General features: G+C 38.3%; 2 protein-coding genes and 1 long non-coding RNA gene across 13 annotated transcripts; 1 reads left to right on the forward strand and 2 right to left on the reverse strand.

Annotated features, from left to right (window-relative positions):
• Positions 1 to 8,911: 8,911 nt before the first annotated feature.
• Positions 8,912 to 49,973, reverse strand: LOC136260757 (golgin subfamily A member 6-like protein 7). 4 transcript variants are annotated; one of them, XM_066054616.1, is made up of 5 exons: positions 49,810 to 49,973; positions 49,510 to 49,647; positions 49,194 to 49,340; positions 18,667 to 18,873; positions 8,912 to 9,251 (listed from the first exon to the last, which is right to left on the reverse strand). In XM_066054616.1, the coding sequence occupies exons 1-5, from the start codon at positions 49,885 to 49,887 to the stop codon at positions 9,003 to 9,005; spliced, it is 819 nt and encodes a 272-aa protein (XP_065910688.1). In that variant the 5' UTR covers positions 49,888 to 49,973; the 3' UTR covers positions 8,912 to 9,002. The 4 variants fall into 4 exon arrangements, with proteins under 4 accessions (XP_065910688.1, XP_065910687.1, XP_065910690.1 ...); XM_066054615.1 differs by having other exon boundaries at positions 49,510 to 49,662; XM_066054618.1 differs by lacking the exon at positions 8,912 to 9,251 and adding an exon at positions 16,568 to 16,697 and having other exon boundaries at positions 49,510 to 49,662.
• On the forward strand, positions 48,827 to 55,830 carry LOC136260759 (uncharacterized). Of its 8 annotated transcripts, XR_010703663.1 has the most exons (6): positions 51,280 to 52,787; positions 52,872 to 52,917; positions 53,360 to 55,462; positions 55,516 to 55,569; positions 55,625 to 55,704; positions 55,757 to 55,829. It is a non-coding gene; the product is annotated as an uncharacterized lncRNA (long non-coding RNA). The 8 variants fall into 8 exon arrangements; XR_010703661.1 differs by lacking the exon at positions 51,280 to 52,787 and adding an exon at positions 48,827 to 49,141 and having other exon boundaries at positions 52,872 to 55,462; XR_010703660.1 differs by lacking the exon at positions 51,280 to 52,787 and adding an exon at positions 50,503 to 50,920 and having other exon boundaries at positions 52,872 to 55,462.
• A 10,716-nt stretch (positions 55,831 to 66,546) lies between these two features.
• Positions 66,547 to 67,269, reverse strand: LOC136261093 (serine/threonine-protein kinase PLK4-like). The gene has a single exon (XM_066055060.1). The coding sequence runs from the start codon at positions 67,267 to 67,269 to the stop codon at positions 66,547 to 66,549; it is 723 nt and encodes a 240-aa protein (XP_065911132.1).
• Between the last annotated feature and the right edge of the window lie 4,820 nt (positions 67,270 to 72,089).

The raw sequence follows: 72,089 nt of genomic DNA on the forward strand, positions 1-72,089 counted from the left end.
GGCTGGAGTCAATGGATGTAGTGCTGTCATTGCTATGTACACACAAGTGAGACATTTACTTTGTAAATGACATATTTATAGGATAAGGATCACAGCATATTGGTCTACCAAGGCACAAACATTCGATGGAAATTTCTGACAGTTCAAAACAGGCCGGTATAGATTACAAGTCATGTGACAATGAATCATTCTCAATACAAATATGGTCAGTGAGAATATCTTCAAAGTTGTGTGTACAAGTGGAGAGCACTACACTATTCATGTTTATGCTAAACAATGTTCACCTGCGTAGCCCCTGAGTGTCTCCAGTTATATAAGTGAATCATGGAATGTTTGTATATTGACTATACAAACGTGGACACATATGCTAGCACAAGGGCGGATTTAGGGGGGTGCTTTGGGTGCTCAAGCACCCCCCTCCCCTCCTCCAAACTTTTACAATGAGCAAGCTAGGAAGCTTTTAGAAGCTGTACTACAGGTGCAGCTGCATTTTATACACATGCATGGGCAATGAAAAGATGGAAAGAGCAAGGGGAATAATTAATCTTATCCAAGAATTACTCAAAGGGGTTCAAAATTATACTTTTGGAGTAAGTCTTACCTTAGAAGTTGCTAAATCCGAAATACTCTAATAGAACAGTCAACTACTCTGATAGAACATCCAACATTAAAACTATGATTTTCAAGAAGTTACCAGAGTGTAAGCTGAAATTAAACCTATTCTTCTAGACCTGTGCACTGCTACCCTTACCATTGTACCAAACATCCTGCCATATACCAATCACTTCAGGTAAAAGATTTATACCTTTAATGTGCTATAAATTGTATAAAACATCATTAATTGAAAACCTATTCTGAAAATAGCCTTTTCTGTCAAATAGTTAAAGTTTTTTAGGTTCTGCTACAAACTTGATTCTTGGGTTGAAATGCTTCTCTTGCAAGTAAAACAGTAGTCTTATATAATAGTGAATTTCTTAGCTTTTATAAAGTTCACAAGGCTGCAACATCTGAGAACTGTTCGTTTTTGTTTCCCTTGCTTGATCAAATCCCATGCTACATTTGTATAAATCTAGCAGCTTTGGAGTTTGCACTATCAAATCTCTTGAAGCTCAACTTCAAGCTTAAATGATACTGCAGCATTTATGTTGTCATGATCATTGTGTGCTAAAAAGGGGTTAGTTGTGGCCAAAAACTAGTCGTATTTGTAGACTACACATAGTTGTAAAACAATTATAATGATGGATGGATCCATCATTTTAAAAGTTAGATACTTCCACCTGAACTCATTTATCTTGTACCCACATTTGGTTAAAAATAGCCTCTAGATTCAATCTTGTGATAGCAAATTTCCGGGAGTATATATGCCACCAGATCTAAACCCCCTCTAGCTGGAGAATTATATACAGCTGAGTGCACATGCACTCCATACACTGGTGAGTCAGTCTACTTGCCCTCTCCACTCCCACTTACCCTCTCTACTGTTTGGACAGCTAGTGTAGTTTGAGCCATAAGACTGTAAATTATGCTATACTTCAAAACACTAAATTTGATCATGTGCAGCTGCTGATACCCATATGTTTCCACCACTAGTTCTTTAAGATGTTAGTCTAAGATTGAATTTTAGCTACATGGCTGTACCTTTTAGTTATATTGACAAGCTGTTGGGGAATAATGGTATCACATAAACAAAGTGACATCATTTTTCACTCGAAATTACTACCAAATTCAATCTCAATAGGCCAAATTTGCAAAATTTTCCTGTAGGGGCATGCCCAGACCCCTAGATAGAGCATGCTCTACATGCTGAGTGTGCTTCTCACACTAATTGTATCAACTATCTTGCTACATATATAAATGTCCAAGTTAGTACCCCCCCTTCTGAAATCCTAGATCCTCACCTGCAGCACACCCATAAGGTTACCTTTCATACTCTACACATGTAATTAAAGTATGATTATGAGTGTGTATAGGTCAGAGCATTATCACAGGTGGAAGGCATAAAATCATGATCAATGATCATCAAATTACGAAAGATGTACCTACTGAGACAATAGGGATATCTACTGTGTATATGTGTACCCTATCATAAAACAAGCAAAAATCTGCAGGTGCTTATTCAGTTATACTTTATAATGTAATTTATATATTGTATTAGATATCTAGGAAGTAGTTAGACAAATTCTGGAAACCATAAGTGAATCGTGATCAAACTGATCATTCAAATGTCCTAGACCATGTGCTGTTTTGCTAAAACAAGCATCTGTAGCTTTGAAGGCTGTTACCCAGTCTTTACCAGAAAATGAATCGTGTAATTTTGAAGTCAAGGAGAGATTTGCACCAGTGCAGAAGAATGAAACGCAGTTACGGTTATGAAAAACGTCAAAAAAAATCCTGGAAGAAAACCTTTACACCCTCCAATAAAGTTTGTTATAGATCTTAGGATAATTATAACACAGAACTTAACATGGGAGAGCCACTACAAAGTAATATCAGGCAAGGTCTACAAAACACTTGAATTAATTTGTAGAAGTTTTTCAGATAGTAGCCCAGTTGTAACCAGAAAAAGTTATGTATCTCACTTGTTCCCTCCCAGATCTCGCAAGTATGGAGACCTTACCTAACTAAAAACATTATTATGTTAGAATGAATATAGCTACAAAGTGGATTTTGAATGATCACCAATCATCATACAGGTCTCGTCTGGTCACTTTACATCTGTTACCATTAATGTACGTTTATGAAATGAACGATATTATGTATGTTGCAGCTGCAGCACATGTTGCTGCAGACCTTCAGTGCTGGTCACTGTAAAGCATTAATACAATAAATACTTTAGGATTAAGGAAGAAAATCCATCCCTCCTGGAGGAGACTGAGTGTGGCCCCGACTAGACATTGGGTGACCTGCAGTTCAATTCCTGGGGTTGGAGGGATTTTTTTCCTTACTTTGGCCCCTTTTCTGTTACACCTTTTCAGCCATAAGTCACTAAGTCTAAGTCCTTGAAATTAGGTTAAGTAATCCTAAGGCTGCAGCACATGTTGCTGCAGACCTTCAGTGCTGGTCACTGTAAAGCATTAATGCAATACAATACAATACAATACAATGTTCTTTAATAACTAGTATATTAAAAGTTATGAATTTAAAAATAAAGTAGGGATCCAAACGATAAAAAGTAGTGACACAAGAGATGAACAATGGTAGTTATTACAGCATAGCTCAGTGGGAAATCTCTACTTTGGCAATGAACACAAAATAATTGTTATACCATACCAAAGTCAGGGGCGGATCCAGAGTTTGGAAAGAGGGGGGCACCTTGCTGAAAAACAGTTGAAGACCAAAAAAAAAAAAAAAAAAAAAAAAGGTCACAACGATAATAGCTAGTGATCCTTTACCAAATATATCACGTCTGTTATGTAAAATAAAATCCTATTTATAGCTTCATAGGTAAGCTACACTGCCTCATGAACATTGTGACTGCTTTATTAGAGTAACTGACTGCTCTATTAGAGTATCTCGATCTTGTATGCAATTTCTTGAAGGGGGGGGGGGGGGGGGGGCATTTGCCCCAAATGCCCCATCCTGGATCCGCCATTGAAAGTATAGGGATTTCCCACTGAGCTATGCTGTAATAACTACCGCTTGATTCACTACTTTTTATCGCTTGGATCCCTACTTCATTTTTAAATTCATAATTTTAATATACTAGTTTGTTTAGTTTTTTTGTTAAAGCATACAGCTAGCTGTAAACGTGTGACTGTTCTATTAGGGTGACTGCTGTATTAGAGTATCTCGAGTCAGCTTGCAAAAGATGTGTGCTTGCCCAAAAAGGGCTCGAAAAAGGGTGTGTTCATCGTGGTTTTGATCGAGTATTAGACTAGAGTATCTCGAATCAGCCTACTAACTTAAAGGTGTGTGGTCACAAATACGGCTAGTGTAAAAGGGGCGTGGTCTCGATTCATAAATCGATGTACGTAGAATAAAGAATGGGCGTGATCTTGTGACCTATCGTGGAGTACCGGTACCTCCGTAGCTACAGTAGCGTACTCTAAGCACCTTAAATAATTTTGTGGCGTCTATTATGCTGCTTAAAGAAAGTGTTGATATGGAAAATTAACGCCTCGATATGGTTTCGTTGGATGAAGAAGAAGACAAGCAGCCTGATTGAAGATAAAAGAAAAGACAAGGCGCACAGGGCGTACACTCGTCGGAACCCCAAAAGGCACATCCCACCGGTGAGCTTGTTGTTGTCACTAGCGTAAAATGGTGACCGTGCGCTGCTTCGTTTGGGCTCTAGGCTTGCGACTGTGGTCAGTGAGTGAGGCAGTGAGGCAGTTGTATTAAATTTGGAGATTTTGGCGATTTTGTAAAATTTTATATCCGGCCACCTGTAAGTGTTTCGTTGTAGCTATTTAATGCTGTTTATGTATTATATGGACTAGTACTATTCCTTAAAGGTGGTTTTCGCCGCATACAATGTTTGTAGGATGATTTTTAAAGGCGGAATTTCAGTTGGGCGGTGCGAAACGTTCACCACGATCCCTACTTAAACGGTACGACCGTACCGTTTGATAAGTCTTACAAGCACAGAAGCAACAGTCATCAAATTTAGCATTACTGAGTATGTCCAGTTTAGTACTTCTAATACTCATCTGAAAAAATGATCTACCACAGATTTCCTCCAACAATCGACCATGGAGAAGGAATATGCGAGGTAGTATAACCCGTATACCCTACCCGGTAAGGTATATACTATCTATGGTATAACTGATATGCTAACATCATTAGAATGGCCACCACTCCAATTAAGGAGAAAATGTGCAAGATTAACTCTATTATACAAGATTATCCACAACCTAACTGAAATACCTAACAGCTACTTACCAACATTATCACCTGTCACCATTACAAGATCTAATCATGAACAAAAATTCCTACACTATCATACATCAATAGACAATTTATAAATACTCATTTTTCCAAGAACAATACCAGAATGGAATGGACTACCACAAGATATCATCAACCAACAAACTATTGACAGCTTCAAACAATTATTATACAATCACTTTTAATTTAATGTACATTAGCACTTATGCCCCAGGCGGGCTCTGCTAATTAAACAATATAATAATAACATAGCTCAGAAAATTATTTCCATCGTTTACCACGCATTTGGAACTTATTACCTAAAATAGATCTATCTCTGTCTACAAGCACCATTAAACACAAACTCTACGACTTCATGTGGGATCATTTCACACAGCAATTTAATGATGCTAATGCTCATTGTTTCCATTGTCCTTGCTGCCACTATTCAACAGCATCACCATCACCAATATGTGAAGTAGTTATAGTATTGTGACTAATTACTAATTACTCATAATATAATTAATTTTGCTTATGTAGTGAGTCACTGGCAGCACTTACCAGTGGCTTTCAGTATAATTTTTATGCACTGAAAAACAATAATAAACAATAAATAAAATAAAGTTTACACTATATGTGTGCTATGCATATACAGCTACAGGCATAGCTACTGTACGTGGTATGATTACCATAATAATACTCTTCCAGGAATTCTAGTAACAATGACAACTTGAAAATATGGTAGCAAATGTCTGGATCTCAGCAGACTGTATCAATTAAGCAGGTATAGCTAAATGAAATGCATTCAAACATAAAAAAGTGGTAAGCACAATGTATAGTAATGAAGATGATCAACTCCACCTCAACACAGAAAAAAACATTTAAAAGGCTCACAACCACAGGTAATTGGTGAACAATAATACAACTGTATATCCAAATTGATTTCATATACACATAGGGAAAAAACTAGAGAGTGTGGTACTTGCAAAAGGCTGTACTAGGGCAAACTGTGAGAAGTGTGCTAAATGTCAAGATATGCCAACATATGGAGGACCAGGAAAGAAGACAAGGCCATGCAGTGAAGGGAAATGTGAAAGGTCTATACAAATTTATGGTTAATGGAATGGAAATTTGCTATTAACACTTATAGATTAATAAAATTAATGAACAATGCTCTAGTATGTACAAGTTGAGCTGGATCCTGAAAAAAAACTGTATTTTTTTTCTCAAAAGAATTAACATTTCAGTTAACCAGATGATTATAGCAGTAGCAGTAAATGTATCATCAACAGACATATGTGGTTTGGTTCCATTACATATTGGGGAAACAGTTGTAATGGACACAATACTTTTTATGGCTTATTTATTGGACATTTTGATTGGCCGTAAGTATTGTGTCAAGTACTTGAATCAAGATTTTGAAATATTTTTAGCTTGTCATGATCAAGCAGTACTACATGCCAAATTTCAAGTTTGTGTGTAATTGCATCCATGAGTTAGTTATTAAAATGTTATTGAGTATCCAGTTTAACATGTACACACTATAACAAGGTCTGAGAATGAATTACTGCAGTACTAACACATGCTAACTTGCCATATTGTGTATGTATTTAGGAAAATATTCAGCCTGCTGGCAAGCTAATTAAAATTGTACTCAATATACTGTCTGGATATTTTTTTAGGTATAGCTGATGAGTTGCCGTTGTCATTATGATGCATATTCACCAGACAACAGGGGTGGAGAACAGTACTCAAAAGTGGGGGGGGGGGAGTCATGTAGGTTGGCTGTAAGTTACAAAGTGTTTTAAAATCATTAACTGTACCTTAGTGTGCTTTGCACTCTAGCAGCGGCGGAGGAAGTAGTTGATATGAGGGGGGGGGCTCCGCTGAGCTGACCCAGGCTTATTTCTACAGTTTGGTAAGGTGAGACCAAAAAAAAAAAAAAAAAAAAAAAGGTCACAACCAACTGACAAGAGCTTTCCACCTCACCAGCTATCATTTATAGCTGATAAACTACTTAAAAATCCTTACATAGCTCGCTACACACTGACTACTTTATTAGAGTGACTGCTCTATTAGAGTATCTCGATTTTTATCACGGTTTTCAGCCCCACTCCAAGAAAGATAATTTCGGTGTGATATCATTCTGAGGGGGGGCTAAGCCCCCCTCAGCAGACCGAGGGGGGGCTTTAGCCCCCTAGCCCCCCCCCCTTTCCGCCGCCTATGCACTCTAGCATGCAAAATATGCCAATACTAAGGGGTCTGGTTCCCACAGGAAAATTTTGAGATTTGGATGCGTTGAGATTGAATCTGAGAGCATTTTCAGTGGGACATGTGTACTTGAATAGGATACTGCTCTGCAATGACTATCATTGAGACACTGTACAATTAGATACATCAGTAAATGAAGGCATTTCAGATAGACTCATGCTGTTGTTGATTATATACATGCAGATATAAGTGTTAGTGAAGACATTGAATTAACTGCATATAGCAGGGCAAACTAATAATTCCTCTGAATGTTCTATTAGAGAAGTTAGGTGACTGCTCTATTAGAGTATACCGATCTTGTGCACTCCCAGTACTGATTCATGCAGTGTTCCATGCTTGCATAACCTTTAGCACAAATCCCAATAAATAAAGGTAAGGTAAGTTGGCTAATGACTAAAATAGTTGCTTTACTTTGGCAACTGGGCATTGGAAAAGTGAGGGGGGGGGTCTATTTCTCCGCTCCTGCCAGACAAAGTGGTAAAGTAATAAAGATTAAACGAAATGGAAACTGCATCACTTTCCTTTCAACTGTTTTGGAGACTTTGAAGTTCGACATGTGTATTCCAGGAAAGATGTAGATACAATAATTATTATTAGTCACTATCCCACTAGGGACCTGTAGGCTATTACAAGCCTGTGCAGAAACATTGTACTAAAATATTGTTGAATGCAAAAAAAATCCTGAATCGATCCACAGACAGCTTGCAGTCCTGAGGTCCCACACAGCTTGGGATTTCCTCTGCATTCAACCTGTACTTAAACATCATGGCATCTTGTGCTTCATTAAGGGTTGATTATTAGTCACTATCCCACTAGGGACCTGCAAAGAAGGCTATTAAACAACACTGCAATACAACATTGTGGGAAAATTGGCAGTCAGGAGTTTGGACTAATCAGGTGAAAATGGTGGCTGTTGCAACAGTTTTGGCAGTGCACAACCCCACACCTAAGTACCCCGAGTTGGAAGAATGCACTCTGTTAAGGCCATTTTAAGTTCTTGTACCACACAAAATTAATTCTCATTATGATGCAGCAGTATCAGCGGATAGAAGGGTGTGTATAGACCAGCTTTTTTATCAGGAACAACCAGTAAACTTATTGAGATATCTGACTCATGCCTAATCTTCTTTGTTGATTATAATGACCAAGTATTCGTCAAGTTGCATTGACTATGCATGGCCTGCAGTTTGTGTTACAATTCATTATGAATCTTTTCTTTTGCTGTATATTCCTTACATATTTCAGAGCATGAATTTGAACTAAGCATATCCCCCCCCCCCCCCCCCCCCCCGGTGACTAGGTGCATGCATGTATGGTGTGTCTTGGTCCAACTCATCAATAGCAACTACATAGGCACACATCATCATACAGTAGTACTGCATCAAATTCACCAACAACTTACCTTAACTAGAGTGACTGATACTCAAGATGTTCTGTTTGGTGTATATCTTTAGGTGGCTCTTATTGACACTAACAGTTAGTTACTGCTGCTATTCTAGTCATCATAGTATATAACAGTTGCCAGTGACAAGATCACATACAGTCCAAAAAACTACACTATTAAAGTACATGTGCACATTTGTGACTGATTGCTGCATAAAGTAGATCACTGTTAAACAGCAACAATAGAATCATTGTTGTACTTTGAACACGCATTCATATAGCTACATGTAACGGATACTGTTTCTCTGTAGCACTCACGGTAAAGTGAGTGTGCTTGTACAGATGACTGACTCAAAATTAAATCACACTATAGCTATAGCCAACACAAACATGAACTACAGTATGTATAAAATCACATGCATGTTAAAAAATATGAAAGCCTAGCAATATAGTACAGAGCTTTCTCAATAGCAAATACATAACTAAAGACGGCAGTTATCAATATGACGTCTGTACTCAGGTAGTTGACCTTCTCTGAACTGCCTTTTACAATTAGGACATATCAGAAAGGGGTCTGGAGCAAGGTGAGAAGTAAATTCCAAATCTTGTTGATTTTGTTGCCGCTGAAAATCAGCTTGATGACGAATCTCCTCATTGATACCCTCTGATACATAATGCTCAGCTTGACCATATGATGGTTGCTCTGACCTCACAGGAGGAGGAGGATGTTGCTGAGGAAAGTTAGCATTGTTTAATACTCAATAGAGATGTACTGATTGAGCATCTATGAACTTTACAATACCAATCCATTCTTAGAAATCAACTACTGATCTACTGATATTGTGAATTAACTGTGCATGTGTTGTCTGGTGTAGCATTTTATACTCTCAAACTTAAGGCTAATCACAGAACTGTTTAGCCAGTGCCCAGTTACACAACACAGACAATTAAGCACCCACAAATATCTGCTACTAAGACTTATTGCTTTGTGTTTGAATCGTTTGCATAATTGTAGGCTGTTGTGGCAGAGATTCTAATGTGGTGTAGCACTATTCCTGCCAAGAAGCTTTGGTTAGTTCATAAGTATGTTTCATTAAACCAAACAGCAAACTAAAGCACTGAAATAAAACTTGTGGTATGGCTTCTTGTAGCTTTTCAAGTGTATCAAACATACGGTAGTATCGTTTAAGTAGGGATCCCCCAAAAATGACATATGCTGCCTACAATGCCTCCTTCAAAAAATCATCCTATAGGCATCTTACACAATGAAAATCACCTTTATGGAATAATATTAGTCCATCTAACATCAAATACTGCATTAAAAACAAAAAAAACACTAATAGGGGGGCTGGATATAGAATTTTCAAAAATCACTATAACTCGGATTTTAGACTGACTGCCAGCCAGCCTGCCTGCCTGCCTGCCTGACCACAGTCATAAGCCTAGAGGCCAAGCTAAGCAGCCCATGGCCACCATTTTATGCTACAATAACAAACTCACCAGTGGGATGTGCCTTTTGGGGTTCTAATGAGTTTGTATCGTCTTCTTGTTGTTGCAATGAAACCATATCAAGGCATTAATTTTCCCTATCAACACTTCCCTTGAGCAGCATATGTAGATGCCGCAAACTTATTTAAGCACTTACATTTGGTAGATACCTGTAACTTCACAATAGGTTCAATGCCATGCCTATTAATCGGTTAATGCGATCTTGGTTGATTAATAACAATTGAGTACCAAGACCACATCTCTTAACAATCTATCACAATGACAGACCCTGTTATTATTGGCCTAGCTGTATCTCATAATGCTAGAACAACGAAAACATGAAATAGTGACACACACCCTGGCTGATTAAAAAATACTCTAATACAGCAGTCATTAACCCAACAGTCACATGTGTATAGCTGTATGCTATAATAAAAGAACCAAATTTAAAAAAAAAGTTAATTTAAAAACGAAGTAGGGATCCAAGTGATAAAAAGTAGTGAAACAAGGGATGAATGATGGTATTACAGCTAGCTTGGTGGGAACATCCCTACTTTGCCATTGAACAAATGATTGTTATAATATGTGACTGTCTCAGCAAAAACCCAACTTTTTTGCACAAGCATGCGTATTGAGAAAATCGAAATTTAAAAATAATCCGTAAAATTACGCATGCTACAAAAAAAACTATGCAAGCTTTTATTGGGTCAGTACTCGAAGAGGGAAGACTTCAATTAATTAAAACTATATACCATCTTATTCGCTTGTTCATGGAGAGTTTGAAAATCATTGTTTCGTTTCTCTAGCTTCAACAGTATGCATGTCACGTGCGTTTGTTTACAATGCGGTAAATGTAAACAATATTGTCATCGTTTCTTCTACCAAACCACCTTCATATCCATATATGCAAGTATCTACAGGGCTAATACTATACCTGGGCTGATGTGCTGATCTGTGGTGAACGTTTTAATCCAAATTGCAACATTGTAGACTAATCCAAACGGAAGTTATGGCTGCAAATGTAAGCGCCTGTAGTTTATTTTTAGTATAGTGGCTGTATAAATTGATTACCTTGCTCTTCCTACTGTCTAGCCCTATAATTCCAAAACTACACATCACAGAAGGCTGAAACTTTGGTGGTCCATTCCTTGGACACTGCTGATATTGCTGAGTGAATTAAAAAAAAAATTATTTGTGAACAAGTCGGGTTTTTGCTGAATGTAGGGATTTTCGCACCAAGCTATGCTGTAATGCCATCATTCATCTCTTGTTTCACAACTTTTTATTGCTTGGATCCCTGCTTCATTTTTAAATTGACAATTTTTAATAAACTATAGAGAAGTGATAGCATATATACCTTAGTCTACGTACTTCATAAATTGAAAAGAGTACAATAGATATATATGTTTGAAGACCCAACCGATTTAGTTTGGTAGATTAATATATCTTTGACTTATAATCCATGACTAAGATCAATTCTGGCTGAAGAAACTATGCTGGAAAATACGGGTGCTTAAATAAATCATACACATACCGTATAGCAGAAAATTTTGGCAGGATAAAAATTTTGGCAAATTGATCATTGTCAGAAATTGGCGAATAATGTTTTGGCAAATACGTCACTTTACTTTGCCCACACCAATTTATATTAATCTGACGGTATTGGCGATGAACCTTTGCGATGTCTACGAATGAAGTACTACAGTTCAAGGCCTCTCATTCGAATTGATGCACTCTTCTTATGTAAATAGCTAGCTATAACAAAAACAACATGCACTACTGCATGTAGCTTGCTAAGTCAGTAATCAAGACTGGAACGCGCATGGCAAGGCATGTGCATGGGAAGCTGAATTGCCCATCTGTCTGAGCTATTAGTCTAAAACCATACTGTATTCAATGGTATACTTGCGGAAGACTAACCACTTACTGCTGTAACAATATTCACTCACTGATGAAGAGCAGCATCTGCTACACTTTCAAGTAAAATTTTGGTGATTCCATCAAATTCACCAAAATTTTCTCCCACTAAAATTTTCCACTATACGGTAACACATGATAACATCCAGCTAGGAATTGGCTCACTGCATTTATTGTGAACAGGCAAATCAATATTTCACTTGTGTCAAATATGTACAAATAAGAAGGTATTAGAATACAGAAACTATTACAGCAGATTATATTCCTACCACATCTTAACCCTTAAACCTGCACATAATGTTAAGGAATAGGTGATTATACAAAGCCATTTTAAATGGCCTGTCTAGCCAGACTAGCCTAATTTAGTCTAAAGCTATATACCAACAGAAAGTTTATTCATCGGCTACTTGAGGAAGTCTAAATAACCACTGTAACAACAGAGGCTTACTTGTTGTGGAGCAATGAAAAAATCGCGACTCAATTTTCCGTTATTTCTCAATATTTGTGAAGGCAGCCATATTAACAATTAATTAAATCTTGTGAGCTATATATGGCGTGACTCGCTATTGAATGGGGAATCGCCTCGTGTTTATTTTACATGACTGGAGATAATAACCATCTTCTATTCGTATGTAAGGGGTTTGCGTGTTCATTTTGAGTAATGATAATTTCAGGATGAGTTTTGGGCCCATGCTTTTGTGCTAGGGTAAACCCCTAGGTGCTATTTTAATCCTTGTTTAATTACAAAAAAGATGGTGTTAATTACATCCACACAAAAACAGCCAAGCTGTGAAAAATGGTGCGGCCTTAAAAAGCCTGGGTGAAAGAGTTGTGAAATCATAGGTGGCAGCCGAGAAATGGCTGCAATGATGTTAATGCTAATAAATTTTAACAATGCGCACAGCCATTATTAAAATTTTTTAGCATTAACATCATTGCAGCCATTTCTTGGCCGTCACCCTTGATTTCACAACTTTTTTCACCCAGACTTTTTAAGACCGCACAATTTTTTCACAGCTTGGCTGTTTTTGTGTGGGTTTCACTCCTTTTTGTATTTTATAAGGCCCCAAAACCAGCCTATGGCTAACTGAGAGGTTTTTTTACTCACATTTCTTCTTTTCTATGTAGATACAATGATGATTATCGAAGACAGACTTATAAATGTATTTCATTGCATGATTTAATTCAATATTTGATAATATTATTGTAATACTCTAATAGAGTGCACATTTTTTGAGGACTTCTAATAGAACATACATAGAATGTTCTAGAACAATCTAGTACTTCTATTGGTAGATCTATGAAATTACAAATGTTTGATTATAAGCAGATTTCAACTGGAAATTTCATTTAGGGGGTTGGAGGGATTTTTTCCTTACTTTGGCCCCTTTTCTGTTACACCTTTTCAGCCATAAGTCACTAAGTCTAAGTCCTTGAAATTAGGTTAGGTAATCCTAAGGCTGCAGCACATGTTGCTGTCAGACCCTCAGTGCTGGTCACTGTAAAGCATTAATACAATACAATACAATACAATTTATAAAGCAGAAATTAAGTGAGGTGATCAGCCAAGGTAGCAGTGGTTCAGTGGTTAAGGATGCAGGTGTTAGGTATGGAGGTCCCTGGTTCGAACTCTGGTAAGTTTTTTTTTCGACATTTTTTGCACACATTTTTTACCCCATGGTGACTGCTCTATTAGAGTATCTCGATCCAATGATTTTACACTTGTTTAGTTTTTGCTTTATAACTTTTTCGCTGTAACTCTATTGCTATTCAAACTATCAAAAGGTACTGCTACGATGCTCAGCCTATCTACACACCAATTTTCAAGTCATTTCTATACTTGGTTTACCCTGTAGCCGTGACAGAAGATTGATCTTTTTTTACGTGAATAAATGCTCATAACTCCCTGAATATTACTCTCCTTCACAACAAACTTGGTACGTAAATCCACCGTTACACACTCTTCATTTGTGCCAAAGATCGAGGCAATCGAGTTACACGTTTGTGTTTTATGGCAATTTTTGCAAAGTGTGTGAAAAGAAATCGAAGGCCCCATAGCCCCCCGTACGGCATAAGAAGAAAAAAACAAAGAAATTAAAACGACATTTTGAACGCCCATATCTCGCAAATGGCTGTTGCGAATTTTATCAAAGTTGCTGCGTGGCGTACACTACTTGGGGGACAGCTATAATACAAAAATGGTGTGCTTTGGAGAAGGGGCCATGGAGCTAAGCACGCATGAAAAAGCTGTTTTCTTTCTTCCTGTAAATATACTCACGGTGTGGTCGCCGGTTTTCTTGGCCGCGTGACACACTACTGTGTGTCTTGATAACCATAGAAAGAATGGTTCATAAGTTACAGCACTTTATTTACAGCTATGCGTACACATTGATTTTATTGGATTTAAGGGTTAAATAAGCCTTTCTAATGTATGGAATATTTGTAGCAGTCATGATCAGGCTAATACAATGGCATACATATATGTTTCATCAATTTCAAGGATTGTTATGCTGTGTACTGAAGCAATTAAAATTATGTATATGTAGCATCATGCATTCGTACCCTGTGTAATTTATTAACATTTTGCAAACATGTTTATGCTCAGTTGGCCACATGCAAGACAAAGAGCACAATGGAGCTTTAAAAACGAAGAGATATGCAAATCTCTATAGCATCAAAAGTCAGCCTCAAAGGCTTTGGCTAAACAATTTATGCAAGAAATCATAATCCACACAAAAACAGCCAAGCTATGAAAAAAATGGTGTGACCTTTTAAAAAGCCTGGGTGAAAAAAGTTGTGGAATCAAAGGTGGCGGCTAAGAAATGGCTGCAATGAAGTTAATGCTAATAAATTTTTACAATGCACACAGCCATTATTAAATTTTTTTAGCATTAACATCATTGCAACCATTTCTTTGCTGCCACCTTTGATTCCACAACTTTTTTCACCCAGGCTTTTTGAAAGGTCACACCATTTTTTTCACAGCTTGGCTGTTTTTGTGTGGATTTCATTCCTTTTCATACTTTATAAGGCCCCAAACCAGCCTATGGCTGCTTTTTTTACTCGCACTTCTTCTTTTCTATGTAGATACAATGATAATTATTGAAGACAGACTTATAAATGTAATTCATTGCATGATTTAATTCAATATTTGATAATATATTCTAATATTCTAATAGAGTGCACATTTTTTGAGGACTTCTAATAGAACATACATAGAATGTTCTAGAACAATCCAGTACTTCTATTGGTAGATCTATGAAATTACAAACATTTGATTATAAGCAAATTTCAACTAGAAATTTCATTTATAAAGCAGAAATTAAGTGAGGTGATCAGCCAAGGTAGCAGTGGTTCAGTGGTTAAGGATGCAGGTGTTAGGTATGGAGGTCCCTGGTTCAAACTCCGGTAAGTTTATTCGACATTTTTGTACACCTTTTTTACCCCACAGTGACTGCTCTATTAGAGTATCTCAATCCTGTGATTTTACACTTGCTTGGTTTTTGCTTTATAACTTTGTCGCTGTAACTCTATTGCTATACAAACTATCAAAAGGCACTGCTACGATGATCAGCCTATCTACACACCGATTTTCAAGTTATTTCTATACTCGGTTTACCCTGTGGCCGTGACAGAAGTTTGATCTTTTTTACATGAATAAATGCTCATAACTCCTTGAATATTCCTCAGATTTACAACACACTTGGTATGTGAATCCATCATTACACACTCTTCATTTGTGCCAAAGATCAAGGCAATTGAGTTACACATTTGCATTTTATAGCAATTTTTGCAGCAAAGTGTGTGAAAAGAAACCGAAGCCCCCGTAGCCTCCTTAAAGCATAAGAAAAAAAATTAAAAAAATTATAACAAAAATTTGAACGCCCATATCTTCAAAATGACTGTTGTGAATTTAATCAAATTTGCTGTGTGGCGTACCCTACCTACCTGGGAGACAGCTATAATGCAAAAGTGGTATGCTTTGGAGAAGGGGCCATGGAGCTATGGACACATGAAAATGCTGTTTTCTTTCTTCATTTCAATACACTCAGGGTGTGGTCGCCAGCTTTCTTGGCCGCATGGCACACTATTGTGTGTCTTGATATAAATACCAAAAGAATATGCTTATATTTATATCCACACAAAAACAGCCAAGCTGTGAAAAAATGGTGTGGCCTAAAAAAATCCTGGGTGAAAAAAGTTGTGAAATTAAGGTGGCAACCAAGAAATGGCTGCAATGATATAAATTTTAACAATGCACACAGCCATTATTAAATTTTTTTAGCATTTTACATTAACTACAAAGCTATATCTACAGCCGCATGCATAGATACATTTACTGTCTTGTACTTTAACAAAAGTGTGGTATATACAATAAATGTGACTGGATTTTGGAAAAACAATCTAAATCACACATTAGAATTTTCAAGATAAAATGGTTTTAAAGAATTTAAGTCAGGATAACTTGCCAAGGATAGCAAGCACATATAACATGAAATTTACAAAATAGATGCATCAATCTATTACCTTCCAGGTCACTTCCAGTACTTGTAGCTGCTTTTAGAGTTTCCTGCCAAATAAGATAGGAAATTTGAGCAGTTGGACAAGCAAAGTAGTATCACGAGTGTTCACAACAGGCTGGCAGGTGGCAGGGTGGGCATGAAATAGACTTCAAAATGGAGGCAGATCACGATTGGAGTCCAGACATGAGATTACAGGGCTGTGCTGGCTCCTTAGTGGCTGATATGTAGCAACATCAACAGACAAAACATCTAGACAAAATTAGTGACAGATGATGTTGGTCAGATGTAGGGATGTCAAAACTATGAAATTTCTTCTTCCGTAAATTTCATTAAAAAGTGGCACAATGAATTGCGCGTCTTTCAGACAGTTTAGGCACTAAAATTTTTCATTTCAAAGTGATGAACTGATGAAGGTAGTGCTCTTCTAGTGAGTTTCCTAATAATTAGAGTAGTTAGGTGCGTGTGCTGGTAAACCCCAGTGTTAGCTAGTTCCCTGCCTAGAAAATGTATGGAAGATGACAGCAGGCTGGTTTTGTCGATTGCCATGCACAACAGTGTTCCAGTTAGTCAATAGGTTGGTTTTTAGTCAGTACACTATGCAACTTGAATGCCTGTATTAGTTTCCTGGCAATTCTACGCAAATGATAATACAAAGCAACGTAATCACCCATTCGTCACTTTTTTGTTTTGTTTTGTGCCATGGCTACCAATGGTGCTCAATAGAGAAGTCTGGAGAGCCACCTATTTGTTTATTTAACAATTACTGGCTACCACAAAAGTAAATCTAATCCAAAACAGCCAAGCTGTAAAAAAGAGTGCGGCCCTCAAAAAGGCTATGATATGAAATCCAAGGTGGCGGTCAAGAAATGGCTGTGATGGTAGGTTAATGGTAAAAATTTTAATAATGACAATTCAGGTGAATTTTGTGCTGCCTTTCACATCTTTTTTCACCATAGCCTTTTTGAGGGCCGCACTCTTTTTTTAACTGCTTGGCTGTTTTGGATTAGATTAGCATTAACATCATTGCAGCCATTTCTTGGCACCTTTGTATTGATTTCACAAATTTTTTCATCCAAGCTTTTTAAGGCCGCACTATTTTTTCACAGCTTGGCTGTTTTTGTGTGGATGTTTATTTACATTGTGATGACAAAAGAATCTATCAACAACTTATCTTTAGTTAATATGCCTTTCTTCTCAAATACAGAAACTATTACTGGTCAAAACTATGTACCGGGGTATAATTACAAATTCACGGTGAACATAATTAGCCTAGTTTCAACTCTCCACATCATAAGTTATAATTGTTTATTTGTACACCTGTAAATTAATTTCTTAATAATTTCTGTACAAACTGATTTACATATTTGTTTGACCAGTTATCCAGTAGTGTATCTCCTAAACTACTCAACTTAGGAGACTGAAACTTTGCCAGTCCATTCCTCTGTCCCTATAGATAACTGACACCAACAAAATGAATTTTTTTAAATGTATCAACATTGACAGTTTTCTAAAATTAGATCTGGTTTTAAAATTAAGCAAGATAGCAAAGTATTAACCAAGGACAAATATGTGACCCAGTCTGACAAAACCAGGCTTATCGCCTATTTAAAAGTATTGAGAAATGCCTGTTTTAAGTATTTAGTGTGTTGTAGCTCGCCAATGGTTGAAGCTATGTGTACCAAATTTTCACACATTTTACACCAATTCATTACCTTCCAGAGCATCCACTGTGCAAGTAGCCAACAACTAAGTTTCTTACCATTTTAGATAGTTTTTAAACCGAGGCTGACTGTATCAGGCGAGCTGCAAATTGGGTGGGAGCTGGAAGGCGGGCAAGATGGTGTTCAAAAAATTAAAAGGAAGGCCGAGGGATGAATTAGGCCAAGTTTTGAGCCATTGACTTCTCAAAACTGGCTAAAATGAAAGGAAATTCACAGCAGAGGTACTTATTCAACACCACAGAGCTGTACAGCCACATACAGTCATTCCCAGGCTGACCAGAGCTCCATTAAGGCCCCACACCACACATACGGATCGCCACTGGGTTTGGGAAAAGCAGCCAGCAAAACCAAACCACTCAAGCCTAGCTGATTTTAAATGTGGAATTAGATAGTTTATTCATGTAACTGTGTGTCCTGGGTGAAAAATCGAATCTGTTGACATGGGCGATAAGACCGGTTTTCTCAGACTGGGTCACATATTAAAACTAATAGAATACCTGATTAAATTGTATTTCACTTAATCTCTGTACTTCTTTCTTGTAAAATATTAAATGTTCCTTAGTTGTGTTTAGCTCTTCTTGTACTTTTGCTTTCTCATCAAAGACTCTCTGCACTTTCTTCTCCATTTGCTGCATCTTTGCATCTTTATCAGCAGAAACTTGCTCTGCAGCACTTGCCTGTAAATACCTCCTGTTCATCTCTTCCTAAAGTCATAAACACAACACTAATAACTTTATTTCTGCTGCTACCTTGACAGCCTGGCCACTACACAGTTTGAAACTCTCTATGTTGCAATGTCCATTGTAAGAAATAAATAACTGATAATGTCATAACTATAACTTTTATTCTAACTAAGTTATAGGCAGGATTGTTGTTGTTAATATTGTGATAGCACAAGTAGTGTCCGTTCGGACTATTAGTGCTGAAATCCGTAAACCAATGACTTGATGTTGTTGAACCTTTGCCTTCACTGATTTGATACTTTGAACTTCAAGCATTAAGGTTGTGGTACCGTGGCATTTTTGACAACAGTACCACAGAAAATGAATTAAATCGGTAATTAGAATTTGTTCTTTTTGTAGATGATGAGATGCTGGCAATTACAACAAAAAGTTCTTGTACTAGAGAAAAGAAATGCTGAAGCAGATACGCTACTACAGACAAAATGGACTGATATCCTGTAGGAAATGTTGAAACTCAGTTTGTTGATTGGCAGAGTGCTACTAAGTTTAGAAATGAAACTTATGAGTTTAACAGCAAACAATAAATTGGTGGAAGCAAAGAGTGTTACCTATGTAGTTTGGAAGCTTTAGGTGATACTACTGAACATCGTCATTTTGTAGCACTGAGTACAGAGAAGCTGCTCCAGAAAGTACTTTACCAGTTGTACAATTACATGATGAAGGGAGAAGTGGCCTGGACAGTTGCCAAATTACAGAAACTATTGGGAAAACATATCAATGGCTGGTGGTGAGCTCTATTCTCCTCCATCCCAACTTCCACTATCAAAGTCAGTTCACAAACCAATTGCAACTTACCATTACAGAGAGTTCTGTAATTCCAAGACTACTGTAATGGTGGAACTGTTAACTGGAGGTATATAGTAACAACTATGGAATACCTGACAACTACACTGTTAAACATGAAGTGCTATGGTAGCACCTAGAGGTGCTATGGTAGCACCTAGAGGTGCTATGGTAGCACCTAGAGGTGCTATTTTTTGACTGGAGCAGTAAAACTTTAGCACTTTTAGGTGCTACCATAACATTTTTAGGTGCTACCAATAGCACTTCATTTTAAACAGTGTATGGGAATAGCTGAAGACCTCAGTATGTTTTGAATGCATGTTTTGTGGCCAAGATCTTTGGTGAGATGAATGCTCAAAATATACCACCCAATGTGCTAGAAAGAGGTTCTAGGTTTTCCAAAGATGTCATGCAGCTAAGGATTTTCCAAAGCAGAGAAACTGTTTTCATTGTAGCACCACAGAATTCTACATTCAAAACTATTTACAGTTACAGAAAACAAACTGCCAGAGCTTGGATTAGTACACAGGATGACATGGAAGGATCTAATACTGAAAGAGCCACTATAGCCTGTGGGAATCAGGTTTTGAAGTGGACAGCTACAACCACAGTAGTGAATAACCCAGATAATTTAGTCAACCCATGTTAGAATGATCTTGGACTTTGCAACTTTGGGAGTCAAAGAACTTACATAGTAGAGAAGTTGTCTGAGAACCTGAAGTTGAAACAAAAACCACTAGAGAGACTCGCAGTTATTGAGTAGTAACATTTGGGTCCAACAAGCCATACATATCAAGTATTAGACCTACAGCATTGTTGCTTATGCTCAAGGATGGAAGCTTGATGTCCATCTAGGCCAGCGTCACACCTCACATTACTGGGAAAATAAGCCGTGTTCCATTGAACCCAGTAGATTTTATCTTTCTCAAGAATGAAGGTTGGGAGCCCAAGCTTGCTGATACCCTTTCTACTAACTCTGAACATACATAGTTCAATTGAAATGTTGATCAGTAATGGCTATTACTTTAATTTAATTCTTCCAAAGAAGATCGAGTTGGGAGGGGGTTAATTTTGTTTTGGTCTGGATATTAAGACAATGATATCTTTCTGCAGACAATTCTGCAGATATACCCAGTTTGTTAGTGAGCACTCTGGAACTCACACGCTTATCGGTATTGATTCATCTGATTAAGCTAATTTGAATGTTTTTTTTGAATCTGGAATCATGGACTCACCGTTGACCTCTGAGGATGATCAGGCTTTAGAGATGTTTAATTAATACTTCAGTGAAATTAGATATTGATACGTATGTAGATACAGCTATACCTACGTAGTATCCTGGCTATGGAAGGTATCCACTCTGTTATTACCGGAGAACTACACTTGGTCGATTGAAGTCCACTCTTAACAAGTTGAAAATTTGCTTGAAATCTATTATGCAGCTATCCAAGAGCAAGTAGAATGAGGCATAGTTAAGAAGGCATCCAGTGTGACTGAAAAAAGGTGTGGTTAAACACTACTGTACATACTGTACCATGCAGTAATAACCCCCACAAAAAGTACCACTAAAGTATGGATGGCATATGATACTACTGCAAAGGAAAGACAGAGTAATAAGAGTGTAAATAAATGCCTGTACGTGGATTGCTCATTAGATTTCGTTTGAATACTATTGCTGTGGTGGCAGACATAGAGAAGACCTATTAAGCTGGTATAGGACAATCTAAATGTGACCTGATTTTATGATTGAAGGACCCTAAGTGTGATATATATATATAGACTGAGAACTTGCACATGTACACACCACACTGATTCTGTATCATGCACACATAATCATTGTAACTGTATATTCTAATTGTATCGCACCTTACGCATGCGCACAATTGATCTGTACCTCATACCTTGTTACATGGTGACAGGAGTGGGATATGGCTAATAGCTATAATGTATCGCTTCAACCTCCCCCGACATTCTGCTTCGACGAACCTGATGAATGGCCCAAGTGGCGACGCCGTTTCGAACAGTTCCGTGTAGCGTCGGGTCTAGACAAGGAGGACGAAGTCCGGCAAGTTAGTACACTTCTCTATTGTTTGGGGGAAGAAGCTGACGACATTTTAACTTCGACCAACATAGCAGAAGATAACAGAAAGAAATATTCTGAGGTACTGGCAAAATTCGAAGGACATTTTAAAGTCCGCAAGAATGTAATTTTTGAGCGAGCGCGCTTCAACAGACGTGGACAAGAAGAAGGCGAAACAGTGGAACACTTTATTGCTAGCCTATACCAGCTTTCAGAGGACTGTCAGTATGGTGAGATGAGGAATGAAATGATCAGAGACCGATTGGTGGTAGGAATCTATGATTTGGCCTTGTCAGAGAGACTGAAAACTGATGAAACATTGACATTAGACAAAGCCAAAAAACTGATTCGACAAAGAGATGCAGTCAGAGAACAGCAACAAATTCTGAGAAAGGGAGAGGACTCTTCATTAGATTACATGGGGAAACGGCCTACAGGTCGGCCATTCAACAGAGGTTCATTACCTAAGTGTTCACGATGTGGTAAGAGTCACCCCAAGAACCAGTGCCCAGCCAAGGACACTATCTGTTATAAATGCCACCACCGAGGCCATTTTGGCAAGTTCTGTTTCTCTAAGACAATGGCAACAGTCTCAGAGGAGACACCTTCTGATGACACAACTGAGACGTCGGATTCCACACCTCAATTTCTGGATGCAGTCTCCCACCAGTCCACAACAACCACCACTTGGCACATTCGCACCACAATCAATGGAAAAGAAGTGGTTTTCAAAATTGACACAGGGGCAGAAGTCACAGCCATATCTAAGGAAGTGTACATGGCAATTGGCCATCCTAAACTCCAACGCCCTGGTAAGATACTGTGTGGACCAAGTAAGCAACCTTTAGATGTACTGGGGCGTATTACAGTCCAGCTAACATACAAGCAACGCAGTATCCGACACCACGTTTACATTGTTCAATCACTCAACCAGAATTTACTTGGATTACCGGAAATTCTAGCTCTGAATATCCTCTCAAGATTGGACAATCTGAGCACTACCTCTACCATTCCATCACAATTTCCAGACCTATTTCAGGGGTTGGGGACAATGAAGACAGAATATGAGATCAAACTCCAACATGAGGCCAGGCCCTTTGCCCTTAGCACTGCACGCCAAATTCCCATTCCTTTACGTGATAAAGTGGAACATGAACTCCAACAGATGAAAGCCACAGGTGTGATCAGTAAAGTGAGCCAACCAACTGACTGGTGTGCTGGGATGGTGGTTGTCCAGAAGAAATCTGGCAATGTACGGATATGCGTAGATATGAAGCCATTAAACAAACATGTCCTTCGTGAGATCCACCCAATGACTCATGTAGATGACACTCTAGCACAACTAGCAGGAACAAGAATCTTTTCAAAACTTGATGCCAATAGTGGATTTTGGCAGATACCCCTGGCCACTAGTTGCAGACACCTCACCACTTTCATAACACCATTTGGGAACTTCTGGTTCAACAAACTCCCCTTTGGGATTTCTAGTGCCCCAGAAGTGTTCCAGAAGCAAATGGGCAAGATTCTAGAAGGTTTAGCAGGAGTCCTCTGCCATCTAGATGATATCTTAGTGTATGGTACTAACATGGAAGAACACGATTGTCCATTGAAAACTGTCTTAGAGAAGATCCGCTCTGCTGGACTCACTCTAAATCCCAGTAAATGTGAGTTTACAAAGACTTCAATTACCTTCCTTGGCCATGTCATCAATAACAAAGGTATTTCTGCTGACCCACAGAAATTATCTGCCATAAAGCAGATGTCACCACCTACAAATGTCACTGAGCTTAGGAGATTCATGGGATAGTAAACCAATTAGGCAAATTTTCTCCAAAGGTTGCTGAACTCTCAGCCCCAATATGGAAGTTGTTGAGCACCAAGAATGCATGGCTGTGGGGCCCTGAACAAGAGACATCTTTCAGCGATTTGATATCAGAACTGACCACTCCAACAATTCTCAAGTTTTATGACCCCTCAGCTCTCACCAAGATATCAGCAGATGCCTCCTCGTATGGCCTTGGGGCGGTCCTACTTCAGTCCAGTAATTCAGCATGGCATCCTGTTGCATATGCCTCCTGTGCAATGACTGACACAGAAACACATTACGCTAAAAAGGGAAAGGAAGCTCTGACACTTACATGGGCTTGTGAAAAGTTCAGCTGCTACATTCTAGGGAAACATATTGTACTAGAAATCGACCATAAACCATTGGTCCCAATACTATCTTACAAACACCTAGACAACCTACCACCAAGGGTATTAAGATTTCGTCTCAGATTAATGAGGTTTGACTATGATGTTGTTCATGTACCCGGTAAATACCTTTATACCGCTGATATGTTATCCAGGTCACCACTGCAGAATTCCCCTGATGAGAACACCTTGGCTCAACAACAAGAAGCGGAGTACTTTATACAAGCAGTGACCTCCCACCTGCCAGCCAGTGAGACACGTCTGAATGCTTATCGCCAAGGACAAGCTGATAATGCAACTGTAAGTAAAGTAATCACTTACTGTCAGTCAGGGTGGCCCCATAAGAATCAGACTTCAGAGGACCTTAGACCATATTGGGCTATTCGGGGAGAACTTAGCTTGTATGACAACCTCCTACTATATGGCAGCTGCATTGTGATCCCACCAAAGTTACGCAATGAGACATTGGCCAAAATTCACCAAGGCCACCAAGGGATCCAAAGGTGCCTCCTCCATATAAAATCTTCCATTTGGTGGCCAAGTGTCAGTCAGGCAGTTGTAACGTTTGTGAAACACTGCTCTCACTGTCAGAAGATGTATGTACCACCCAAAGAACCTCTCATCTCTTCAACATTGCCAAATCGTCCTTGGAATAGAGTAGCTACAGACCTTTTTGAACTTAACAATACTCACTATCTGGCCGTCGTCGACTATTTCTCCAGGTACCCAGAGGTATGTCAGTTGCAGTCAACTACCTCAGCCAGTGCAGTCAAGGCACTTAAGTCCATCTTTGCCAGACACGGAATTCCATCAGTACTGTTTTCCGACAATGGACCCCAATTTAACTTAATAGCTTTCCAGGAATTTTCCTCTTTATACCACTTCCAACACATAACCAGCAGTCCTCGATATCCTCAAAGCAATGGACTAGCAGAATGGACTGTAAAGACTGTCAAAGCTCTGTTAACTGGTGCCTCAGTCCCATACTTGGCTTTACTCTGTTATCGTGCCACACCACTACCATGGTGCTCAATCAGCCCAGCAGAACTCTTATTTGGCTGTAAGATTGCTACAAATATACCACAGCCAGATACTCATTTATCACCAGATTGGCCATACTTGAAAGCTTTCCGACAAGCTGATAGTGATCACAAGTCTAAGCAGCAAACCCAGTTCAATCGTAGACATTGCACCAGACCACTGTCTGAGCTACCTCCACATACTTCAGTGTGGGTGAGGACAGTCAAGCAATAAGAGCCTGGACAGATAATCACTAAGACTACTGCACCTAGATCCTACATCGTGGAAACAGCTACTGGGAGAAAACATAGAAACCGACACCACTTAGCACCCAGACTTGAGAATTCTCAACATACTGACAATGATCATTTCAGATTCAATTCACCAGATTCGCATACCATTCCACCTGAAGGTTCCCCAGTGGCTGGACCCAGTGTTGATGAAGCACCAAGGTCTCCGATCAGGACTCGTTTCATGACTGGCACAGTTATCAGACTCCCCAGACGATATACTTAAGAAGGGGAGATGTGATATAGACTGAGAACTTGCACATGCACACACCACACTGATTCTGTATCATGCACACATAATCATTGTAACTGTATATTCTAATTGTATTGCACCTTACGCATGCGCACAATTTATCTGTACCTCGTGCCTTGTTACACTAAGAATGTGGTTATTGAGGGTATAATCTAGCAATGCTTCATTTTCATAGAATCCCGTTTGGTGTGGTGCCCAACCCCCATTCTTTTGGGAGCTACTATTGCCCATCATTTGAAACAGTCCAATAATCCTTTAGCAGCTACCCTACTATGAGACACTTATATAGACAATGTGGTGACTAGTGTTCAGAGTTTGTCTGAAGCTAAGTGCTTTTATACCAAATCAAAGGATGTGTTTTGTAAGGTTTCTATGAATTTGAGGGAATGATATAAAAATCACCAGATTAGTAATAGAGGATTACTGCAGTAAGTTTCTTCACTCAGGAGTGCTCCAGATGGTGACGCACACTCAGAAAGAGTACTGGATTCCAAGTGGTCGATTGCAAGTCAAGAAGATACTGAACGAGTGTAGAGTTTGTCACTGCCAAAGGGAATTTTTTAATGCCTCCTTGGCCCAAGGAGAGAGTTAATAAAGCCTTACCCTTTGATTTCAGTGGTTTGGATTACTTTAGACTGTTGTATATGTGTAAAGGTGCATTCTCATTAGCAGGAAACAGCACCAGTAACAATGAAGATCTGGGTTTGTCTATTCATTTGTCTAAAGGACAGAACAGTGTATCTGGAGATAGTGAATTATCCTGTAGAGAGGTCAGCTAGAAGAAATTACCTTGTAGAGAGTTCAGCTACAAAGAAACCATCATGTAGAGAGATCAGCTGCAAACAAAATCACCCAGTAGAAAGTTCAGCTACGAATAGATCATCCTGTAGAGAGTTCAGCTAGAAACAAATCATCCTGTAGAGAGTTCAGCTACAAACAAATCACCCTGTAGAGAGTTCAGCTATGAAAAGATCACCCTGTAGAAAGTTCAGTCACCTTGTAAAGAGTTCAGCTACAAACAAATCACCCTGAAGAGAATTCAGCTGCAAAGAAACCAACATGTAGAGTGTTCAGCTACAAACAAAACACCCAGTAGAGAGATCAGCTACAAACAAATCACCTGTAGAGAGTTCATCTACATGCAAAACACCCTGTAGAGAGTTCAGCTACATTTCAAGCCACCCAGTAGAGAGATCAGCTGCAAACAAGTTATCCGTAGGGAATAATAAATATATGTATTATATATCAAGACACACGGTAGTGTGTCGTGTGGCCCAAGAAGCCGGCGCGCCACACCGTGAGTATATTTACAGGAAGAAAGTAAATGTGATTTTCACACCTTTGTAGCTCCGTGATTCCTTACCCGATTGAAACCAAAGTTGCTACAGACGTGCCGGCTAGGTAGGGGAGTCCACATTCCAAATTTGAAGACACTCGCTCCAGCCATTTCCGAGATACGAGCGGCCAAAGTTTGGTTTTTTCTCTTCGTTTTTTTCTTCTACTTCTTCTTTTCGCACACTTTGTAAAATCCACGAATGCGTGCTCCAATCGGGCTGAAATTTGGCACACATAAAGGGCTCATGAAGGCGAATCTCAGTACCAAGTTTGGTAGGCATCCGATGAACATTCACGGAGTTATGACTGATTATTTGCGTAAAATTAGGTCGAAGGTCTGTCACGCCCACAGGGTAAATCGCTTGAAGGAATCAGCTGAAAATTGCTATGTAGATGGAGTAACTATTGTAGGAGTGCCTTTCTGTAGTTTGAAAGGAATCCAGTTAAAGGCCATCGAGATATGACACAAAACCCAACCTGTGTCAAAATTACACGATCGATTTTTATGAATAAAAAGAACGATTAGTTTTCACGCCTACTAGGCAAACCGCTTAGAGCAGTAAGCTGAAAATCAGTGTGTAGTTGGAATAATTATCATAGAAAGTCCTTGCAGTACTACAGAAGAATCGGATTACAAACCACTGAGTTATGATATCATTTCTTTGAACCATTGTTTATTGTCCATATCTGATTATCCTATTGTATTATGTGGTGACTTCAATGTCCCTAACATAGATTGGTCAGTTGGGTTCCCTACGGTTTCTTCACTTCCAGCTAATAGTTTATGTGACTTGGTCAATGATAACTATCTTTCTCAACTAGTAACCGTTCCTACTAGAGGTGACAACATTTTGGATTTATTGTTTTCTAATTCCCCTAACTTTATTACAAATGTTCAAGTAACTGACAATCTCCCTGGTACTGATCATGATGCTATTAAGTTTACTTTATCAGTGGTCTTACCTGGAAAGTCTTCATGTAAGAGGTTACTTTATAATTATAAGAGAGCCAACCTCTCTCTCTTGTCGGATGTTATGTCTCAGGTACCATGGAACACTATGGAGTTAGCTGGCACCATTGAAAGCTCGTGGATGCTGTTTAAAGATCTCTTTTTTTCAGCTGTTGATTCTGTTGTCCCAAAGGTCCAATGGAAAAAGAGTAAAATGAAGCATTGGTTCTCTTATGATACAATCCATCTCATTTACAAGAAGCGGCGTATGTATCAACACCTTCAGAAATTTCAACGCCTTCGACACTCACCACCTTCAGAGTTATTGGCTGCTTACAGGAAACTCAGTAATAGAGTTCGCTTCCTTACTAGATTAGATTCTCGCAACTATGCCGAGTCACTCTCTAAGCAATACTCTTCTAATCCTAAGAAATTTTGGAGCTGGCTAAATTCTTCCAAGGGTAAAAGAGATCCTATTCCCTTACTGAGACACGATGATGTGCCTATACTAGAGGACTCTGCTAAAGCAGATATTTTCAACCAATATTTTCAGTCAGTTTTTACGAAAGAGGATATTTCTAACCTTCCTGAGCTTCGTAAGTCATTGAATTTTGTGCCTCCACTTATTTCATCAGTGGAGTTCAGTCCTACTGTTGTATGTGATTATCTATGTGCTATTGATGATAGTAAGGCTTGTGGACCTGATCTGATTACTGGATTTTTGCTAAGGTTCTGTGCTGAGAGTATATCTGTGCCACTATCATATCTATATACAAAGTCAATGGAGACTGGTACCTTGCCACTTGACTGGGTCACAGCCAACATTGTCCCAGTTTATAAGAAGGGTGATAAATGTGATGCTTCTAATTATCGCCCAATCAGCCTTACTTCTATTGTTGTTAAAATTATGGAGCGTATAATTCACTCACAGCTAACTTCATGCTTAGAGGCTCATGGTCTCATATTAAATCATCAATATGGTTTTCGTAGACATCGTTCAACAACTCATTTGTTGTTGGCAGCTACCTATGATTGGGCACATACTTTGGAATTACGTCAGAGCTGCCATTGTTTGTTCCTTGACTTTTCTAAGGCATTTGACACTGTCCCTCATTCGCGTTTATTATTAAAGTTGGAGAGTCTTGGAATAGCTGGTGATTTGTTGAACTGGGTCAGGGCTTTTTTAACTGCTCGAGCTCAGCGAGTTGTTGTCAATGGATCTCATTCTAGTTGGTTGCCTGTTATTTCAGGAGTGCCCCAAGGCTCTATCTTGGGCCCACCGTTGTTTATTTTATATGTTAATGATATAAAATCTGTGATCTCACACTCCTATCTAAAGATGTTCGCTGATGACCTTACTTTGTATCGGAACATTGCCAGTGTGAGTGATTGTGAGTTGTTGCAATGGGACCTTAGGAGGATATATGAGTGGACCTTGACTTGGTTGTTACGACTAAATCCACTCAAGTGTGAAGCCTTGAACATCACCAACAAGCGCTGTCCTTTACATTTTAATTACTATATTGGATCTCATTTGATAAGCTGGGTTCAGAAAGTGAAGTATCTTGGTGTTTTTGTAACTTCAAAATTGAACTGGTCCGACCATTGCAAATATTGTGTGCATAAGGCTACGGTTTGTCTCAATCATCTTCGTCGTATTATGTTTGGTGCTTCATTTTCGGCTAAGAACATTGTGTATAAGTGCCTTGTGAGACCCCATCTTGAATATGCCTGTCCTGTTTGGTCTCCCTTTACTTCTTCTAACATTAAATTGTTTGAATCAGTGCAGTGCAGAGCAGCACGCTGGATCTGTAGCACCTGGAATCCACGATCATATCAGTGGTCCAAATCATTGGATGACTGTATTAGGGAATTGCAATGGCCATCCCTGCAGTCTAGACGGCAATTCTTGTCACTGTCAATTTTGTATGATATTTGGAAGGGGCGTACTGGAATTACTTTTAGTGATTACTTTGAGTTCAATACACTGTGTACAAGGTCGCGCTCCTTAACTTTAAAAGTGTTTTCTTCTACCATCAATGCTTTTCGTTATTGTTTTTTTGTATCCGTGGCATTCTTGTGGAACACTATTCCTGAGGACATTTTGGCACGAAGCCAGGTTAAACATTTCAGATCCAGATTGAAACAGTTTATTTTAATGTGATTGTTTAATTCTGTACTTGTATTGTGTATGTTGTTCTGTTTTTGTAATTGTATTTTTGTAACAGTAAAGATTGTATGTAAGGGTATCACCTTGTACAGGCACATGCCTTTTGTGTATCCCTTTAAACAATTTGATAATAATAATAATAATAAAGCCAACTACGTGTAGCATATGCGAGATCGAGATACTCTAATAGAACAGTCACCCTAATAGAGCATTCAGCTACGTTTATAATTTACTCCATTATAGAATTATATTACATTGCAAGTTATTTTGTAGGGAGTTCAGCTACAAACAAGTCACCCTGTAGTCAGATCAGCTAGAAGAAGGTACCTAATAGAGAGTTCAGCTACAAAGAAACCATCATGTAGAGAGTTCGACTGCAAACAAATCACCCTGTAGAAAATTCAGCTACAAACAAATTGCCCTGTAGAGAGATCAGCTAGAGGAAGTTACCTTGTAGAGAGTTCAGTTACAAATATACCATTGTGTAGAGAATTCAGCTGCAAACAAATCCCCTAGTAGAAAGTTTCACTATGAACAGATCACCCTGTAGAGAGTTCAGTTAGAAACAAGTCATCCTGTAAAGAGATCAGCTTTTTATTTATTTATTTATTAATACTTTACAGAACTGTACAAATCAATAAACAAAATTAAACAATATTTAAGAGCTTATAACGATTAAATTACAGAACTGAAGGTCTACCAGTGTCTTGCACTGGTAGCCATAATTAATTACTTACAAATTACAATAAGCTATATAACTACAATTATTAATTACAAGGGGTAGCTATAAAGAGTACAAGTTAAAGAATAAAATAGTTTGTAGGAGCTGGAATGTTTAAACATTTGGAACAGGGGCAACGGAAATAAAAGAACATAGATTATTACTGTCAAAATTGTTAACAAAATGATTCCAAAAATAATTCTTGAGTTTGAATTTGATGGTTTGGAGGGTTTGGGATAGGTCAATTAATGGTAAGCTGTTCCACAATCTGGGTATACGGTAGAAGTAGGAATTCATTACACTGTTTTTAGATGCTATCATGTGCCTGAGTTTGTATCCTGGTGATCTTGTGGGCCCAGAGATAAATTCTACAAAGTTTAATATGTTGAACTTTTCAGATGGAAATTTTACTGATTTTATAAAAAACATGATGTCGGCTAAATTGTAAATATACATCAGTGGAAGAAGTTTCAGTCTCAAAAGCCTTTCTTTGTAGTTACTGGTGTAGTCATTGAGAATATATTTGGTTGCCCTCCTTTGTACTCTTTCTAACAGTTCAACATCAGATAGTAAATAGGGCTTCCACAAGCAAGAACAATACATTAAAGTAGATCTAATCATTGAAACATACAGATTCTTCCTAGTCTCCAAACAGTAACTGTCTTTAAATATGCAGCGAAGTAATCCAAAAGATTTATAAGCTTTAGAAGTAATGTTTTGATAGTGTAATCTCCATGCATGATAAACTATCAGAGAAATAGATACCAAGATCTTTACAGCTATCAGAGCAAGGAATGGTATTTCCATCGATAGTATAAAATGAATTAAATATGTTGTGATAATGTAAAAAAATTAATTTTGGAACACTGAAGGCAAGGTTATTATTGTTACTCCAATGAGAAACTGATGACAAATAATCTTCTTGAAATCAATGGATGTCCAACTCAGACTTTATTTTCATAAAGCATTTTGTATCAACAGCAAAAACAAACATATTGGATGAATGAATAGCAGAGGGAAGGTCATTAATGTAAATTAGAAAGAGTAAGGGGCCAAGTATACTCCCCTGTGGTACACCTGACAATACGGGTAAGCAATTAGACAAACAGTTGTTGATAGAAACACATTGTACCCTATTGCATAGGTATGATTTAAACCACTTCCAAAGAGTTCCAGTGATCCTAATGTTCTAGAGTTTCACCAATAGTTGATTGTGCGGCACACTGTCAAAAGCCTTTCAAAAGTCTATGTGAACAATGTCCACTTCATCCTTGGAAGTTATCAGTTGGTGGTGATATAAAAATAATTGTTGTAGGGTTGCAATTGATGAGTTACTCTGGAAACAAAATTGACATGGGGTAATACACTCAGCCACAGTACCAATCATCTTAACATATATCAGGTCTTCTAGCACCTTTGAAACATTGCATAACAAGGAAATGGGTCGGTAATTTTTGACAACTGTTTTATCACCATTTTGTAAATTGGAATGATCTTATGTATCTTCCATTCAGTTGGAATTACACTGGTGTTTAAGCTGGTGGTAAATAGGTGAAACAGTGGTGCCACAAGAGAGGTAGCACAATTTTTTTAAATGCTTGGAATATCATACTGAACTTAATAACTATTTACAATCCCTACCCAGTCATGTAATAATATTTGGTGACTTTAATATGCGTGATATCGATTGGTCCACTCTTGCTGGAAGCTTAACAAGTTCTAACAATTTTTGTGAGTTCATATTCCAATCTAACCTTGAACAACTAGTGACTAGTCCAACTCATAATCATGGTAATGTGCTTGATCTAATTTTGACTGATAGTGCCGATAACATAGTTGACTTAAATGTTCACCCTCTGGAGTACCAGTGCATTTCATCAGACCACCGCTTGATTACCTTTGCCATCTGCTGTAAGAATATTATACCAAAGCCTGTCACTAAGGAGACATTTAATTATGCCAAAGGTGACTATGTTGGCCTTAATGAATACCTATTGAATTGTGACTTTGGTGTAATTTGCAATTTAACAGATGTAGAAGAAATCTGGAACATATTAAAGAACCATATCCTTTCCAGTATGAACCTTTTTATTCCTAAAGTGAAAATAAGAGTACGTCAATTTCCTGTATGGTTCATTCCTCATCTACGTCATCTTATTAAGTGTTTACGGACACTTCAGCGAAAATACAGTAAACAGCCTACTACTAACAATTTTTAAAAGTTAGTCAGAGCCCAGTGCTCTTTCCAAGATGCAAGCAAGGTGGCCAAATCCAATTACGAATGAAACCTTATCCAAAACTTTGTGACAAATCGAGATCTAAGAATATACAGATATATAAAACAATTTACTAAGTCTCATAGCATAACTCCTCGGTTATCGACCACTACCTATTATCAACCAGGATACCACACCTATTATCGACCAGTCAGTATACTACAAATAAATATGCAATTATATGGGAAGGTTATTTAGAGACCAACTTTGAGACCTTTATTGCTGTCTGGTCTGGCGTAATCCAATGCCTAAACGGAAGCGAACATCTACCGCTAAGAAAGGATGGAAGACAAGAAATAAAATATCGGAAGTACAGCATCTTGGCGCTGTTAAACGCCGCAAACTGTGGGACCCTGAATCTATGGCTTGAGCAATGAACACGGTTATTTCAAAGGAGATGGGGGTGAATAAAGCTGCAGAACAATTTGACGTGCCACAAACTACACTAAAGGACAGAATTTCTGGATGAGTGAAGCATGGAGCGAAGCCTGGTCCACCAGGTTTCCTATCACCAGAGGAAGACCAAGAATTGGTTGATTTCCTAGTAGAGTGCTGCAAAATGGGGAACGGAAAAACAAAGAGGGAAGTAATAGACTGTGTGAAGAGGTTGGTGGAGAAGAAAAGAGCAAAACAGGGTTTGCAAATGATAAAATTTAATGGAGAAGGATGGTGGTATAAATTTATGAAAAGTTATTCCGAATTGTCCCTGCGAACCTCAGATCCACTATCACATTGCAGGTCCAATGCAGTAAGCTAGTCAGCGCTAGACCACTATTTTGTATTGCTAAGGAATACCTTGGAGGTGAATGGCTTGATGGATAAACCCAGTTACATTTATAATATGGATGAGTCGGGCATGCTACTTGACCATAAGCAGCTGAAACGTGTTGCACTTAAAGGGATCAAAAAAGTTCATGGACCATCTTTGGGGAACAAGGCACAAATAACAATCTTAGCCTGTGCTAATGCTGTAGGCACTATGATACCACCAATGGAGATTTTTAAGGGGGAACGCTTGAACTATGAATGGACTAGAGGTGAGGTACCAGATACAAAATACGTAATGTCACCCCAAGAGTGGACAGACCACGAGCTATTTTTTGAGTGGCTGAGTAAACAGTTCACAAAAAGTATTCCACCTTCTCAACCTGTGTTGTTACTATTAGATGGCCATTCATCCCATTTTACTTTGGAGGCTATAAAGTTTGCAGCTGAAAATGAAATTATTCTTTTTTTGCTTGCCACCCCACACCACTCATGTCTTTCAGCCTCTTGATGTGAGCTTTTTTGGCCCTTTAAAAAAGCATTGGTCTAGAGTTTGTCATGAGTACATGGCCGACAACCCTGGTAAAGTGGTCACCAGATTTCAGTTCTCATCACTTTTCAACAAGGCTTGGTTTTTGTCTATACAACCACATACAATTGTATCTGGTTTTCAAAAAGTGGGTGTTTATCCATTCAATTCCACTGCCATTAAGCCATATGATAATTCTTCAATATCTAATAAGATACCAGAAGCAACACCAGTAATGATGCATGTTCAAGTGTTTCACAAGATGGGTTTAGTGAACACAGTCTAGAAGAAAGTGGTCCGGGACTATCACCTGTTTCATACAGTGAGGAGCAAATTGAATTGTTTCAAAGAAGATATGATAATGGCTACAACATTTATGACGATCAAATGTATGTGTCATGGCTACAACAACAATATCCAGATGACCTTCCAGAGAATTTGTCATTGAGCACCACCATAGAGACACAGGTAAATGGGGAGCAAGCTGAACCACTGAGCTGTAATACTAGTACCGAAGATGACAGTACTGCAGACAAGGAAAATGTAGTGCCATCACCAGAACAGCCTATGGACAGTACAGTAGACAAGGAAAATGCAGTGCCATCACCAGAACAGCCTATGGACAGTACAGCAGACAAGGAAAATGTAGTGCCATCACCAGAACAGCCTACGTACAGTCTTTCAGCTAGTCTAGCAAATACCAGTGTTTGTGTCAGAGCTTCGGGAAATTTTGGGTGAAAGAAGAATAGTATCGAAAGCATCCACCAAATCTAAATCAACTGCTAGAGTGCTCACAAGTGCTGAGTCTTTAGCACTTTTAATTGAAAAGGAAAAGAAGAAAAAGGAAGAAGAGGAACAGAAAGCAAAGAGAAAAGAGGAGCGAGATACAAAACGACAAGAGAAAGAAGAAGAAAAGAAAAGCTGAATCAAGAAGAAAGAAGGATGAAGAGAGAGCAAAGCAAAGAGCACAGAATCACAAGAGGTCTGCAAACAAGACACAGAAGGCACCAGTGGTAGCTGAGCTATCTTCTGACTCAGAAGTAGAAGACGAAGATCAATATGGTGTACAAGACAAGGAAATTTCTAGTAATGAATGTGCCATATGCTTTGGGTTATACCAGGATGATTTGTCAAGTGCTGGGAGGCTGATGAGGGAGTGGGTTGAGTGTACTAATGAACGGTGAAAGAAGTGGATGCACAGCCAGTGCTTACAAGTTAACAATGACTTGTATATATGTGGAATCTGTAAATATAAATTTAGTTAATTTGTGTGTGCATAACTCTTGAACTATAGGTTCAAATGGATTCATTTTTTAGGTGTAGACCCTTCTCGTAATAGTGGTTAGACTGTTTGCATAGTTGTATTGCTTCATGAAATTCATAGCGATCTATTACCAGTTTCTTGGAAAAAGTCGATAATAGCTAATTGGATAAGTCGATAATAGATAGAGACGGTCGATAATAGATGAACGTACGCCCTTAGCTATAATCACCACTGTATTTGCGTAGTTTTAATTGTGGGAATGATATTTAGCAGATGTATTAGGCATTACTTTATCTAGTTGTGTTGAAATTTTCACTGTTCTACGACGTTGTATGGCTGATTTATGACGCGAGAAACATTAACTGGTCGATAACCGGTGAGTTACGCTACTCTACCTCCACAGTTACATTTCAATTCTAATGTAGTCAACACCGATCATTATAAAGCTGAGCTCTTCAATTAATATTTTTTCTCTGTTTTACTAGAAGTACTTCCCTAGAACTAAATCCTAATGATTTAAGCATTCCAGCCAACTCCCTGGATGCAATAAACCTAACAGAGTCTGATGTGTTCAATGCTCTTGTTAATCTTAATCCACACAAAGCAACTGGAATTGACTATAATTTGGAGGTACATACACCATACAACAGATTATAGCTGGCACCAATGATATAGAAACAGAAACAACCTCCAAATTAGGAGGGCTTGGAATCTGTTCACTTGAAAACTCATGACTAACAGCAATCATCACCCCACCACCACAGGAACCTCTATCTGTTCTATAAATTGTATACCCATGTGGCAAAATTTTGGAATCAAGCACAGCATTATATAACCATGTTTCAGACAGGCTAATTATTTTGAAATTTGAAGCATATATAAAATTTTGGAAAAATCGAAGGTTTTTTGTCAAGCTCCTACAGTTCTGCATGGAGACTTGTACCCCAGAAGGGTGTCAAGAAGAGGAAGTTGTACTAGAAGAAGTCACCTTGTAGAGAGTTCAGCTACAAAGAAACCACCATGTAAGAGAGTTCAGCTGCAAACAAATCACCTGTAAAGAGTTCAGCTAGAAAGAAGTCACCCTGTAGAGAGATCAGCTAGAAACAAGTCACCCTGTAGAGAGTTCAGCTAGAAGAAGTTACATTGTAGATAGTTCAGCTACAAAGAAACTACCATGTAGAGAGTTCAGCTGCAAACAAATCGCACTGTAGAGAATTCAGCTACAAACAAATCACCCTGTAGAAAGATCAGCTGGAAGAAGTTATATTGTAGAGAGTTCAGCTACAAACAAGTCATCCGGTAGAGAGATCAGCTAGAAGGATCACCTTGTAGAGAGTTCAGCTATAAAGAAATCACCCTGCTTCATCTTTTCTTCTTCCTGTGGTAAAGAAAGAAATGATAGGTTAAAAAGCCCTAAAGCTTGGCTTTAATACAAAAAGAAGTGAAATCTAATCAAAAACAGCCAAGCTGTAAAAAGAGTGCGGCCCTCAAGAAAGTTATGGTGAAAAAAGATGTGAAATCCAAGGTGGCAGCCAAGAAATGGCTGTGATGGTAGGTTATTGGTAAAAATTTTAATAACAACAATTCAGGTGAATTTGGTGCTGCTACCATTTTTCACCATAGCCTTTCTGAGGGCCGCACTATTTTTTTTACAGCTTGGCTGTTTTGGATTAGATATATTTAAATATATAATTTGTACATTTACTGATAAAATCAGAATTACCGTATAGCCTAAATATTTTGAGAGAAAATTTTCACTGATTTCGCGGTTATGGGGGTTATCAGCGAAAATTTTAGCCTTGAAATATTTAGACTTCCATATCAAGACACACGGTAGTGTGTCGTGCGGCCCAAGAAGCCGGCGCGCCACACCGTGAGTATATTTGTGACTGTATTTTGGAAAAACGATCCAAATCGCACATTAGAAGTTCCGAGATAAACGGTTTTAAAGAATTGAAGCCAGCATAACTCTCCAAGGATAGCAAGCACGTGTATGAAATTTACACAAAAGATGCATCAATCTGTTACCTTTCAAGCCACTTCCAGTACTTGTAGCTGCTTGTACAGTTTTCCGCCAAATAAGATAGAAAATCTGAGCAGTTGGACGAGCGAAGTAGTATCACGAGTGCTCACAAAGGGGTGGAGGCTGAGGGGTGGAGGCTGGGGGGTGGAGGCTGAGGGGTGGAGGCTGAGGGGTGGAGGCTGAGGGGTGGAGGCTGAGGGATGGAGGCTGAGGGGTGGAGGCTGGGGGGTGGAGGCTGGGGGGTGGCGGGGAGGGCAAGAGATAGACCTCAAAATGGAGGCAGACCACGATTGGAGTCCAGACACGAGATTACAGGGCTGTGCTGGCTCCTTAGTGGCTGATATGTAGCAAAATCAACAGAGAACACGTCTGGCCAACATTATAAGGCTGTCCACCAGTAAACCACTGATTCTTGCCAAGCCAGGTCCTTCACAAGGCCTGAAACCGCCATTTGAGCACTCCACACCACCCAGAAAAGACGTGTGTAATAACCAGCCTCGTGTAGTTTGAGTAGTGCTGAGGGTCAAAACTTGTAGTACGATAGTGTAGCTATCCACTGGTGGTGTTAGTTTGATTTTGCCTGATGTGCGATTTGGATCGGTTCTGTAAAATCTGGTCACATTTACAGGAAGAAAGTAAACGCGATTTTCACACATTTGTAGCTCTGTGATTCCTTATCCGATTAAAACCAAAGTTGCTACAGAAGTGCCGGCTAGGTAGGGGAGTCCACATTCCAAATTTGAAGAAACTCGCTCCAGCCATTTCCGAGATACGAGCGGCCAAAGTTTGGTTTTTTTTCTTTTCTTCGTTGTTTTTCTTCTTTTCGCACACTTTGCAAAATCGGCCATAAAACACGAATTCGTGCTCCAATCGGGCTGACATTTGGCACACGTAAAGGGCTCATGAAGGCGAATCTCAGTACCAAGTTTGGTAGGAATCCGATGAACATTCACGGAGTTATGACCGATTATTTGCGTAAAATTAGGTCGAAGGTCTGTCACGCCCACAGGGTAAATCGCTTGAAGGAATCAGCTGAAAATTGCTATGTAGATGGAGTAACTATCGTAGGAGTGCCTTTTTATGGTTTGGAAGGAATCCAGTTAAAGACCATCGAGATATGACACAAAACCCAACCTGTGTCAAAATTACACGATCGATTTTTATGAATAAAAAAACTATTAGTTTTCACGCCTACCAGGCAAACCGCTTAGAGCAGTAAGCTGAAAATCGGTGTGTAGCTGGAATAATTATCATAGAAAGTCCTTGCAGTAGTACAGAAGTATCGGATTACAAACCACTGAGTTATGATTCCAAAGCCAACTACGTGTAGCATATGCGAGATCGAGATACTCTAATAGAACAGTCACCCTAATAGAGCATTCAGCTAAGTTTATAATTTACTCCATTATTACATTGCAAATTATTCTGTAGGGAGTTCAGCTACAAACAAGTCACCCTGTAGTCAGATCAGCTAGAAGAAGGTACCTAATAGAGAGTTCAGCTACAAAGAAACCATCATGTAGAGAGTTCAGCTGTAAACAAATCACCCTGTAGAGAATTCAGCTACAAACAAATTGACCTGTAGAGAGATCAGCTAGAAGAAGTTACCTTGTAGAGAGTTCAGTTACAAAGAAACCATCGTGTAGAGAGTTCAGCTGCAAACAAATCTCCCAGTAGAAAGTTCCACTATGAACAGATCACCCTGTAGAGAGTTCAGCTAGAAGCAAGTCATCCTGTAGAGAGATCAGCTAGAAGAAGTCACCTTGTAGAGAGTTCAGCTACAAAGAAACCACCATGTAAGATAGTTCAGCTGCAAACAAATCACCTGTAAAGAGTTCAGCTAGAAAGAAGTCAACTTGTAGAGAGATCAGCTAGAAACAAGTCATCCTGTAGAGAGTTCAGCTAGAAGAATTACATTGTAGAGAGTTCAGCTACAAAGAAACTACCATGTAAAGAGTTCAGCTGCAAACAAATCGCCCTGTAGAGAATTTAGCTACAAACAATTCACCCTGTAGAAAGATCAGCTAGAAGAAGTTACCTTGTAGAGAGTTCAGCTACAAACAAGTCATCCGGTAGAGAGATCAGCTAGAACGATCACCTTGTAGAGAGTTCAGTTACAAAGAAATCACCCTGCTTCATATTTTCTTCTTCCTGTGGTAAAGAAAAAAATGATAGGTTAAAAAGCCCTAAAGCTGGCCATAGGCCGGCTTTGGGGTATACAAATACAAAAAGAAGTGAAATCTAAATAAATCCAAAACAGCCAAGCTGTAAAAAAAGAGTGCGGCCCTCAGAAAGGCTATGGTGAAAAAGATGTGAAATCCAAGGTGGCGGCCAAGAAATGGCTGTGATGGTAGGTTAATGGTAAAAATTTTAATAACAACAATTCAGTGAATTTGGTGCCGCTTGGTCTTGGCACAAAATTCACCTGAATTGTCGTTATTACAATTTTTACCATTAACCTACCATCACAGCCATTTCTTGGCCGCCACCTTGGATTTCACATCTTTTTTCACCATAGCCTTTCTGAGGGCCGCACTCTTTTTTTACAGCTTGGCTGTTTTGGATTAGATAGTCTAATACATTTGGGAGACTTTGCAAATCCACGAAATTTTTATTTTTAGCAACATTGCTCAACCTCGAAATATTTGCCCCTCAAAATATTTAGGCTATATGGTAGTTAAAGTATTTAAAATCTTCTTCATCTTTTTCTTCTTCCTGTGGTAAAGACAAAAAAATAGGCTAATAAAGCCCCAAAGCTGGCCTAGGCCGGCTTTGGGGTATTCAAATACAAAAAGAAGTGAAATCTAATCCAAAACAGCCAAGCTGTAAAAAAAGAGTGTGGCCCTCAAAAAGGCTATGGGAAAAAAGATGTGAAATCCAAGGTGGCAGCCAAGAAATGGCTGTGATGGTAGGTTAATGGTAAAAATTTTAACAACGACAATTCAGGTGAATTTTGTGCTAAGACCAAGTGGCACCAAATTCACCTGGATTATTGCTATAAATTTTTTACCATTAACCTACCATCACAGCCATTTCTTGGCCGCCACCTTGGATTTCACATCATTTTTCACCATAACCTTTTTGAGGGCTGCACTCTTTTTTTACAGCTTGGCTGTTTTGAATTATATATTTATTACTGTGTAGAGCCTCCACCAGGGAGTATAAGGCACAGGAAAATTATAATTTTGCACAATAGATTGGATGATTAGCTACAAATTAGTTTAATAAATTATATGAAGTTTATCAACTGGTTAAATCTCTCTAGTGTTGTTCCTGCTACATCAGAGGGTAAGTTGTTCCATAACTTTATTGCTGATGGGAAGGAGCGTAGATGACAGTCTGTTCTTGATAAGGGTCCCATGTAGCAGAATTGATGGCCTCGAGTTGTGGTATAATTTTTGTTAGTTGTATACTGTACGTACCCTAGGAGATTTTAAAAGTGTTATTATCCGATACTTAATCTGAGAGCATTTTAAGGTTGTTTGCAGTTTTTAAAATGGAAGAATATTACATATTAAACAATCTTGAGATAGAATCTGAGAGCATTTTAAAGTTTTCTGTGTCATTTTAAAAACAAGCTTAATCCTTAAAGCCACATAAAACTTCACAAAATGCATGCACCACATTTGCATAAGCCACAATAGTGGCTACTGCTATTGATTGATCGATAACTCATATATGGAAGGTCATACAGACATGAAATTACAAGTTTCAGAATGCTGACATCACAAAGAATAAAATGGTGTACAAGTTTTACTGATTCTGATGTTTCTTCACTATGTTATGACGGTTTAAACACAGGGGTGTAAATTCGCGTCATGTTTTAGAGAAGATTTCTTTGAGGTTTGTAAGTGCTGTGGACTCTAGTCATGTGGAAGATATTTCTGTCGTAACTTACTCTCTGCTACTACTATCACAGCTGCTTATTCTGATTCCCTTTGTGATACCAATTTGACTCAACACATTACTGAACCATTCAGAGTTACTGCAATGTCTGCTACTCTTATTGACCATATCATTACTACTCCCAATGTTACAATCAATTCTCTGCTTCAATTTATTGGTTTGAGTGACCACTTAGTGCAGTTCTTGGATGCCAATGTTCCAGTTGTATGCCCTAAACCAATCGCTGTTTATATACGTTCATTTCGATCATGTGATTGGGATGCTATTAGAGAATTCCTTGCTAATACACCATGGCATGTTATGGATGTCTTTGATATAGAAGATAAGTGGCACTTTTTCAAGTCCTGTTTCAGTGTACTCAATCAATATGCTTCTTTTAAGCCTGGTTTTCTAAAGGACCAACACCATGGATGACTTCAGAGCTGTTTTTATCTATCAAAGAAAAGAACAAAGCTAAACAGCGTGCATCTAAGACCCATTCTACTCATGACATATCTGTATACAAACGACTTAAAAGACATCCATTTATGAAGCAAAGCTTTATTATCTGAAAACACTAGTAAAACAGTCAAAGTCTGATCCACATCTATCCAGCCAGCTCTGGAGTAGTGTCAATGATATTATAGGTAGACCTAAGATTCGTGATTCTGGTATAAGTAGCACCATTTCTCCAGATTCACTCAACAAGTTTTTCTGTACTGTTGCAGTTTCTGATGCTCATCAAACAGCTGACCACTTCATGACTCCATCTTCTTCACCACCTTCTGAGCCCTTCAAATTTTCCACTATTTGTTCTGATATTGTATACCGTATGCTTAATCATCTTGATATTCATAAGTCTACAGGCCCAGATGGTCTCTCAGCACGTTTCTTAAAAGAAGTTTAAGTGAGATAGCCAAACCTCTGACTAAGCTTTAAGCTATACAATGCATCCTTACAGTGTGGATCTATTCCTAGTGATTGGAAAAGAGCAGTGTTACAGCTGTTCATAACTATGGATGTAGAGATGATCCTTTAAACTTCAGACCAATTTCTATTGTCTCTATTATTGCTAAAACTTTAGAGAAGCTTGTTGCCTCCCAACTTAGTGCTTTCTTTGAACAGTTTCAACTTTTGAGTCAATATCAGGGAGCTTATCATGCAGGTAGATCTACTGAGCAGATTCTCTTATTTGCTATGTACTCTATCACAGCCTTAGATGCTGGTCAAGTAGTATGTACTGTTTTTCTGGATCTCAGAAAGGCATTCGATTCTGCACTATGCTCTTGAAGTGGTTATGTGTCTTAGGTGTTCGTGATCTTGACTGGCCTGGTTCACTAATCAATACCGTGTGTCGTGCGTCCCAAGAAGCCGGCGCGTAACACCCGTGAGTATATTGACAGGAAGAAAGAAAACGCAATTTTCGCACCTCCGTAGCTCTGTGCTTCCTTGATGAAACAAGACGATTTTTGCTGTGGAAATGCCCTCCAACTGCAGCACTCTACATTCCAAATTTGAGCGAAATCGCTTCGCGCGTTCCCGAGATATGCGACTTCAAAAATTGGCTCAGTTTCTTCGTTTTTTTTTTCTTCTTATTTTTCTTTTTCTTGTCGCACACTTACAAAATCTGCTATAAAACGCGAACGCCATATCCGATTGCCTTAAAATTTGGCACACAGAAGGGGAATATAAAGGCGCATCTTGGTACCAAATTTGGCTGGAATACGATAAACAGGCAAAGAGTTATGAGCGATTATTCACGAAAAATAACACCAATATGTTGTCACGCCTACAGGGTAAACCGCGCATGGGAAGAAGCTGAAACTCGGTGGGTGAATAGGTTAACTATTGAACCTCAAACCTTTTGTGGTTTGAAAGAAATCGAGCTAAAAACCAGGAAGATACAACGAATAAACCAACAGTGTGTAACAATTACGCAATCGAGATCAGCTAATAAAAAAAACCACTGCTTGCCACGCCTACCAGATAAACCGCTTGGGGCAATGCTTTGAAAATCGTTGTACAGATGGAGTAATCATCTTAGAAAGGCTCATCAATAGTGTAGAAGAATCAGACTTAAAGCCACGGAGTTATAACACGAAATCCAACTTGATGCAGCAAGTGCGAGATCGAGATACTCTAATAGAGCAGTCATCCTAATAGAGCAGTCACCCTGAAGAGAATTCAAGAGATCAGCTAGAAATAAGAAACCTGTATAGAGATCAGTTACACACAAGTCACCCTGTAGAGAGATCAGCTAGAAGAAGTTACCTTGTAGGGAGTTCATGCAACTATGGAAAGAGATAGTTCAGCTAGAAAAATCACCTTGTAGAGTTCAGCTACAAAGAAACCACCATGTAGAGAGTTCAGCTACAAACAAATCGCCCTGTGGAGAGATCAATAGAAGAAGTTACCTTGCAGAGAGTTCAGCTACAAAGAAACCATCTTGTAGAGAGTTCAGCTTCAAACAAATCACCCTGTAGAAAGATCAGCTAGAAGAGGTCACCTTGTAGAGAGTTCAGTTACAAAAAAACCACCATGTAGAGAGCTCAGCTACAAACTAGTGACCTTGTAGAGACATCAGCTAGAAGAAGTTACCTTGTAGAGAGTTCATCTACAAAGAAACCATTCTTTAAAGAGCTCAGCTGCAAACAAACCGCTTGTACAGAATTCAGCTACAAATAAATCACCCTGTAGAAAGATGAGCTAGAAAAAGTTACCTTGTAGAGAGTTCAGTTACAAAGAAACCACCATGTAGAGAATTCAGCTATAAACTAGTGACCCTGTAAAGACATCAGCTAGAAGAAGTTACCTTGAGAGAGTTCAGCTACAAAGAAACCATTATTTAAAGAGCTCAGCTGCAAACAAATCACCTATACAGAATTCAGCTACAAACAAATCACCATGTAGAGAGATCAGCTAGAAGAAGTTAACTTGTAGAGAGTTCAGCTACAAAGAAACCATCATTTAGAGAGTTCAGCTTCAAACAAATCACCTGTAGAGAGTTCAGCTACAAACAAATCTCCCTGTAGAGAGATCAGCTAGAAGAAGTTACCTTGTAGATCGTTCAGCTACAAACAAATCACCCTGTAGAGAGATCAGCTAGAAGAAGTTACCTTGTAGAGAGTTCAGCAACAAAGAAACCACCATGTAGAGAGTTCAGCTGCAAAGAAATCACCCTGTATAAAATTCTGCCACGAACAAATTGCCCTGTAGAAAGATCAGTTAGAAGAAGTTACCTTGTAGAGAGTTCAGCTACAAAGAAACCATTTTGTAAAGAGCTCAGCTGCAAACAAATCACTTGTACAGAATTCAGCTACGAACAAATCACCCTGTAGAGAGATCAGCTAGAAGAAGTTACCTTGTACATAGTTCAGCTACAAACAAATATCCCTGTAGAGAGATCAGCTAGAAGAAATTACCTTGTAGAGAGTTCAGCTACAAAGAAAACACCATGTAGAGAGTTCAGCTGCAAAGAAATCACCCTGTAGAAAATTCTGCCAGAAACAAATTGCCCCGTAGAAAGATCAGTTAGAAGAAGTTACCTTGTAGAGAATTCAGCTACAAAGAAACCATTCTGTAAAGAGCTCAGCTGCAAACAAATCACCTGTACAGAATTCAGCTACAAACAAATCACCCTGTAGAGAGATCAGCTAGAAGAAGTTAACTTGTAGAGAGTTCAGCTACAAAGAAACCATCATTTAGAAAGTTCAGTTACAAAAAAATCTCCCTGTAGAGAGATCAGCTAGAAGAAGTTACCTTGTAGAGAGTGAAGCTACAAACAAATCACCCTATTGAAAGATCAGCTAGAAGAAGTCACCTTGTAGAAAGTTCAGTTACAAAGAAACCACCATGTAGAGAGTTCAGCTACAAACTAGCTACCTTGTAGAGACATCAGCTAGAAAAGTTACCTTGTAGAGAGTTCAGCTACAAAGAAACCATTCTGTAAAGAGCTCAGCTGCAAACAAATCACCTGTACAGAATTCAGCTATGAACAAATCATCCTGTAGAGAGATCAGCTAGAAGAAGTTACCTTATAGATAGTTCAGCTACAAACAAATCACCTTGTAGAGAGTTCAGCTACAAAGAAACCATCATGTAGAGAGTTCAGCTGCAAAGAAATCACCCTGTAGAAAATTCTGCCAGAAACAAATTGCCCTGTAGAAAGATCAGTTAGAAGAAGTTACCTTTTAGAGAGTTCAGCTACAAAGAAACCACCTGTACAGAATTCAGCTACAAACAAATCACCTGTACAGAATTCAGCTACAAACAAATCACCTGTAGAGAGTTCAGCTACAAACAAATCTCCTTGTAGAGAGATCAGCTAGAAGAAGTTACTTTGTAGATAGTTCAGCTACAAACAAATCACCCTGTAGAAAGATCAGTTAGAAGAAGTTACTTTGTAGAGAGTTCAGCTACAAAGAAACCATTCTGTAAAGAGCTCAGCTGCAAACAAATCACCTGTAAAGAATTCAGCTACAAACAAATCACCCTGTAGAGAGATCAGCTAGAAGAAATTACCTTGTAGAGAGTTCAGCTACAAAGAAACTATCATGTAGAGAGTTCAGCTGCAAAGAAATCACCACTGCCCAAATTTCAAGGCAATAGCTCTTTCCAATCTGAAGTTATCAATTGTCAAAGTTGGCAAATTGGATGTGTGTGGAAGACTCCTTTTCGCAAATCCGATCACATATGTATTATATATATATAATTTGTACATTTACTGATAAAATATTTAAAGTACATCTACTTCATCTTTTCGTCTTCCTGTAGTAAAGAAAAGAAAAAAAACATAGGTTAATAAAGTCCCAAAGCTGGCCATAGGCTGGCTTTGGGGTATACAAATACAAAAAGAAATGAAATCTAATCCAAAACAGCCAAGCTGTAAAAAAAGTGTGCGGCCCTCAGAAAGGCTATGGTGAAAAAAGATGTGAAATCCAAGGTGGCGGCCAAGAAATGGCTGTGATGGTAGGTTAATGGTAAAAATTTTAATAACGACAATTCAGGTGAATTTTTGTGCCGCTTCACAAAATTTACCTGAATTGTCATTATTAAAATTTTTACCATTAACCTACCATCACAGCCATTTCTTGGCCGCCACCTTGGATTTCACATCTTTTTTCACCATAGCCTTTCTGAGGGCCGCACACTTTTTTTACAGCTTGGCTGTTTTGGGTTAGATTATCTTTCTCATCGTATACAACGTGTCCGACATAATGACATAATGTCATCTTGGTCTCCTGTCAAGGGTGGCATTCCACAGGGCACATTAATGAGATGCCCTTGTTTGCCACACATAGTAGATTACTACAGTTTGCTGATGATACTATACTGATACGTTCCGGTGAAACCCATGAAGTTGTGAAGGAAAGGCTGAGTGATGATCTACAGAGGCTCTAGGCATGATTATATCAAGCAGAATGAAAGTGAATGTTAATAAATCAAGTGTCATGTGGTTTACTCGAAAACATGTATCTAGTGTAGTTCCACCTACAATCCTCATTGATGATCATCTGCTTAAGGAAGTGCATAAACAAAAGTATTTAGGAAGTATTTTTGATAAAAATTTACAATGGGGTCCTCAGCTGAGTTGAACTGTCTCATACTACCTACATTTACTTAGCCTCCACCAGAAATCTTAAATGTTTGATGTTCTTAAGATGCTGACAGAGTCATAGTTATTTCTAGGATTGATTAAGCCATACCTGTGTGGGGTCCTCCTCTTAACCAGTCACAGTTAGCATGTCTACAAATATTGTAGAACAGTGTTACTAAATTTTTAAGGAAATATGATCACATTTCAAACCACCATCAACAATTAAACCGGTCGCCTGTGTCTGATCAAATTAAGCTTAAATCTACTTGTGTCATGTTTCGTTACTTTCATAGAAACACTAAGCCATACTTGGTTCTTGATCCACCAATCCTATGTGGACTACAATACAGATATAACACATGTTGCAAGGACAGCTTTGCTAATCTGCAAACTTGTAATATCTCAAACACCAAAAATTTTCTTTAATCATCTGCCACTTCTTGGTGAAGTTCTCTCACTGCTGTAACACCTGTTACTTACAACTATAATGAATTCATATCCTCTGCCAAGGACTTTTACCTAAAGTAATTATTTGTAATATAGCTAGCTATTTAGTTTTGTATGTGTTTTGCATGGTGTGTATTGGTGTGCTGTATGTGTGTGTGCTCTAGTGGGGAAAAACAGCTATTGCCGACAACCATGACAGTAAACTATAAATCAATCAATCAAGTTGATACGCATAGTTCAAGTGCTTTCAGCAAGTTCCTCAAGATTAGTCATCTTCACAAGCAAAGCGTTCGAGTGAGCTGATTACAATTCTTGCCAATTAGGGACAGATTTTCAACTGAAACCAGATAAAGAAGAGAGTGAAACTCAAGGAGAAACAGTACTAACTGTTTTATTATTTTTATCTGTAAGTATATAACACTTTCTGTTATGAAAACAGTTGTTGGTAAACATCATGCATTTTCCATGCGTTTTTTTAATATTGCCACTATGGTGGCTTATGCGGCTTTAAGGGTTAACCTATAAGTTTAGAGTAGTAGTCACTCACAAATTTAGAAGGTGAGTCAGAGATTTTAGGGGGGGGGGGGGTGACATTCCCCCTCCCCAAACAGCCCTAGAATAAATACTGCTACACATACTGCATTAGAACTGAAGGAATGGCACCAGATTTATTCTTTTCATCTGAACACGTGCCCCAAAAAACAATTACTGCATTAGCAAAGCAGCTGTTATAGATTTGTTTTCAGCTATGCTACAAACTAAGAACACTAGGAGAAGGACCTCTGCAATCAATCCAGTCACAACAGAAAACGTGGACAATTCCCATCAAACATAGGGAAGCCATCATGTGGCACTACCACGAATTGAGACCTCGCACTGTCAGTAAAGATAAATGGAACACAAAGAAAGACACAGTTACGTAAGTCCATGAAGCATGCATTGTACATACTGCAGTATGCCTAAAGGCACCTTGAACAGTGAAACATCAAGCCCAAATCCTTAGCCATTATCGAGTTACGCTTGTCTAAAGGCATTAGTTGGTCAATCAGTCAAGCAGTAAAAAATTTCACTAAAATATATATAAATTTTTAAAAACTTTGTAACAACTTTTTGGAAGCATTTCAGGTTGTACTAAAGCTTTTGGGCTTGGTTATACCTACCCAATACTGCCAAGGCGTCATTAAGGTATGGAGATATTTTTAGCCAGAAAAGCTCAAACTTTCATACTATGATGACAAATAAAGTAAGAACTGTCTATCTGATAACACCGGTGATGAAATGAGTATGAGAGGTCCAGTGTGACTGGAAGCAAGTAGAAAATTAAGCAATGGCTTAATTCTGCAGATAATATTTGAGTGGGGAGTGTTGTAATCTCCATTGTGAGAGATAAGTACCTGATGATGTCATAACTCAAACTAACTTTTACTCTAATTAATGTACAACTATGTTTTAGGCAGGACTGTTGTAACACTTTTTTCTTGTAGTTAATATTGTGATAAGATGAATTGTGAACCAGCATGCTCTGACATTCTACACAGGTGCCGATAATCATTGCTCCTATAACCTTGATTCATTTGCAGGCAAAGCATTGGAGAAATATGATGGCTGTAAACAAAACCATGGACATTGCAACTGATCCTGTTCATATATGTATGTACTTCACAAAAAAACACAGTGCACACAAACCACATACTGTACATACATTTAACTCATTGAATTCCTTTTCCAGGGTTTCTTTATTAGCTACAGTTTGCTTCAATGCTGCCTCCATCTTGTCTAACTCAGTGACCTGATCATTAATGAACTCCTCTAACTCTGCTATCCTGTCCTCTCTCTCTTTGTAGCCAGTCTGATAATGTAGAGATGAGTGATGCATACATACATACACATTACGTATGTATGCATACACTGATATGTGGTACTGTCATTGGTTTGTCATTTAAACTTTTTTTTTATTGTACTGTTTCCATGGATAAGTGAGACTATGACATGACTCAGTTAAACAATAAGAAACTTACTTCCATTTGCTTCACTGTGTCTTTGAGTTTCTTCCCAATGGATTGATTGACTGTACTCAACTCCTGTATTGTGGTTCCCATCTGCTTCATTTCATCCTCCCGTTGCTTAAGTTTCTCTTCTAGCTTTGCAACAATCCTCTGCATATTTTCAGGCTGCATAATAGCACACAGGAGATGAGATATAAAATGTATGTACATGTCTATGTGACTGAATTTATGGAAGTGTGCAATATTCACACATTAAGCTAGACACAGATTCCAAACTTATATCTATGTATGCACATACGTACTCATACTTACAGGCATTTGCTGTAGTGTTTCCTTGTTTTTCTTTTCATCAGTTCTACTTATTTGAATTTCTTTCAGTCTAGCCTCCATCTTTTCTATTTCACTCCTATGGTCTTTAAAACTGCTCTCTAATTCTCTGATCTTCTCCTCCTTCTCCTAAGCATTGACAAAAATTTCATCATAACAAATACAGGTAAAGGTACTGAATAGGGGTAGTTCTAGAAAGTTTGCAGACTGGTTTTCAACTCTAAGATAGAAAAGTTATCAGGGACAAAGTCCATACTGAGAAACTGTAATTACAGTCTATGCATGGTTAAAATTACCATAACAAATGGTTTCACAGTTGAATCTTACCATTCTGGAAAAATTTGATGCCTTATTGAGAAGTTGTAGGAGCTATAACAGCTAAACTGATGATTACTATTAAAGGCACTTAATACACTTCAAGGTGCAGGACAAGAGATTCTGCGGTGTAGATAAGTTATTTATGTAATTTGATCACTAAAGATTACTTGATAAACTATCTTTTTAGTAATAAATCTGGCTTTAGATTTAAACTTTGATGAAGTTTCATCTTTTTAGTTTAAAAGAATTACTGGTTTCTGGAAACTGGTGAAACCCTCCTAGAACTGCATCTGGTATTGATGACTAATCACACATCCACAGCAAGAAAATTATGTATCATGATTGTACAATATTCGCCAAACGCTCGGATTATCACATAATCACTCCCTGTATACGCACGATTCCTCGAGAATAACTTTTCATCAATGAATGGGATGAATAATCGGAAGGCGTTTCCGCATTACCTCTGTTTTCGATTATGGTTTACAATAATTTAATGAATATAAAGAGCGCGGTTATACAGAGTGGCCGCAAGAGTGCCAGCAAGTCGCGAGGCCAGTCGTGATAGTGGAAATCTCCCTCCTCCTTATTGTCCTCATTGCAGTGGGTACGTTTCAAGGGCTACGCTATATCGCCACCGATTGAAGTACTACGACCACGTACCTTACCAACAAGTGAACAACACGTGGCAGACCTGTACAGGTGGTGTTTCCACCGAGGCTTTGTCTGATGGACATGCACCCGTTGTGGACAGTAGCAGTGGGATCAGAGTACGTACGTAAGTATAATTAATATTTTAGGTTCTGTCCGCATGATTGCTGCACTCAGTCTTGCTTCGCTTCCTTTGTATGCAGAGATGCTAACCTCTCAACAATTTTAGGAGTGAAACCTCAAATACTACCAGCAATGTGGACTAGACTCGAGTGCAGCTCGAGTATTTTTGGTTGTCATTGTTATTAGCACTTTACAGTGACCAGCACTGAAGGTCTGACAGCAACATGCATGTTGGTATTGAAGACCAAAAAAAAAGTACATTAAGCACAAGGCTAATTATTAAGCAGATCAGGTTATTATATTATTCTTATTAGGCCACTCCAATTGGTAATTATGTTTCTGGTCCTTTGAAAATCAGTTTTAGGTGCGGGCGGGCGGAATTCAGCAACAAAGCAACAATGAAATAACTGCTCCATTAGAGTATTTTTGTGATTTACTGACTGTTCTATTAGAGTATATCGATCCGTACTATGCACTTCGCCCATTTTCTTCTTGCAGGTTGCAGGTTTTCACTGATAAAATACAAATCATGGCACTTAGATAGTTAGATTTAGCATACTTGTTGCAGCCCAATATTTGTTTCTGAAATCCAGGTTTTTCAAAAAGCTGATGCGGGCATTTTACCCATGTATTTCTGAAATTTCACATTCTCCAAAAAAGGATGCGGGCGGTGGACCAGAAACATAATTACCAATTGGAGTGGCTTTATCCTCTTTACCAGTTAGGCACTGGAGGGTGTACACAGAAGGCAGAGTCTGTACGAGGTGTTTACCTATAGCCAAGGAGCCTAAACAAAAATCTTTGAACTAAATATCCTAAAGTGAAGCAGGACAGATATCTAGAGGGGTTGAAAAAAGCCAACTCCATCGTGACTTGATCTGCAGGTGTGATAACTAAGCTGAAAGAGTGAGAAACAGAGGGTTAGGCGTGAGAGTGTGAGATTACTAGCCAAAGAGTGAGACTCACGCCTAATGCGTAAAAGCTGGCATGTCTGTTATATGCTTGAAACAGAGCTACATCTGTTGCTATATCCATGTAGACCCCAAAAGAATGAAACTTAATTACAACATTGTAGATAAATAAGGCAAGCCAACAACATCTTCCCCTTCCCTGGCCCCTTCCAACATACACTTATCTCATAAACCAGTGCACAAAATATTTAGTCTGGAGTGGCCACCCCTTAGCTAGGTATCATTGTAAATGTTCTGAGTGATTCACCATGCCTTAGCACGTATCTGCTCTACCAATCTGCATAGCTCAGATCAGCTAGCAGGTGATTATCTTAATATGGTATGTACTAGCGGACAAGTCCTGGAAATATCACTAAAATTCTTCACCATTACCACGAGCATTCGATTGTTGCTTGTAGCCAAAACCTGCCAATAACATATGATGACCATCTACCATGTCAAAATATTACGGTGAAGTTGAACTACACTTGTTTAATTAGTTGTATGTATATAGGCTACTAATAATTTGTGCAGCATGTGTTAATCACGAGTCTTAGTGTATATGGCTGCAAGGTATGCCAATAAATCATTTAAAACGTTACCTCGCTCTCACTTGTCTTCAGTGGTGATATAGCACTAGGCTTCAGCCCATGCTATATTCTATATCCATCTCAGCCGAGTGCCACCTGCTTTATTTTCCACAGCAATGCTTTAATAATAATATTATATTTATTGTACAGTGTGAGTTACTGTGTGTTACTCCATTTTCCCACTGGTCCCAAACTCAAATGTGTGTTACTCCCTTTTCCCACTGGCCCCTTCAATTACATATGTACTTCGTTTACTGGTGTTTGTTTATGTACCTCTTCAAAAATGCTGACAAGCATACCATGGGTGACACTGCACCTGTGATTTTGCAATGTGAGTTTCACTTATTGTGACAGTACAGATGTAAATGCTTTACTTACTTGTTACAAAAGTAAAATATTTTCGTTTACTTATCAGGAAATGGGCATGTCTGCGAATGACAGTACACCGATGATTTTACAGTGTAAGTACTATATACTGTAGTACCTTTTGAGGTAGTAGCTACTTGCATGCAGAGGGAGACACTATAAACTTTACCTACGCTAGTGTTTGTTGTACCTTTTATAGCATTATGCAAATTTCTTTCTGCTTGTACCATTTTTTTACACTTGGGTGACTGCCCTCAAGGACTTGCCATTTCCTAGCTATCCACACTGAGATAATGTGCTGTATTTCCTTATAAAAGCTAAGCTTTATTTACTAGCATTTTGTTCCTGGCCTATAGCAAACAGGACCTTTTTAGAAACCACACTAGGGTGATAAGATGCTGGGTGTTTATTATCATAGTATAACATGGTGTGTTGCCTAGCTAAACAAGTGTAGTCCTAAACCTAGAACAGTTCTCTACATGTATGCAAACTTGCATGGACTACTCACATGATTGCTCACAGACCTTCATTCCTTAGCTGGCTCTACACTACTAGCTTAAGTGACCGATTATCGAACAAAGTGTATACTTTACTTCATAAATATCTCCAGGAAAGTAGTATCAACCTCGACTTTTCACCAGGAGGTAGTGCCTTTCTTGCAGAATACCTCACGTAAGTTTGAGTAATAGTATGCAATTAGTGTCCGTGTTATGAGAGGATTTCTGCATTCCGTAAAATATGAATTATCGAACACCGATACCTATTATCGAACGCCCTTTAAAATGCGTTAATCAATTATTATCAAATGTTTTGCAACTTTTCTACTGTGGTGACTTCAGTGCACCCTACACACTCTTAATTATTATATCAACGTGTTATCTGAAGTACCATGATACTGTAACTGAAGTATAGTTTTGATACAAGCATGCTCTTGTGAGTTACAACAGTGAATCATTTAGTGTAAAATGCGTACAGTGAAAAATCAGCACATTACGACCAATAACACAGTCTTATTATCCTTGTTTACAACAACCCCTTCTGTACAGTCTTCATGGATACATCTTTTACTCAGGTAAATGACAAACGCGCGTGGGGGGGGGGTCAGCCGGATTCCGCCTAAGTCGCACTCGAGTTGTACTTCCTTCACGGCGATTCCTGTGTTCTTTTTCTTCATTTCTTCATCAGTGGTGATGAGTATCAAGACTGCTGTGATGTCCACACATAAACTCTAAAGGATGGAAAGCCCATTAAGAATAGGCTACACTATTGGAATTCTACATATAAACACCTTACGAGTATGCGGAATAAAATTGTAAACTTCCGAATACGTTACGTGATTTTTATGTTCGATAATAGGTACCGTTCGATAATAGGTCACTTACGCTACCAATAATAAATTCTGTCAGTTAATTCATATAAGGAAGTGTAACGAAAACCTTGATAGTATATTGTAGTAAAGGGGATATAAAGTTTAGCTTAGTTGTGAATAGTTTATATACATTGTATGTGACTGAAGTTTGGAGAATCGCCGATATGGGAGCATTTGACACCTAAACTATTTTAATGATCAAATAACAATTTTATAGTGCACATCTACTTGTTAATGGTTTTAAGTCATTATTAATACCTTTAATTACAAGAAAATTCTCTGTGCTCTACTCTTATTTGCAACCCACTAAACATGAAAATTCTAATTATTTCACGTACGCCCAAATTGGTGATTTTCCAAAATTCAGTCACTGGATCTGATATAATGGCACATTTTTCAAATTCTTCATAATTGAATATTTATAATCTACTTAGCCAAGTGTATGCTATAGCTAAGGTTTAGCCTTGTATGCAAACAACTTTTGTAGTTACAACCCTATAAAGTAGCAACAACAGAAGGATTGATTTGTACAACAAGTATTGGAAAAAATAAATTACAGGCACTTACAAGAACGGCTGTAACTTACAAACACAATGCAGTACAGAGTTACAACTTACACCATTGTCTTCGCCATGAATAGGGGAGTCCATTACTTTAGACGTTTACCCTTCTATCACCTTTCTTCACTACATACAGAGACAAAATCGGTGAAGAAAGATCAATCATGTATGATCACTTCAATGTGACGTAAACAATTGCCCACATCTCATGTATCCTTTGATCTACTGTGACAAAACAAAAGATTTTTGAACTCCTTTTGAGTAGGCAAATAAGATAATATCTCCATCGTTGGACCTTTTCTTCACAAAGAACAGTATTTTTAAAAATTATGATTCTTTTCAATTGCACAAATATTTTACCCATGGTTTATACTGAATATTTAGGCTTGCACCATTATGTTGGGTTTCACAGATATTTGAAGATCAACCCAAGTATTGCTCTTCTGTTGTTTCACTGTCCGGGTTTTAATGCATCCCACAACAGTAAGTGCTTTCTGTGTATGCAAGTTTCTTATTGTCACCTGTCCACACATGTTGTAATGGATAAACTTCTAACAACTAACTTAACACTCTGTGTCAGGTCTAAATTGTGTGTAGGATTCTTCAGTGGATACAATGTCAAACGTATCACTTAGGTGCAGCTGAGGTGAGATTATTAGCTCCAGCTTTCATTCTTTTGAGGTTATTTATGTACTGAAAAACCATAGCACTGTATGGCATTACTTGTTGGTGAAAGTGAATAATTTTTGTGCTGATGTTTATAGAAATGGACGTGTCACAGACTATTTGGACAGTGGAACACCGATGACCTTACAAATGTAAGTAATACTTTTTGTAAAAATAGTTTGTGTGTTATTGTTTCTTCATCTTCAGCAGTTGGATGGAATAGTCAGTGTATCCGTGCAGAGTGCAAGCACTACTTGTGTCAAAGAATGTGGGAACATGATTACAATGTAAGTGGTATTACTTGTTAGAGATGATTACCAGTATCTTTTATTCCCTCAGATGTATCATGGGTGAATGGAGTGATGATACAAGATAAAGAAACTTGGATTATTTACAAAAATATTACAATGTCAATTTTTTTAATTTGAATAATAATTATAATTATTGCAGTATAATAATAATAAAAAAAATCCGAATATGCAAACTTTAAAACTGGTTGCAAGGGCAACTAAAAGTGGGTCTCACAGTAAGCAATTGCTACGTATATAGTTTGGTATTTATTTAGCTCTACCTACCTGCAAAAACTGCTGTTGCTATACCAGGCCATTATTTTGTATATAGTTGATTACCTCTGTTGACTCTAGTTGCCAGTATGTTGTTGCAATTAGCACTATCGCAGTTGATGTCTAGTTACCTTTGTTGAATTGACTGTAGCCAGTTACCATAATTATAATTGCCAAGTGTTACATCATCAGTGTATAGCTAGGCTCAGTGTAGTTGACTGTGTTGTAATTACGTACCTCTGCTGACTCAACTTGACTAATTTTTTACACATGTACAGTATAATACATGTAATCACTGCCTCTACTGTCCAGTGTATACCTGGTACTGTAGTCATCCTCTAGATTGCAGTTACCCTCTATACAGTAACCTTAATTATAGTTGACTGTATAGTCAGCTGTTGACTGTATACGTAGCGGTTATATAGTATACCCTCTACTGTAGTTGAATATAGCTACCCTCTCTACTGTACATTATAGTTACATTGATCTGTTGACTGTAGTTACCTTCTTATTCTCAAGTAACAAAACATGCACATATCATATATAGCTAGCTCATACTAATCAGTCACCTTGCCATGTAAGTGCAGTGTGTAGCCAGTATTCCCCCAGTTTCTTACCAAAAAGCTGTTGAGCCTTAAAAAGTAGGTAGCTACCTGCTATATATGAGACTGCATGACAATAAAAAGGGATTAACGCACTGTAAATTGAATGTCATACAAAATTGCCACAGGAGTCATACCATTTTTGACTCTTGTAATTTTGTTATTTCTGAATTTATTTTACAGTGTAACTAAAAAAAAAAAAGTCTGCAAAAATATGTCAAAAGGTGACTTCATAAGCACACACCTTACTCCCTCGCATACTGCCAGCAGTGGGCGTTATGGTAGTAGGCCACACCACGTGCGTAATGCTGTTAGGGTAAGGGAGGAGGCTGGCCGTTCCTAGCCAGGGTTCGAACCCTGCCAGCACCTTCCACAGACTCTCGTCATGCGGTCCCCTCAGCCACTGTGCACTAGTGACAGTCACCAACTGTGATAGAATTTTACAGCTATTTATATGCTAACACAAAAGGTGCACAGTAAAGATTCAGGTGGCAAAAAAAAAGCAACAGGCTGTCAACCAAGCCCCGACCCGTGTACTGAAGTACCGTAGCCGCGGCACGTAACCACTGCGCCTTCTGTACTTCACAGTAACAAATTCGATTTAATTGCTATATAGTCTAGTTGACATTTTCGACGAACTGGTTGACATACTTCATGATATGATTATACGCGACGTGCAGCGCTGCTACTTTTTATGTGAGGTCTCTGCAGGGTCAGTTCATTCTAGGATTTTTCCTTTGGGGGGATCAGGAATTTTGGGGTGACCTCTGTTCTAAGTTCATCACTATACAACAGTTGAAATAGTCACCACTGAAACTGGTTAGTTAGCTATTTAAAAGTTAATTGATCTGATACTGAATCTGAGAACACCTCAGTTAAGGTTTGTGTTTGCAATGTTTAACCTGGGAACATTTTACATATTACCGCTCTGAGATTGAATCTGAGAGCATTTTGATAAGTTTAGTGCATCATTTTAAAATAGGCTTAACCTAAGTCTAGTGTAGTATAGTCACTCACAATTTTAGGGGGTGAGTCTGAGATTTTAGGGGGGAAGTTCTCCCTAACAGCCCTAGAATAAACACCGGGTCTCTGTGACACAGGAGTATTCCCTGGGGATACAGTACTTTGCTAGTTACGCACTAGATCACCACTCCCTGGTCCCTGTCTGCACTATCATAATGTACTTGACATCTAACTACTTATGGGATTTTCTGATGAGGCTTGAATAGAAAATCACAGAATAGCTAGCTAGTAGCCTATGAAAGTTTGGTAGCATGACTAACTATTCCACCTTAGCTTAAATCTTTAAGACTCCTTGTGCACATCCGATTCCGGTCTATATGACATGATTATAACAACTATGTGGTAGCCATATTGGTGAGCACATGTGATAGAGTGTGGGTGTGAACTGCATTGGACTATATGTGACCCACTATGGTAACTATATATACCTCGAACTACAGTATAGTGTGACATTGGTGCATCCTATGACTTTAAATATTGGAACACTCCTATGACATTGGTGCACATCTGTGACATTGCTACACTCCTATGACATGTACATTGGTGCATACATGTGACATTGGTACACTCCTGTGACAATGGTAATACATAGGTGATAGGTGTTTATCAATATCACAGGAGTGCACCAATGCCACAGGAGACTACTAATGTCACAGGAGCCACAGGAGTGTAGTAATGTCACAGATGTGCACCAATGTCATGTGTATGCACCAATTGCAATGTCATAGGAGTGTAGCAAGTCACAGATGTGTCATAGGAGTGTTCCATTATTAAAGTCATAGGAGTGCACCAATGCTACCGATGTCATATTATATAGGAATACGCCACTGTCGCAGGATTATACTTTTTAAAATGATGGGCTACCTGGCATCGCTGGCTCCAACATATCCACCACTGACTTGTTGAGCTGGACATGATGGATGATCAGTAATGTGTGACCGAAAACCATCCTTTTCTGCCACATTATTCATTTTTCTCTTTTTAGCTAAAAATGAAGCACTAGTTATCTTGTGTTAAAATTTTAGTTTGATATCTTGAAGCATTCCCATATGATACATTACAAACTAATTTTTTTAGTACTTAATGTATTGAGTTCTGTGATAAATCGTGATCACTTTGTTGAAAAATAAATCCATTCCCACCATCTAAAAGAGATTTCTGATAGTTGAATGAAGTGTTCTTAGACCTTTTCTTCAGTTAAATAACTTGTGTAGCGACTAAGTCTTCACTGGTAGTTTTATCCATTCCCATAACCTTAAGATATAGCTAACTTCTGTCGACTGTCGGTTTACTGTAGTCAGCTGTTGACTATATGTTTGTAGCTGTAGTCCTAGCTAACAACCAGTACGTGTGCAGAGCTCATGATCAGCTAGCAGCCAACATGTTTATAGTTAGTAACCAGCATGTTTGCAGCTAGCTAGCTATAACAACCAGCATGTGTGCAGAATTCAGCTAGCAGCCAGTAACTGCTGTTAGCAGCCAGCCAATAGCAGCCTTCTTGTTACACCTGCATGTTTGTTGGTCCACATCTCGCAACTAGCTAAAAACCTTCTTGCTACATCTATCAACTATCATGTTACACCTATATCACATGTTCACTGGAAACCTGCATAATATGCAAGTTGGTCTGCATCTGTTTGATTTATTAATCTGTCCTGGATTGGATATTCTTTTGCAGTTGAATGCACACATACTCGAAAGCATTGATACTTGTACAAAACAGTACCATGCATGTTCTGTGCATGTGACAATACAGCAGTGCAGGATATTTTATACATGTCAGATATTTTAAATGCAGTACTAACTCTAGTCTGTGTACACAATACACAAACTGTTGTAACTATTATAAACTGGCATCTGTATTTCAATTCACCAATTGCAAACACAGCAGAATTGCATGTAGTGGCACTGTCATGAGTATTAGTGAAAGTAAACAATAACCCCCAACTCTTGGTATCCATTGTCCCATCTCTGGGTGGCTATCACATCCTACTGTATTGTCCTGGTTTGTACGGTACATAGATCATCATAACTCACTATTTCACCACATACGATAATGTATGCTAGAATATTGTATGTATAGCTGGCCTTCTCTTATACTTATAGGACTTAAGATAAGCTATAATTATATAGAACAATGCTGCATTCATGACTGTTGTATTCCATAATCATAATAATGCATGTCAAACTTGACATTATTTTCTGTGAATTTTTACAAACCTCAGCAACGTCAATCTATGAGGCTACTTGAAATGCTATAGGCATTTTATATGCAGAAAGGTCACAACTTGACTGTAAGTGATCGTGAACTATATAGGTTACTAGCTTTTCCAGAGAGTTTTACACTACATCCCACTACACAAGACACAGCAAAAGGCTAGTCAATTAGTAATGATTATAATTATTATACTGGGTTATATAATTATAGTCACGTCATGTTAGGAAGGGAACGTACAGTACAGCATAAGAAATATCAGTACTTGAGCAATATCATACTATTAAAACATGAAGATGAAAGTCTTAATATTGGCTGTTCTCCTTGAGTGTATCAATCATCAATTTCTTACCTACAGAATTACAACATATGGCTTATAAAAACAGAAAATTGTATACAGGTCATGCAGTGTCTGTGCTTATAGACTTTTAAAGGTCAACATAACATGTGCACTAGTGCATGTAAACATTTTACATTGCTGGGATGCTAAGGAGGTCTGGAGCAGATTAGTGAAATTGACAAAAATTATCAGAGTGGAAAATTGCTGCAAGGTGATGTTGCTCTGGTGGATAGAGTAACATAAAGATGCTAGTACCCACACATGCATGCACACATGTACACTGTACACATCCAGGCACACAAGTCCATTTCTATGATGCAGTGGATGGGTTCATATGGAGCACTCATTTCTGGGAATATTTTATCTACTACTCCTCTTTCCTACTGAACAATTTTATTTATCTCCCCCTCCTAAATAAAGTCATCATGAAGGCCTCGCTCTAGCCATGTTTGGGACCTTTGTGTGTTTACTACAATGAGAGGTGACAGTTAACACTGCATTTACATTAGCAGGATAGCACGGTTCAGTTCGACTTGTGGCTGCTGTTCACATTGCACAGTCTCACTCACTTAGTCACCTGGTTTGTACACTGTAATTATTAGTAGTGAATTTCACTCTAATTTCTGCCACAACACTCACTCTTTTTGTGTAATGATGTTCACTACTTTTGTAGTGATTTTCACTACTTTTGTAGTGATTTTCACTACATGGTAGTGACATTCACTACAAAATTAGTAGTGAATGTCACTACACAAAAATAGTGAGTATTGTGGCAGACATTAGTAGTGATGTTCAATACATTTAGTAGTGACGCTCAATACATTTAGTAGTGACATTCACTAGTTAGTTTTATTGTGTATATGCACACAATTAAATAATTATCACTGAACTTGCTAAAATTTTAGCAGCTGTTGTTTTCCAAGCTCAATTACTGTTTTTCTATTTGAAATCTTTAATCCCCACAAGAGCAACGAATGGAGAAGGATTGCAAAATTGGTAACACATATCAAAGTAATGAAGTAAACCAACTGCCACGACAGGGAACAATGCTGTAGCTGTTTCATGGCTTTCTTTCTTGCCAAACAGCGTTTCTGCATTTCTTATTCACACTACAGTATGTTGAGTTCTAAAAATATAATTTAATGTACTTGATGAATAACTACCATAGTGTACTGTGCTGGTCTGGTGAAACAAACAATCAGGTGGGTTGGATCATTCAGTTGAGCATGGTATGGCCATTACAGTAAACTGATGACATTGCACTTTTTATCAAAGTTGAAATTGTTGGTTAGGATAATTTGTCACTGAAGGCGTGAATATGTAGTGAACATAAGACAGAGTGCTATTGCCACTGTTTTACAACATTTAAGGCAAATGTCACTGTAGAAGTCATCATTTCTGCACAATGTACAGCCATAGAAGTGTACGAAAGGAAAAATTTATATCGACACATTGCCAATTTAATGAGCAAGTAGCAGTGTTTAGATAGATGCACACACTATGCCAAAATGTTTCTGTACTGTATCTAGCTACTGTCTAATGTCACATTTTTTGTGTGTCCATGTTTGATTGGGTTCAAAGCTCTGCTGAATATGGAGTCTCACTCCTAGCCAACTTGAGAGCTCTGCACCTATCAATAATAATATTATGTCCCATCCCATCCCTCCTGGGCAATGTGGGGACTGAGGTGGGAATGCGAATGTTTAAATATCCGACATGTCAGGCATCAGTTAGTCAAATATCCACCCCAACGTTGAAACCGGGTCACTACTGCTGACCCGGATAGCAATCCGGGTCAGACCCGGATTTGACCCGGATTAATTAAAGCCGAGACGTGTTTCGGCTAGTCTCGAGTGAGCGAACGAGTCTACATTTTGAGCGTTCGATTCGTGTTGAGTAAATATTGCAACTTCAGCCTAGCCGTTGGTTGAAGATCAAAAAAAAAAAAAAAAAAAAAAAGGTCTTCACCTATAATAGCTACCCCTCACCATAGATACCCTCAATTTCGTGCTGCATACTACACTTACTAACAAATGAGCGTGGCTGAGCGTATGTTGGTAATGCGATAAGTGGGCGTGGCTCACGAAAGAGCTACGCGATAGCGTTTATAAGTTCCACGTCGTCAAACGAACAATTTCGTTTCTCACGTGATCCAATCCGGGTCAGACCCGGATAAATTGTAAATCGGGTCAGACCCGGATGACCCGGAGAAAATGTGACCCGGATGACCCGACCCGGTTTCAACGCTGATCCACCCCACTCTGCACATATAAAAGTTTTGCCCCACCTACCACCAAGCGGGCAAATGAGGGGAAATTCCAGCCCCAGGTGTGGGGGTTTAGACTAGAAGATCAAGACACTACAGTTACAAGTAGGAGATTAGACCAAGCGGATTAAGTCTATAATTTTGCTCCGAGGTTGGGGAATTAGACTTAGCTTTTGCATCAAATCCACGTCAAATGCCTCACATTTTATCTATTCTTTTCTTATTTATTGCCTGTTGGGGGGGAGGGGGCTAGGTGCACAATCTCTAGACCTAATAATAAACTCGACTTACTTACTAGCATCAAATAGCACACAGCATCGATCTCCAAATCATACTTCAGACGGTCTCGTCCAAGCGTGGCCTTGACCTCGCCCAGCCTCAGCCACTCATCTCGAGCTCATCTTTTCTGGACATAAATCACATGGTCTTTCACGTGAGTTGCCACGAGGCACCCGGGGCACTGAGAAAAAATCTTAAGGAGGAGATACAGCAAGGAAGGCATTACGCTACGGAGCTGCACCTTGATGTACCTATGAGGTACGTAAATGTTCAACCTGCTTTAATTTATTATCAATACCGGTATTGTACAGTTACTAATTAATGCTCACCACAAGGCGAGGACATTTGTGCTGATATGCACCACGAAGTTACCACAGGGGGACAGACAAAAATGAGTCCCACAATACAAAGCTCTATGTCGCTCAGTATAACGAGTCAAAGCGCATTGTTTCTTTGAACTGGCTGGGTATCAAAGTCATTGGCAAACTGCTTTCCCATGATATTGCACGGGAAATATGTGAGTTAAACCTTGAGTGGCGCCTTTGAATGCTCACGTTAAAGTGGTATATCAAGTGATAAATGGTGTTGCAGCGCACAACCTTTGAAGTGTGGAGATAACCTTGACTTTATCATATATGCGTCGTTCATACTATGATCTATGCAGACTGTAAAAGTATGCATAGCTCTAAGGCCTGGAATTGCGATAAAAGGCCTGTTCATCCAGATCTCAGCAATAAAAATGCAGCCTACAATTACGTAGGTCTGTTAGTACATCAGTACTGGAACCAATAGCCCAAAAAAATGCTTAGACTAAGACAAGTTTTTACTGGATAACTCATAACACCTGTTAACACATAAGTTTTACAAGTTTTCTCTTCTCATGTGTAAGGTTAAGATCAATGGCTAAGAGAACCTACAAGAATAAAAACGGTACACAATACACACTTAGTAGCTCATGGACAATCATGGAGAAAAGCATAGTATGAAAGGCTATAAAGTTTTTATCCCTCAAAAATGCACAAATTTTCTTGTTGGCTTGTGGAAAAAAGAATAAGAAGATAAACAAAGTGGCATGTTTCAGTTCTTTAAAAATACTTTTTCAATTCCTGATGACTTCATACTCACTAGTGGACCTATAATATTCTAATATTCAATTATTATGAAGTTGGGGGTTGGTGAGTGCTCTATTAGGATTTTGACAAAAACCACAGGTGATCTCTATCATGAACCACTACAGTGGTTCTTAATGTGGTGTGCAGCTGCTGTTACAAACTTTTAGCTTGTCCAGGCATTCATCATTAGATGCTAAAGTACTTGTCCAACCTATTAAATTTACAACTTTTCCAAGTACCTGTGAAAAGCAGTGTTATATTTGCAGCTGGGTGATAATATTTGCTTAACGTTGACTGTCACTGTATTTTGACTTATAAACTGTGACATAATTAAAGTCACAAATAAACTCACACTTGCTAGTTCTTGTGCTGTTTTTAGATCCCTGTATTTGTCTACCTCTGTGGAATACTGTTTTTTAACATCTCTTTTGAAAAAAGAACTTCTTCTTTTCCTCTGCTCACCCTCTTCTTCATATTTCCCAAGTTTCTGCTGTAACTCTTGCACATGTTTCTCCAAGTTATCAATTGTAATATTAACTTCCTTAAGTTCTCTGTCCACAAGCATCAGTCTCTCCACTTCTTTTGACAATTTTTCACATGATTGAGTCAGAAAATCCCTCTCTTGCTAAATAAATCATAATTTCATTTCATTTTAAAAGATCAAGAATTAGTTATAATGTCTAAATGCACCTTATAAATAGTGACTAACAAACTCATAAAAAGATTGCAAATTTCAAAACAAGTTTAAGGAAAATTTCAAAAGCTTAAGTGTTAGGGATTACAGAAGCAAAATGTAATGAAACACAGGAAGTTGCCTACACCTGCAGATATACTAGAAGCCATTGATTCCTACTTCAGTCATGGCTATACTGAAGTAGGGATAAACATCTACTAGACTGAACAATTAAATGTCTACTAGTATATGTGCAGGTGTAGGCAACCTCCTTATTTCATTGCTTTTTATTTCTGTGATCCCTAAAGAAACTTAAAATACCCAATTTTTCTTTGCATGTGTTTGTTCACTTTTTTGTAACATAGCTATGGCTGCACATATCATAAAACAAATTTTGTATCTGAACATGCACCTGACTATTTATTACTGAAATGAGACATGGCCATTATACTATGTTTTCAGCTATATTAGGTTGGTGACATAGCACTACAAATGAAGAACAGCACCTCTACAATCAATCCAGTTACTACAGAAATATGGACAATCCCTGTTATAAATGTGATAGTCATGCAGCACAATGAAACCATTACACACTACTGCAAATTGACACATTTTGCTGTCAGCAAAAGAAATGGGACACAAAGGAGGACAAATGTAAGTCCATGGCGTGTGCACTGTACGTGTTGTGGTATGCCAAAACACACCTATTAGATGTCTACTGAGTAGCAGTGAATAAATTGCCTGTAGCTGTAGCCATTATTGAATTATGTTTGTCTGACAGCAGGTAAGTAGGTAGCCAGTTAGTTAATCTACCATAAAATTTAAATTCCATAGCAACTTACTGACTGCATTTCAGATCACACCGAAGGCTGACTATACCTAACCAGTACTACCAAGGTGCATGCCATGAAGGTATTGTGGGGCTGGTTTCTGTTTACTATATTCTTGAGAGAGTGTAAATATCTGTGATCCACAATATAGCGTATTAGCGTACTGTATCATAGTACATAATTCCAATACTGATAACTATACTTGTATTCAATTATGGTCTATTCATTACAGCTGATGGTGCACTACTCAATCATCTAACAAGGTGTCTAGTTAATACATTCCTTGATTAATCAACCACGTATAATGCTATTAAGCTGATAAGTTTTGTTTTGTAGTAATACATACAACATTATCAACTATAATAATCTATTTACTGTCAATTATTTGTAGAACTCTTTTAATACATTGCTATATGCACAACAAACTGCATCAAACAACAAACCAACAAATTACACACATAACTTCTTAATAGTTTTACAGCTTGTTTAGCTAGAAAAAGCCTCAAAGCTGCTCTACATTTCATATTGCACCATGGGTCAGGTTCTTAAAAAATATTCCTAGTAGCCTAGGAGTCTATCTATGGTATTTTTCAGTTGTATGATTCCTGTAGTGTCCATTATGCTCATAGCCTATATGTCACTCTGTACACCCTCATGATGTATTTACACGTGAAGCAATAGTTTGACTATATTTATATGCATTAACCACTTAAATCAACAATACATCAAAATTGACAAACTCACTTTTTAAAAATATATATATGGGAAAGGCATTTACATATTAATAGACCATGTTGCTATTTAATTGCTAAAATATCATTTGCAGGTTGTATGCTCTATCTTTCCACATCCACATTAGCAAAGCCTTTTTCACTGAAAGCAGCCTACATGTGAGAAGCGAAGCCAATATTAACCTTCCAGGAAGGTAATCTTGTGTTAAGGTAGTTCATTCATGCTGGCTTGAAACATGGGTGAGACAAGTTTCTGAAAACGAAGTGAATATGTTTCCTTGGATAAAAGGATATGGTGTTATATGTAGCTAGAACTAGTCTTACCTGAAGGTCAAATAAAATGGACTGCGATTTTGATAAATTCAAATCTGGTTGTAACTCTCTCAAAATCACGGAAACATTACTGACTGATGGTCGATCAATTGGTGAATCATGTAAACACTGTTTAATGCAGTCTACTAGCTGGCCTCTTTTAATTAAAGCCAAATACTCTTCTCACCTCTCTATTTCAGAATGAGCTAATTTTTTCCTTGTAGTTTTGTCAACGTGTGTTTCATCTTTAGGGGTAGGCCAAACACGAGTTACAGTATGTATCATCACACATCCCAGTGAGAACACATCAACTGGTTTACCATAAGTTTGATTAACTGACAGTGCTTCTGGAGGCATAAAATGGGGTGTTCCTGGAACTTGAGTGTCCTTCTTGGTATGGAGTGGATCAATAACTTTAGCCACCCCTAAATCACCAATTTTTGCTACCAATTGATTTGTCAGTAGAATATTATTGGAGGAGAGGTCTCTGTGTATGATATCTTGAACATGGAGGTATTGTAGACCATGAGAAATGTCATGTAGTATAGACATTCTGTCTTGAAAAGAAACGTCATCTTTTTTGTGTTGTTCCAAATATTGAAATAAACTACAACGCATCTTCTCCATTACAAGCCACGGTAGTTTAACATATTTACTGGGGTAGTAGATACCTAGGAACTGGACTATATTAGGATGGTATAAGCGACTACATTGAATACACTCGTGCAAAAACTTTTCCTTCAATGCTGCTAACCCTTCTTGACCACAAGTGTCTAGTAGTGTGCTATGTACTTCTTTGGCAGCACACAGTGCAAACACTTCTTTTACACAACCATAAGCTCCCTTGCCTATTATCTTGTTAGTACGGCGTTCATCCAGTTGTAGTACTTTGCATTCCTCTTCCATATCCACTAATTTTCACCTGCAATAGAGGAAGTGATTTTGATACAATACCAAACTTGCATGTTTCTTATAGTAAAGTAAATATACTGTATATTACTTAGAAAAACTTCACAAATACATAAAAGCATTACTGGTTTCATTACATTGCAAGATGCATTTTAGTTACTGGCCATGAATCCAATACATATACAAGCACAATGAATCATGGTAGTCTGGTGGTGCCCGCCCCTTCGCATAGAGTAAGGGTCTGGTACACTTAGTATAGTGGAGTTGTACCGGATTACCAAAAACTTGTGCAACCAATCAGAATGCTCCACGTTTAATCAGCGCATCTTTGTTTATGTTACGTCAAAAGAATGAATCAAATTCCCTAACAGTACTGAATGAAACAAAAGGAGTTAGCTAATGAAGAACAAAGAGAGAAAGTGTTATTTCGTGAAGGGTTTTTTCACCTTGCTTGATATGCAAAAAAACCCGGGTTACGCTGTGATTTCCTAGGTAGGGAGACATGTGTATTCTATAAAAGTAGACCAATCCACTTTCGCCTGTGCAAATGCAAAGAAAGTACAATATCTCTGCCACAGTTTTGGGTGAGGCACTTCCGTTAAGACCATTTTCATTACGTCATTACATTCAAATTAAATTCCTCCAGAACAACTCGGTGATACTAAGCGGACCAGACCTTTACTCTATGTGAAGGGGCGAGCATCGCCAGACTAGAATTATGTCTTATGGCACATGTGACCAAGACTTAATTGGTTTAGAAGTCTAGATGTTCTGCACATTCTGAAACAACTATATATATATATATATAAATATAGCTATTTCAGATTTTATATAGTACATAAAAATCATGTACCACTTTACACTTTGATTCTGTATTTCATACTGCCACCTTCATCTGTCACTGCATTCCAGGTATATAAATCCTAAGTTTCTTCAATTACAAACCTTGCTCCCTTATTTGAATTTTTCATGTGTTGTGTAAAACTATTTTCGCAAAATTTAGATCTTTTGCAAAATTTTGGTGTAAGAAATTTTATATTTTTGCATACAAAAAATTACAAAAAAGCAAATTATGGTACTTCTCTTCTATAATATAGCTATGACTCATGATATCAATTGTTAGGCATAGATAATTCACTATATGAACATCACAAGATAGTTCATATTTAATAAGTGAATGTCATGTATTTCACATAATGTACTAGAAGTATGACAGATTCAATCAGTAGAGTAATGTGGAAAATACAGCACACTTGGGTAGATATCATAAAGCTGCTATGAAAGAATGCTAATTTGTTTGACCCCACTCAGAGGACACAGTTATTTACATATGTAACTTTGTTTAACTAATACTAGCTGTTTGTTTTACAAATATTATCTGTACCAAAACAGCCAAGCCATAAAAAAGGATTCCATTTTGGATTTCACATCTTTTTCACCCTATTTTATTTGGAAGCTGCATCTTTTTTTATAGCTTGGTTGTTTTCGTATAGACATCACTTCTTCTTGTATTTTCATACTCCAAAGCTAGCATGTGGCTGACTGCAGCTTCTCTTATTTGTCTACAGAAAAGAGGAAGAGATTAAGAGCTGAAATTTTACTTGTGGATTCCCCAATTCAACTATTTTTGCTTATAAAAACCAGGCGCGTTCCCACAGCTGGCCAAAAGCTGGCTGTGGGTGTGTGCCTGGTTTACTGAATTGTTTTTTGACAAAAGTGTGTAAGATATCAGCTGATGGACCACAGATGCAGAGCGTAACAGAGAGAAGGGAACCTTTTGTGTAAAAAGTGATATAGATTTTAGTTATATTGTATTTATTTCCTACCTGTCAGTTTTTACTAGTCATAGCGCTTCACCCACTAACAGTAGCAGTTGGATGTGGTCATGGTACATACTAACTTGGGACCAGGAAGAACTAAAATCAAAGAGTGTCCTGAATTTCAAGTCAATTTACATACATGCAGAGGAATCAAGACACACGGTAGTGTGTCGTGCGGCCCAAGAAGCCGGCGCGCCACACCGTGAGTATATTGACAGGAAGAACGAAAACGTCATTTTCACACCTTTGTATCTCGGTGATCACTTATCTGATTGGAACCAAATTTACTACACAGTTGCCCGCCAGCCAAGGGAGTCTACATTCCAAATTTGAAGGAAATCGCTCCAGCCATTTCCGAGATACGAGCTGCCAAAGTTTCGTTTTTTTTTCTTCGTTTTTTTTTTCTTCTTCTTCGTCTTTTCGCACACTTGCAAAAATTGCTATAACAAGCAAACGCGTACTCCGATCGCCTTGAAATTTGGCACACAGAAAGGGAGTCCAAAGGCGAATTCTAGCATCAAATTTGGTACAAATCCGATGAATGGTTCAGGAGTTATGACCGATTATTCGTGTAAAACAAGATCGATTTGTTGTCACGCCTACAGGGTAAACCGCTTCATGCAATGAGTTGAAAATTGCTATGTAGATGGAGTAACCATCGTAGGAGTGCCTTTTGGTGGTTTGAAAGGAATCGAGATAAAGACCACGGAGATATGACACAAAACCCAACCTGTGTCACAATTACGCGATCGATTTTTATGAATAAAAAAGTATTAGTTTTCACGCCTACTAGGCAAACCGCTTAGAGCAATGAGCTGAAAATCGGTGTATAGCTGGAATAATCTTCATAGAAAGTCCTTGCAGTAGTACAGAAGAATCGGATTACAAACCACTGAGTTATGATTCGAAAGCCAACTCCGTGTAGCAAATGCGAGATCGAGATACTCTAATAGAACAGTCACCCTAATAGAGCATTCGGCTAATTTATTTACTCCATTATAGAATTTTATTACATCACAAGTTATTCTGTAGGGAGTTCAGCTGCAAACAGTTAATCTTATAGACAGTTCAGCAAGAAGACAGTCACCATATGGAGAGTTAAGCAAATATACCACTATAGAGATTCAGAACATTACAAGTCACACTGAAGAAAGTTCAGCTATAAACAAGTCATGCACTGTGTAGAGAATTCAGCTACAATTAAGTCACTCTATAGAGAATTCAGTTACACAGAATTCAGCTACACACAAGTCACTGTGGAGAGAGTTCAGCTACAAACAAATTACTCTTTAGAGTGATCAACTACAAACAAAACACTTTGCAGGGTGTTCAACTGCAACAAATCAATTACCTTTAGAGCGATCAGCAATGAACAAATTAACACAAATCTACCTGTAGAGACATCAGCTAGAAACAAATCACCCTGAAGAGAGTTCAGCTACAAAAAATCACCCTGTAGAGACATCAGCTAGAAACTAGACACAATGTAAGGAGTTCAACTACAAGCAATCACCCTGTAGAGAGTTCAGCTAAAACAAATCAACCTGCAGAGAGATCAGCTACAAACAAATCACCTTATAGAGAGTTCAGCTACAAACAGATTACCTGTAGAGAGATCGGCTACAAACAAATCAACCTGCAGAGAGATCAGCTATATACACACAAATCAACTTGTAGAGAGATCAGCTACAAACAAATCACCCTGTAGAGAGATCAGCTAGAAACTACACACAAAGTAAGGAGTTCAGCTACAAGCAAATTACCCTGTAGAGAGTTCATCTACAAACAAATCAACCTGTAGAGCAATCAGCTAGAAACAAATCACCCTGAAGAGAGGTCAGCTACAAAAATCACCCTGTAGAGAGATCAGCTAGAAACAAATCACCCTGAAGAGAGGTCAGCTACAAAAAAATCACCCTGTAGAGAGATCAGCTACAAACAAAGTGCCCTGTAGAGAGATCGGCTACAAACAAATCAACCTGCAGAGAGATCAGCTGCACACAAATCAACTTGTAGAGAGTTCAGCTAGAAACTACACACAATGTACGGAGTTCAGCTACAAACAAATCACCCTGTAGAGAGATCAGCTACAAACTAGACACAAAGTAAGGAGTTCAGCTACAAGCAAATTACCCTGTAGAGAGTTCATCTACAAACAAATCAACCTGTAGAGCAATCAGCTAGAAACAAATCACCCTGAAGAGAGGTCAGCTACAAAAAATCACCCTGTAGAGAGATCAGCTAGAAACAAATCACCCTGAAGAGAGGTCAGCTACAAAAAAATCACCCTGTAGAGAGATCAGCTACAAACAAATTGCCCTGTAGAGAGATCGGCTACAAACAAATCAACCTGCAGAGAGATCAGCTGCACACAAATCAACTTGTAGAGAGTTCAGCTACAAACAAATTACCCTGTAGAGAGATCGGCTACAAACAAATCAGCCTGTAGAGAGTTCAGCTAAAACAAATCAACCTGCAGAGAGATCAACTACAAACAAATCACCTTATAGAGAGTTCAGCTACAAACAAATTACCCTATAGAGAGATCGGCTACAAACAAATCAACCTGCAGAGAGATCAGCTACACACAAATCAACTTGTAGAGAGATCAATTACAAACAAATCACCCTGTAGAGAGATCAGCTAGAAACTACACACAATGTAAGGAGTTCAGCTACAAATAAATCACCTTATAGAGAGCTCAGCTACAAACAAATCACTCTGTAGAGAGATCAGCTAGAAACTGGACACAATGTAAGGAGTTCAACTACAAGCAAATCACCCTTTAGTGAGTTCAGCTACAAACAAATCAACCTGCAGTGAGATCACCTACAAAAAAGCACCTTGTACAGAGTTCAGCTACAAACAATTACCCTGTAGAGAGATTGGCTACAAACAAATCAACCAGTAGAAAGATCAGCTACACACAAATCAACTTGTAGAGAGATCAGCTACAAACAAATCACCCTGTAGAGAGATCAGCTAGAAACTAGTCAC

This window comes from Dysidea avara, chromosome 7, assembly GCF_963678975.1.
Source record: "Dysidea avara chromosome 7, odDysAvar1.4, whole genome shotgun sequence".
NCBI classification, from domain to species: domain Eukaryota; kingdom Metazoa; phylum Porifera; class Demospongiae; order Dictyoceratida; family Dysideidae; genus Dysidea; species Dysidea avara.

Coding starts and splice junctions, on each gene's coding strand:
- LOC136260757 (XM_066054615.1), bottom strand. CDS start 49,887: ATGGAGGCTAGACTGAAAGAAATTCAAATAAGTAGAACTGATGAAAAG. Junction 18,874..49,193: donor AGGAATTCAATGAGTTAAAT/GTATGTACAGTA, acceptor TTATGACTTTAG/GAAGAGATGAACAGGAGGTA. Junction 9,252..18,666: donor GTGAAATACAATTTAATCAG/GTATTCTATTAG, acceptor AACTTTCCTCAG/CAACATCCTCCTCCTCCTGT.
- LOC136261093 (XM_066055060.1), bottom strand. CDS start 67,269: ATGGAAGAGGAATGCAAAGTACTACAACTGGATGAACGCCGTACTAAC.